The 66,660-nt window shown below is 38.8% G+C and overlaps 1 protein-coding gene across 2 annotated transcripts; it reads left to right on the forward strand.

Moving 5' to 3' along the window:
• The first annotated feature begins 15,693 nt into the window (after positions 1 to 15,693).
• On the forward strand, positions 15,694 to 57,272 carry RDX (radixin). Of its 2 annotated transcripts, none has more exons than XM_065627309.1 (14): positions 15,694 to 15,852; positions 24,323 to 24,394; positions 34,148 to 34,231; positions 39,069 to 39,164; positions 41,392 to 41,666; positions 45,573 to 45,656; positions 46,116 to 46,262; positions 47,704 to 47,800; positions 48,444 to 48,607; positions 49,276 to 49,406; positions 51,603 to 51,763; positions 52,743 to 52,835; positions 53,673 to 53,915; positions 54,912 to 57,272. In XM_065627309.1, the coding sequence occupies exons 2-14, from the start codon at positions 24,383 to 24,385 to the stop codon at positions 55,074 to 55,076; spliced, it is 1,752 nt and encodes a 583-aa protein (XP_065483381.1). In that variant the 5' UTR covers positions 15,694 to 15,852; positions 24,323 to 24,382; the 3' UTR covers positions 55,077 to 57,272. The 2 variants fall into 2 exon arrangements, with proteins under 2 accessions (XP_065483381.1, XP_065483372.1); XM_065627300.1 differs by lacking the exon at positions 15,694 to 15,852 and adding an exon at positions 16,371 to 16,646.
• Positions 57,273 to 66,660: the final 9,388 nt, after the last annotated feature.

A 66,660-nucleotide genomic window follows, 5' to 3' on the forward strand; every position in this document is an offset into this window, starting at 1 on the left:
TAGCAACAGCTCCTTCTTATAATAAGTTGAAAAAGTGTGTGGACAGTTTAATGTGAAACTTTTAAAACAAACTAGAATTTGTCACTGCTGAATTAGAGCCAGATTTCCATTGTGAATATTTGTCTCCATACAGGGGATCTTGAAGTGTGTTCAAAATATAACTGTACAAGGTCTTGAAAAGGAAATCCACTGTAGGCTATTAAATACAACACCACCATGTCCAGCTCATGTCTGAAATACTTGATCCGCAAGTTGTTGGAAGATGGCAAGGTACACCAGGGAAGTCAATGCTCGCTCCAGTCTTGCGTTCTTTCGCAGGTATTGACTTTCACAATTGCTGGAGACAAAATACTGGACTTGAGGCACCTTTTGTATAATAAAATGGACTTCTCTTTGGTCTAACTCCTTCCTAATTTTCAGGCATATAATAACTCCCTGAAATTGAAGTTGTAAAGTTCTCACTGGAGGAGAGAAGTTGAGGACCAAAATCCACCAGACGTTCCCTAGTGAATTTGTGCTCGGCAATCTTTTTCACTACTACCAGTGTCCCAGCTCCTGATCAAGACAGTAATTAGAGTCTCCAATTAAACAAAAAAGCCATTTTCTGACTGCACAAGATTGGGGTTGACAATGAATTACAGCCTGGTATCCACTTCTGTTGCCTACTGGTGCCCATTTCTCTTCTCTGGATAATGATGTTATGAATTTTTAGTAACATTTTTTTACTCTCTTCCCAGGAGTCTTTACAGTTGTTTGGTAAGAACACATGCAATAAAGTGTAAGCAAAATCTCTCCTTTAAGCAAGGGTGTTGATTGCTGTAGATACTGCAAGTCCTGCTGTCCTATCAGTAGCAAGTGGAGTGAGTATTGTCTGAGGTCCTGCATGCTGGTCTTTGCTACTTTTGAAAAATACATCTACATATAGCCTGCTAGGAAGGAATGCATTTACCTTTAGTCGTAGCCTATTGGTTTATAACGAGAGGAAGCTAAATTACACAAAAGAAAGGCTTTAGTATAAGATTCTCACAGAGAGTGTGAAGCATAAGGGCAGTGTACTGAGGCAGGAGGTGTGTGTGCCCACCAGGAGGCAGAGCAAGGCAGGGCTCCATATTGCTCACAGCACTGAGCATGCTGCACGCACCAGCAGGAAGGCAGGCAAAAGTTTCCATCAGATTTTTACATTCAGAAGTAGGAAATTGAGAGATTTATAGTGAATATATGGAATAGAAATGAGAATGTGCAGAACTGGCAAGAAGCTGAAGTAATAAAATGCATATATGTCAAAATGTTCTCTGGTCAAAGACTATAAATCGAAATATATTTTGCTGGTGTTGTTCACAGTCATTGGAAGTCATAATTGGTATGACTGAAAAGAAAAATTCTAGTCAGTGTCTAAAGCAATACTGGGGATCAGCTTCTTAAGGTCTACAGCAGCTGTTGTGTAAGAGGCCAAATTAGATATTTCCATGTAAATGTGGAGAAGGATGAAGTGTTCATGCTGCAAACACTTATGCATGTGAATGATCATATCTGTTATATCTTTAAAATAGAAAAGAGATTACAAAACCAGCCAGAGGCTTACCAGTAAGTACTTGCACATTTGGGACTTCATGGGAATCCAGTTTGTAATAAGCTTATCAGTTACGCTTCTCTTCCAACAGCGTAACTGGAGTTAGAAACAATTATCTTTTTCTCTGATACCCTAGGAGCAGGTATATCACATCGGGAATGTGAACAGTGTTGTTTTCAAAGCTGCTAATTTTTTTGATTTTTAAAGTATTGTAATCAAAGCCTTCTGTCATTTCAAAATCAAGTAATCAGCTAGGAATTGAAAATCTAAAACCAAGCAAACAAAAAGCTCTCTTTCCTGGCTTGAAGAGAAACCTGAATATAAGAGCACAGAAAAGAAATAAAGAGAATCCCAAACTATTGTTAAAGCCTCATGAGGTAGTGTGGTTTTTTGGTTTTTTTTAATGCCAGTCTCATGACTTTCTGGGAACTGATTTATTGAAAGCCTTGGTTTGGCAATTCTGTGCTTGGCTAGCTTGGGCTTGACCCAAGTCCCCTTTTCTCTTGGCAGCATTTAAAACAGTCGAGATGTAGCCTATACTCCTTCGTAATCCAAGACTGCTGTGTGCAGTCAAGAACCCTTTAGCACGGGAAACGAGCAAAGTGACCCAAAGCTGTGGGGCCTGGCTGGTGGTGCAGGCTGTGGGGCTGGGCTGAGGAGCCGAGGGCCTGCTCTGCTCCCCAGGACTTGCTCCTGTGTGGGTTTAGCACAGCTGACATGCTCTGACTGGTGTAGAAATCCCAGTTTGCTTTTAAATTGTGCTAGTTTAGCTGGCAATAATCCAACTGCTGGAAACTCAGTTGTGTAGAGAGAACTCGTCTGGTATTTCCAGTTCTCCAGCATTTGCAGAAGCCGCAGCTGCACTCCAAACAGACACTGTGCAGCCGTCTCCTGCAGCAGGTCATGTCCTGCTGGAACTGTGCAGCAACAGCACCAAGCATTTTCACGACCGTTCAGCAATCTCAGCAGTAGGGCAGCAATAAAACAATGCTTCCAATGTATTGCACTGGCTTTGCCTGTCGGCTCCTATTTCAAGGCAGAGCACTGTGCTGGTGTATATATATATCATAAAGTAGGTTTCTCGTGCACTGCTCCTAGGGCTCTTAGCCAAACTGCTGGCACAAGGTTGGAGTTAGTAACCCATAGCACCACCGTTGTTCCAAACTGCTGAGGTAGCAATCTACCCTATAACTTTTTTACACACTTCTGTTTTCTGTATAGAAACAAGGAAACAGAATCATGCATCTCTCAAGTCTTAAAACAGGCCAAATGATTTGTTTTAAACTGGCACAGCTGTGCAGTTAGCAGAGTTCTGCTGCATTACCCCAGCACAGAGCTGGGCTGACCCTCAAGATGCAGAGGCCTGTGCAAAGACAATTAAATGAATATCTGACTTTGGTGTTTATTTCCTATGTGACTAAGCATGATACTTCTTTTAGTAACTCCCTTAAGAGCAAATTTCTTTTAAAGTTTCGTTGTAACATCCTCGTCTCACTGATTTGCCTGCAGATTTCAAGGCTACTGTTTGTTGCACTTAACAGCTTTTATCTGTAAACCAGTGTCTTACTAAGGTGGAAGAAGCTGGAATTATTCAGTTACATAATGGAGAAGCAAATGCTTTTCCAGAAATTACTATTTGTTTATCAAGGGAGGGTGGGGGTGTGTGGGCTGTTTCCTGAGCCAGCATTGTTGCAGTCATTGCAGACCTGCTCTTGTCTTTGCCATTTGGTAGCTGGGACATCCAATTAATTAGACTGAACTTGTTTCCTTTTGTATCTACTTATCCTGGGTTAATAGTTTAGAGGGTGCGTATGAAAGACTGAAGTCCCTGTCACTGCAAACATATGAAGAGTGTTATTCAAAAGACTAGTCTCACTGCATGACAGACCAAGATGTCACCACACACAGCTAAAGCAGAAATACCCGGATTTCTGCATCTTTGCTATAAAAAACCACTCAGATTTTACTGAAGCAAAAATACTTCGATTCAAACACAAGGTCACAAGAGTTCCATGATTTTATTTGCATGTATTATATTTTAATAGAAGCACAATAGAAGTTAGCAGTTATAACAGCAGCCCCCTATACGCCAGAGTACAACCCGTGTTAAGGTGCGCTTGTCCCTCATGCAGATGTCAGCCTCTCAAGCAGCCCATGTGGCACCTGCAGAAATGCTCATGGGGCATTTCTGGGCAGCCTGTCTCTATACCAATGCAACGTGGTGCCCAAAACTGAGATGTCCTTTCACTGAACCAACCTCTGAGGTGTGCTTGCTTGTCTCAGCTCCTCACACTGTAGCATGTGGCTGGACGTTGCACAGCTGGGTCTAAGCCTGACAGGGTGCATCTATTCTAGAGGAAGAGTGTGAAGCATCCCTCAAAGGGCAGCTGAGACAGACCCACTCAGACCAAATATGAAACCAGAATTACCCACATCCTTCTCTGCAGTATCAATGTCTCAAGTGTATCTTCCTCTGCTATCTGGGGGAAATCCTGTGTTCTCTTCCTAGTTTTTTTTGCTAGAGCTCTGACATCTTGTGTAAAGAAGTACAATGGTCTTAGCTTCATTTAGGGCAACAGTATCTTGTAATCCATCTTTGCTTGATTTGCTGAATTATCTTTCTTGTCCCACAGATTTGTTAGTGACTTTGCTTACTGTACAGGAAAAATACCAGTTCAGCGGTTTAGATTTCACTGAATCTGGAAAAATTTAGATCATCAGTTCTGCAAACCAAAATGTGTATGAGCAGTTCTTAGACTAAAATGATCAGGACTACTAATGAGGCTCATAGGTCTTGTAAGACTAACTTTACTCTGTACTTACTGCAACAGAATGCAGTGAGCCTTTGATTATGTTAGGTACTACACAAATATTTTTGTAACTGATTTCTGAATATATTAAGATACAGATTAGCAGCTTGAGTATCTTAAAATGACGAAGAAAAATGTTAGCAATTAAAAATCTCTTCCAGGGATTTTGAAAATGTGATGAGAAGCATATGACTAACATCTTGAAGAAGGCCTGAACCTTTTATATAGTGTTGCTCTGAAGGCTCTTGTTTTGATGGGGAAATTTCACCAGCAGTGCTCATGTGGCAAGGTGAAGAAGTGAACAGAGAATCCACCTACATCTCAGTGCAGGTGACAATACAGCTGCTGGTTTTACTCATAATATTGGGATTAAAAGCCCCTATGCAGACTTTGGTCATATCTTCATTTTGCTTGTAAAACCACCTTAACAATAGAGCCTACCTTGCTGTATTTTCCAGGATGTGGTGTTTCAGTGTTATCATAAAACTACTAACAAAAAAGCCACATAAGCAAAAATGTTGTATTCTGCTCTCCTACCATTAGCAGTAGTAGTGTGACTAAGCTACTATTGAAAAATAAGTAGGTTACATTAAGAGCTGTATTCTCTTATCCATACAGATTTGTATAGTGGGACTACTGCCATCAGATTTTGCATATGTGAGAGAATGAACATGAAAATGAGCCTTTCCAAATATAGTGAACTTTAAAGACTATTGTGTAGAACAGTGACAGACCCACAAGAATACTAGTGCTTTAGGATCTTAACAGTTGGTGATTGCATTTTAAGTTAGAAATTTTAATTACTAAGCAGAGCTATAAACAGCAATCTAACTCACCATTTTCACGGTCTGCTGCATTTGCGAACAAGGTTTCCTGAGCCCAAATAGTTGTACAGTAACACCTGAAATGGGTCTCTGCATAAATGAATTTCCCGAAAGCCTAAGTTGCCTAGAAGAACCGACTTCCTACAGAAACGAAGGATTTTCTGAACAGTTGTGTAACATGTATTTCTTACATTCTCCTAAAGGGAGCTAAAAATTGACCTTTCAGAAGGAGGGAGTTTGGAGCAATTACTTGCTCTTCAGTAGTTTCTTTGAAACTTTGCTTTACAGAATTAAACCTTAGAGATTCCTTCCCCTGTTTTTCCTCAAGGCATGTATAGTTTGATCACTGACATGCTCTCTCTGTGGGCTAAACCTAGTTTTATTTCTAAGAAAATGCTGAGTTCACTGGAGCATAAAACTTGCCATACTGCATTATGTTCATTTAGCCCAGTTGTGTATTTCTAACTGTTGTCAATTCCCAAGGCTTCTGAGAAGATACAGAACCAAACCAAACCCAACATGTTTCTGATGGAATTGGGGCAATGGAGACTCTATCCTAATTACTACCTTGTTTTAACTTTGTGTTTCAAGCTTTTTTTTTTTCCTTTAAATACTTCTTATATAAATAACAAGATTATCTAGAAATACAGTAATTCAGGACAAAGTAATATTGCCCTCCCTCTTAGACTCTTGCTGTGTGTTTTGACTACAATAACAACCTGGAGCAGTGAGTTTCACAGTCTAATTTGTACTCTAATGAAAAGACAACACTCAGTTTCAAATATGCAAGTTGTCAGCTTCAGCTTCACCGTCTGCCTCCTCTGGTACTACAAGACTAAGAAAAGGAAAGCTCACAAGCCACATTCTCTATTCTATTTTTATGTTTCCAAGCCTTTTGCAAGATCTTGACCCAGAATTTCTAGGGAATATTTACTAAAACGTGACCTAAATAATACTGTACTTCCCAGTTACAAACAGCAAATCAAATGGCTTAGCAAAACAGAAAGGAGGAAAGTAACTGAATTGAAATGGGACAGCAACTACAGTTTCCCTAAAGGACAGTAGTTATAATTTAGAGTTGTCCTCTGATTTCTTAGGGCAGCTGACAGCTACTTACTCCCTTAGGTAGGACTTTATTCACTGGTACTTAGTGCCAACACCAGTGGATTGACCACCTGCCTCAGTTTAGGCTGTTGCATGCCAAAGTGTCGCCATGTAATTTAGGTTAGTTGCTCCCAGTCACCTGTTGTCTTTTCCTACTGACTGTCCTGCTGGCTGTTCCTTTTTGTTAGTGAGTTTGTGCTTTTTCACAGGAGATCACATATAAAGACATAAATAACCCTCATTGCCCCAGGAAGATTGTTTTTCACAGAGCTTTCCATTCCCCTTCTAGGAGCTGCTGCATCCCCAGGCTGACAGAGAAGTTTTAAATCAGGATGGCTGCTGGCCCCGGGTGCATTTACACTGAAGTAGTGTGCTTGGGCTTTTCACACATTACTGTAATTACATCACTGTTTCAAATTTATACCATGTTTTTTCTCAGTGGCTGACTCGTTAACAGAAATACAACACAGCGTAAACTTCCAACAGAAGGTTTCAAGCTTGCCCATTTCTGTTCAGCTCCTTTTCTATCCACAAGATGCCAACTGAGCACTCACCCCCTGTTGATTTTCCATTCCTCTACAGTGCTCAGTAAAGAGCTGGTTTGGTTTGGTTTTCTCCTAAGCCTCAGGCTTGCATATTTGAATCTCTTCTTATTTATTTCATTTCTTAGGCAAAAAGTTCTAATTCAATTAGATGCCTTTCTTCATGCTCCTTCAGTGTCTGCAGATGTATCTTAATTCTGTAGTCTTTTAGGCTGCAACAGAGCTGTACACAAGTTTCAGCTGAGGTTGTATGATCTGTACATATAGGAATCTTAAACATTTTCTTGATTATAGCCGCATACTGTACTGTCTACATCGACAGCTCTGTCTTGTTCTGGAAACAATATTATTAACATATAATGGGCAAGATTAATTTACCTTCTCTACCTTGTACAAATTTCGTTTGCCATTGTGCTCCCTGTACACCAACACTGATGAAATTTCCCCAGTCTTTTGTAGATTGACAATAGAAATGAAGTTTGCAAGGCTCAGCTGAAGCAGTGAGGAAATAAAATCTCAGCTGTACTTACATGATAGGAAATGATGTAAAGAAGCAAGAAAGGGCAGATCTTCATGCTACCAAACCTCCATTTTCATGCAAAGCCTCAGTGGTTTTGACTGCCTCCATGTAGAAGAAACTCCATATAGAAGATGATGAGCAATCAGCAGGGCAACCAGCATAACCCTCCTCTTGATCCGTTAAGTGAGAGCAAGGAACATATTTTGTTTAAAAGAAACAAAAAATGACCAAACCAGAGATCTGAGCAGCAGGAATGCTTCATCTCATCTAATTAAATTCCAAAGATAAACATCTGGTCTATAGAGATGTTCAAACTACTCCCAGAATTCATCAACTCCAGGATGTAACAAAATTTTGAACTTTCAAGTGGAAAAGGTAGTAACCAAACCAGCTAGTTTCAATGTAGGCTGTGAACAGCAGTTAATGCCAAATGTTGAACTTAAAAATGTGTTACCTACAGTCTAGTCTGAACATTAGTTCAGAATATAGGAAAAACTGTTCATTGTTTAACCAGATAAATGACTTGGACTAATACTTCTGCCTTCATAGTGGAGCTCAGTTTTATAACTATTTTCAGCCCAGCTTTTGTCATCAGACTAGATTCCTCTGCAAGTTTACTTGATAACTTTAACACCTATTAGCTAACCTCAAATGCAACAAAGGTATGGGCATTGAAATTAATATCCTACAAATTTCATGTGAATAGTCATCAGGAAAGAAGAAAAAGACAATTGAGGTGTCCCCAGCTGGGTAGGATTGACTGAATGATCTCATAACTTTGTGGTCAGCGGGGAACCCACACTGGGCAGAGCTCTCAAGTTTGCCTCAGCCACAGGAAAGAATTCCAGCTACACCAAGTGAGTTGGTTACAGGGCCCTGTTTCCAAGCGCACACAACGCCAGTCTATCTAGTTTCATGGAGCAACATATCTATTTTGTAATTTCAGCTTCATCAGCATCTGAGGTATCAAATCTGTCCTTATGTGCCAGCCTTTCAATCTCTGTTCACCACTGAACTTCACGAATGGTATTCCCTAAAAATTGACATATAATAGACAATCGTTAGCATAATTCAGACTCTTAAGGGGACTAAGTAAAACCAATTTCCCATTTCAATTAATAATGTTTCATTGCTTTGGTACTCTTGTAATATTCTAGTCCACCTGTTTTTTCAACTGCCTTTGAGATATCCTTAAGCACAGCCAAAGACCACGTCTTTTAATATTTTTTTCTAAAGGCAAATAAATACTCTTAAATCTTTCAGACCTCCTTCACACACAGCAAAATGAAAAAGGAGCAGCCTTTAAAAGTATACTTGGAAAAGCAGTACGCTGAAATTCTTAGCATCCTAGAATTATCTTGCCTTTCTCCCTTTCCTGCCTTATGTTTGTCTTTGCTGAACTTCAGTGGAGGGTGATTTGTTCTGATAAGGTTGAATTGCAACATCATAATGCTGCAAGAGCAGGTGCCCTCTTAAGGCTAAATCACCTTCCAGACTCAAAATTGCATCTTTGTAGGTGTGGGTGTGCTGATGAGATTCATCTAGCTCTGCAAATCAAGTGCCTTAATACATTCCTTATTTGCTATGCTTGTAAAGTGAAAAAAAAACCCCAACCAAACAAAGATCTATGGGGGTATCTACTATAGCAGTAGAGCTGCAGCTGGTTTTCATGACACAGACTTTTGCTAATATCAGCTCAGCCTTTTTCTTCCTAAACTCCTTCAGAACCCCAGAATCACTGCAGATTTATGACTTGTACTCAGTAGCAGCAGATTAACTCTGAAATGAGCCAGTGATTTCAGTGGAGGCACAACATTTACAACAAGAGAGGAATTGTATTCAGTCTCTACTTCTTTACATAATGTTCATGCTGGTACATTTTTTTTTTTTGCTATAGTTTTTTTTCAGCAGAACTTCGCGATTAAGGGCTACACAGGATTTAGCTGAAAGCAACTTTGGCAAAAATTGCCATCTGTTTTCTTCTAACTAAACTGTTTTCCTAATAAAAGTGGGTTCTGGAGGCTGTTGTGGAATACCTCCTTTAAAGAGGTGATGGGGTGTTCCCTTTGGTTCTGCAGGCATTTTTTCACCTTTTTGATGCTACTGTCATTCTATCAAAAATGGCCCCATCTGGAAAACACAAAATTGAACAGTCTGCTTCAATTTTCAGTCTTTTTTTTTCTAAATATGTATAAATAGTCCAGAAAATTTCTGTCTTAAAAAAAGGAATCTTAGTCACTCCATTTGGAAAGAGTTGAGGGGAAAGATGGACTTCTATTTTGAGGTTTTGACGTGTCCATTTTGGTAGGAGAGGGAGACGACATGAAGTCTTGAGAATATATTTTGGCTGAAAAGTTGTAACTCTCCTTCCACAGTCTTGCTTATTTCTGCTTGTTAATAAGGAAGCAAGTAAATGGAGTAAAATTAGAAGGGGCCAGGACCTAAAAATACTTCAGTGACTGATTCCTAGTAAAAAGCTCTACTTTTTAATATTATTTTGTTTATTGACAAAGTTATATGGCTGTATGCCAGAACAGTGTATATGTCCTTTAGGGGAAAAAAAAAAAAAGGAAAACACCACACAAAAGCATTTGCTTTGGCTCTAACAGTTGTCAATATTTTTTCAAGCTTTCAAACACTTGCATCCAATTCCTTGGTAACCATATGCCTTTTCTTCACCCACAGAAATAGTTCCAGTGAAAAAGTTGTTGTCTGGATCAGTGCCTTTAACTCTGCCTAGTACCTTGCCTCCTATTTTATTTCATTATAAACACTTTACATTATTTCGCTGAAGCGAATACCTCCATGATTATCAGTGGCTTTGATTTCCAATGCTATGGACATGACCCAGCTACACCCACATTGTAACTACAATAAATGCTGTCACTACAAAAACAATGCTGTCACTGTGGAACAACTTGCACTTGTCATAATAATTATAACTATGAATGAGATAAAAACATTAAGTGGCCAGAAGCAAGAACTGCAGCTAAGTGCCAGCTGTTAGATGACAACCTTATGTATCAGTGAAGGCATGTTTGGGTGACATGACACAAGAGCAGTGACATGAGCAGGTATGTCCTATCTGGGATACAGGAAATCAGACAGCTTGCCCCAACCTTAATTGCAAAGCAGCTTAATTTGTTAACTCGTCTCTTGTGCAATTACTAACACTTACAAAAACAAATCATAAAATCATAATGGTGGCTGAAATAATAGATGGGACACAAGGTGAAGAGAAGCTGCTAAATTAATGTACACTGTGATTAAGTTATAGAAGACGTACCCATTATTAACAAATTGACATAATAAATGCTTTCTGACCACCTGGGTATTTTTCAAGTTTTAGGTCCTTCTGCATGACAAGAGGGAGACAGAAGATTAAGTAATACATTGTTTAGAAGCAGAGTGCTTAGTTTATATTTAACTAATAATTAATAGATGTATTGTAGGTAAGAAACTAATACATTATAACTCTATTTCTTAGTATAAATATATGTTATAAAATTCTAAAAATTGTAATTAATATGTAATAATTGTGTGAATATAAGCAACGCAAGAGCGTCCAGTTGTTGGAGCACTTATGGAGGATGATCGCCAGAGCTCCCCAGCGCTGTCAATAAAGAATGCCTGCTTAACAGTATAATTGACTCTGCTGTTATTTTTTCATTTCAAAGGACTGTGTAATACATAATTTGTGTGCAAAAATTAAATTACCAAATTATTTCCACAGAGGTACAAATACTGATTCACTTAGAATGAATTGTTAAGATCCATATTTGACACTATAAAATAAACGCACTCCTCTACAGGTGGTTTTACTACTTCCAGTCCTGAGCAGAAAAGGTATTAAAATTTGGCCCTGAGATAGGCTGACAGCACTGTGGTATCTTTGCTGAGTAAACATCTAAGAGAAAAGCAAAGACATGTCATCGGAAGGGGTCATCATGTGTGAGAGATGGTCAGAGGTAAAGCCTTTGGGCTTCTCACTCACCTAGGCCCCAGCCAGTGTAACGTGTCTGCTTCTGGTGGGCACACTCATTGAGAAAAGCAGTCTTCTCTTTAAGTCTTTTGTCAGCAAGAATTCATTGGGCTGCCGGGCAAAACTTTTGCAACCAAACTTACAGATTTTCAACAGTAAAGGCATCTGCTGGCCAGCCAGGTTTCAATGTCAATATTAAAGGCTTAGCCTCTTCAGACAGGTTATTAAAACAAAAGGTAGAACGGCCTGACACCAAGCCAGCTGCAAACATGGCAGTTCATTAGTAGATTATCCTGACCGCTGTTTTTCAGATGCTTTGATCCAAGCTTTGGGGTCCTGGTTTATCCTTTCCATTTCCTGCTGTCATGGAGGCATCCCGAAATCAGTTTTAGGTGGACAAGTTCCGAAACAGACTTTATTCTAGCCAGAAAAGTATGGCAAATAAACCGACTAGAAATGGGGTTTATACAATTATTTAGCACTCCGACAACATGAAATACAGGTTCATATATCAGTTGAGGAGATTATTGGGGTATGACAACGTAAGAATAATGAGGATCCACAACATGCATGCACACACTCACAGGAAACGAAACCAGACACCTCTCACTCAAGGGTACCCAGAAGAAACAATCACTTGCCTGAGTTAAGCAAGGGCTCACACTTGCCTGGGTTAGGCAAGGACTCACTCAAGGATATATCCAGTAGAGAAAAATAACCACTCACCCAAACAAGGAGCCGAGGTGCTCTCAGTCTCAGGAAGTTTCCTTAGATGGCGTCTCAGTCTAAGGGGAGGGCTCCAGTTCACAGACCTGCTGCTCCGAGAAGACCACTCCAAGGGGGGGGCCTTCGGCGGGGACCCCATTTTATAGCCTGGTCAGATCTGGCTGTGGGCATTACAACACGGTCCAGAAGCTTCTCAGCTTCTCTGGGCACCTCCTTTGTTGAGGACCCTGTCAATTGACTGAGGGTCCCACCCCTCCTGCCCCCCAGCTGGGGGGACGTGAAGTCACCCTGCCCCGAGTGTGAGGAGGACGTTACTGTCAGCACCATCCTAGGTGTGTATATGGGGACAGGCACAGTGGGGCACAAAAAGGTGCTAAAGAGCCATCAACTGCCCTATTGAAGGCTCCCCATCTCAGGGGGATGTGCAACTGCCACACCTGCATGTCCCTGAAGAGGAGGGAGAATCCCCCTTCCATATAACTTTTTGAACTCTGGGGCTGTCCTCCCTCATCACAACATTTGTGCAGGGGAATGTCCAGCTGAAGAGTCCTGGACCTGGACTCTCTTACATCTTCCCCGGAGCTGAGGCTTGTGGAGGTGCTGCAAACTGCAGGACCATTGCACTGAAGGACATCTCCGTGAGCTTCACACGGCTACTGTGTTTCAGAAAGGAAAAGGACAAATCCCTCCAGAGTCATACCATATTTTGCCTTTTGAACTCAATCAAAACCAAGACTATATATATGCATGCAATACAGGCAGCTTGGGATGCTCAGTGTTGCTACTGGAACCCTTACATTTTTATTGAAAACTGGTATTTTAATAATACATGAAAAATACTTTTTGGAATTAGATATATTTAATGTTAAATGACAGACAAATTTAACAATAGACATTAGAACTATTACTTCAGATATTTATTGTAGTTTCACCAAATATCTGTGAATTGGATTCATCTAACGACCACAAAATTCTTTCAATCCTGTTTGTTTCTAGCAAAGACTTTAAAAGGCAATCTAACATACATGTTTGAAAAAGAAATACGATTAACATCCATTAAGGTAACACATCCTATTCGTGTTACTCAAATACTAACAAAAGAATAAACAATTTGGTTTTAGACCATACAATTAGTAATAGTAAAATTATCCTGCAATAATTTTGGTCTATGTAAGGTCCGCTTCTGTAAACATATTAATAGAAGAATATGTGCGTATTGAGTCATACGCATAAATACTCCCAGAGTGGCTCGCTTCCAGGCTTCTACACTAAGTGCCTGTATAACTTTCCATGTTAGTGGCATGGTACAGGCAGAACTCCACTTCCATCCCAGCTTATGACATCAATCTTAATTGAATTATAGGCTAAAGTAAAGGTGTGTTGCATACCATTTAACATGCCAAAATATTTTAAAAATTCCTCAGGGTGATTTTTTTTTTTCCTTAGTTCTCCTTTCCAAAATGCCTTGTCCAGTGAATGCCTCCTGGATTGCACATTTAGCCTTAATAAAAGTAGATTCTAACACACGACTGGGTCTTCACTGACTAATGCTTTATGGCTTAGCAGGTGCACTGAAAAATAAGAGCATTGGCTCAGAAATCTTTACTTTCAAAAGTGATTCTAGGATTGATTCCTCAGGTCAAATAAAGTTAAAAATCTGTTTGGTTTTTAATAAAGAGCTGTATTTTGGCATTACTGCTAGAAGACAAACATATCTTGCAGTTACAGCATTCTTATCGCTAACTTTATCTTTACAACCTACCTCTTAAAGAACTGTGTAATTTAAGTTGATATGAGTATCTGAAAGCTCTCTTTATTGCCTGTAGTTCTTTCTGTAGTTTCAGCTTCATGGCTAAAAACAATATGATCTCTAAGTACACCTTTGTTTTTACTGCCCTGTTTTATCAGACGAACTGCAATTTTATACCTTGTTAAGGAAGCAAGGTGAGAGGAAAACCACACTATACTGTTGACAAGGAAGATAAGACTATTATTTATCGTGACATTTTTGAGGAATAATATTATTCATGTAACAGGATAAGAGATAAAGCATATCCTATGGTGATAATGCACAAATTGAAAGGAACTTTCTTCCACATGCTATCAACACTAGTAAAGAAACCATGCTCACAATGGACTGTTTTGGAAGAAAAGCGAGCCTCTAATTCAGTCAACTAAAGCAAATACTGCAGTGCACTGCACTGAATCATAGACAATTTCTTTAGATGACTGCACGAAACAGAATTAGGTTTTCCACGGTTAGTTGTTATTTCGTTTTTTTTTTTTTTTTTTTTTTCATTTTAATTTCCCTTGGATCTTACTCTGGCCTGCAGGAAAATGCCATCTGAAGAGGGAAGAGAAGTACATTGAATACTAATGGCGGCTGGTCAGTGGAACTGCGCTATCTGCAGAGGCTGCAAGACACTTCAGAAGTTTAATGTACTGCAAAATATTCTGTTTCAAGCCAGGATGTTCTTCATGATGAAGAACAAAAAAGAGAAGGAGGAATCAGCCACTCTCATTTCTTCCTTGGAGCAAAATAGCATAAACGAAGCTGGAATGGAAATTTTAGCCCATGGGAGGAAATTGAACATACCTTTAATAGACTGAGATGTTCAGGTTCCATGGTGATGACTGCGAGAGAAATGCCTGTTTGAAATATACAACAAAATGCATAAAATCATCACAGATTAAGCTCATTAAACGCCTTTAGAAGAAGCAGTTAAACTCGGGCTTATATAATTAAATTTCATCAGTTTGTATTATGTAGTTATATAGTTCATGGGAATGTTCTTTAAAGATTTTGTCCAAACAAATGTAAAAAAATTGTCAGTGAAGCTCCCACAGACTCTCTGAGAGATTATTCTTTATGGCTTTCCAGGCTGCCCTCCTCTTCTTCCCTTTCTCCTCACCTCCAGTTCTTAAAATGTTCTTATTCTTTTTGAAGCAGCTTTAATTGAAAATTCCTCTTAGTTCTTCCCCCAATCCTTCTTTCTTTATCAGACAGCCAGAGGGTGAGGTGTATTAATAGCAGCTGCATGATGCAGAGTTGGTAGCTCAAGTGGATCCCTTTGCACTGAGCTTTGCTGTTTGGCCTCCCTAGCTGCGTTACCACTTTGCTCAGGAAGCACCATCACTTTCTTGCAAACAAACTGCAAAAGCACAGAGAAGACTGGGACTGCTTCAACTGCTCTGTCCTTCAGGAGTATTATCCTTAATGCTGTTTTCTTCTCCATCCCCATTGGGATTGTATTATATATGAAAAAATGAGAATATGGAAAAAAAAAAAAATATCCTATCCCCCAATGTGAGTCTTTCCCCTACCCTGAGTGCTGAAGAAGGTGCGAGGGCCCCATCACTCTGCACCGAGATGGAAGAGTGGAACAGGGTCAGAGCCCCAACTCAACCTGCACCCTGCCCTCCCTGGAGGATTCTCTTCTCTCAAGATCCACCGGAGCTCAAGCGTTCCCAGCCCCGGGCCCACCGCGCCCCGGGCCCGCTCCTGCCGCTGGCACCGCCAGCTCCGCGCCGCCCTTTCTGCCGCCACACCCGCGCTCCCGCCGTGCCTATCGCACCCACGGGGCCCCTGACACACAGCAGGGCACATTATTCCCTCGCAGGGCTTTGAATGGAAACACCCGCGCTGCCAGCTCCCCGGCTCAGGCTTTACTGACATTTTCCCGCCCGCCGTCAGACTCGGCTGCCCAGCTGCGCCAGCGAAGAGCTGCTTCTCCTCATCTTCTCCTCGTTCATGCGTGCAAAGAGTTTTTCGAGGTTTGTTTTCGGACCGTTTTACTGCCGAGCAGCTATTGCGAGGACACACGCGCGGGAAGAGCCGAGCTGGGGTGGCTCCCACACGGCTCAGACCCGGCTCCGCGCAGAGGGGCGGCGGTGCGGGCCCCGGGGGCTAGGGCAGGCCTCGGGGCCGCCGTGTCCCAGCACCGCCTCACGGAGTGGGTGCTCGCCGCCGTGCCCCGCCACGGGAGCCCCGTCCCTCACCCTCGCTGTCTCCCCGTAGGAGCTCGGGACCCTCACACCGTGTGCCCAACGAGACACCCCGCTGCTGCTGCTGCCGCTGCCCCCGCCGCCCCGGCGGGCCGCAGCGCACCGCCCAACCGCGGCCGCACACGGCTCCTTCCGCGCCCGCGAGCCGCTCGCGCGCCGCCTGCTCGCGCGCCCCTCCGCCAGCGCCGGCACTACGGGCAACGGCTTCGCGCCGGCTGACGCGCATGCCCGGCCGCGCCGCGCGTGCCCAGTGCGGGCGCAGGAGCCACATCTGATAGGGGGGAAAATCTGAACGGCGGCGGCCGCCGCCATATTGCGGAGCTGTCAGCGGCCGCCGCGCTTGGCGCCTCGTCCCCAGCGGCGCGGCGAGCAGCACGGGGCGGCCCCGCAGCGCCTCCTGCCCCGCTGCGAGCGGGGAGCTGCGCGGCGGGGGGGGGACACACCGCCCTGCCCTACGAGGAGCGGAGAGCGCTGCGCCCAGCACCCTGCCCGGGGGTCTCGTCCGCCCCCTCCGCCCGACGCCGCGGAGCGCCCGCCCCGCTCGCGGGGGAGCGGAGCCCCAGGTGAGGCGGGAGCGCGGGGAGCGGCCGCGCCAGCCCCGCGGGGCGCTGAGGCGAGACGGGCGGGGGCGGGGTCTCCTTGCGCGGCGCCCCGCGGAGCAGCGCGGGGTGGGGGGGGCAGGCCGCGACCCCGGGGCCCGCTCCCCCGCCGCGCGGGCGGCAGCCTGAGGCGGGAGCCCGCCCGCAGTGCTCGGGGGCGGAGGGGGGGCACCAGCGCGGCGAGGCGACTTGTTGCGGCGGCGACGCGGCGTTGCGACGCGCGGCTCGTGTGCGGCCGCAACGCCCTCCGTCGGGGACGGGGCCCGGCTCGGCGACCCCGCCGCCGCTGAGGGGGCGGCGGGCGGGCGGGCGCTTTGTTGGGGAAGCCCCGGAGCGCGGCCCCGGCGTGCCCCTCCGCGCTGCCCCCGCTGCATTATTCATGTCCCCGAGCGTCGCGGCTCTTGAGGTTACCGTAGACATGTGGCAGTCGGCTCGGCCAGCTGACTGTGGCGGTGTGGCAGAATAATAAGGAATTACTTCATAAACAAGTGCTGTGAAGCATCTGTTGCTGTCTATTGTTTTCAACAAATGCACATTTTTAGAGTCCTTAAATACTGACCGACGTAATGGGCACAGCGGCCCTGAATGAGCCTTTGTGCATTGTTTTTTTGAATGGATTAATGTTTTGTATGAGTCGTGGGCATCCGTAATTAACCGTGCTGCCTGAAGTCTAGCACAGATAAGGGATTTTAGCTTCAACTTTGTGGAATTCGCTTCCCTTTTGTCAGTTTTCTTAATTTGAACGTGAAAAAGACTTTTTGGACCTTATGCCAACACAACTAACCATATCACTGGCAAGGTGCTATTAAGCTGTCTTTTCCAGTCTATGTAACACCCTAGACGAGTATTTCACGTTCCCGTTTCTGGTACAGGCTTTTAAAAAGATTCAGGGTTTTTTTTTAACTGAGTTGTGGGAGTTGCAGTTCTAAGTCTTAATTAATTCTGTTTTTGTGACTTGTTTGTGTTAGGCCTCAGACGTCTCCCTGCATCTTACTCAGTTTTGTTTTCATTAGAGGTGATTGTCATCCTGTTTATGTTACAGAAACGTTTTGAGGATGCATGTGGCCGCCCACCACTTCACATATTCAGAAGACCCTAGAAATAACATTGTTGCTGCCAACTCTCATAAAGTGCGTTGGCACAATGCTGCTGGGCAGTGGGTCTTGTGAGGGAGGACGTGGAGATGGTATGCAGTGACATTACGGCTACTGTGATGAGGTAGTTTTGTGATTGTTGAAGATAAGAGACAAGCAGTAACTGTTTATTGAATTATAAGACTTGCCTCTATTGATCTGTTGATTTAGCATAAGAGGGGCTGTGAGAAAAATAAACTACAAGTCAGTGCAATGTTCCCAGATAAGCAGCCTCCCAGCAAATAGCGATTGCAAGGCAGTGGCATATTTCCAAGCTTTGTGCCAAAGTGACACAGCTCTTCCAGCAGGTTGGGGAGACTAGAGTGCAAAAGTACAACCAACAGCTTTAGAAAACACACAGATAATGACATGGTGTGACATGTCAGGGAGCTGCCCAGGGAGTTTTCCTTGCATGCTGATTGAAAGAAATGATGTAAAAGTGTTTGTAGAGATGACAAAAAGAGTTCTGGTCTATTTCTGCCATTGCAGTAGGGAGCGGTGCAGGGCTTAATGGTAATAGAGCTGCCAGGAAGAAGTTGGTTCACGGAAATTTAGGTAAAGCCTTAAAGAGAGTGAGAATATCGATCCGTCTATGAGGTGCAAAATTAGGGGGGTAAGAAGTGTAGAGGTTGGATTAGAAGGCAGTTCCTGGTAAAGAAGGTTACTTTAGCCACTGCCAGGATAGGTATACAGGTGCTCCAACAATCTTGCTCAGCTTTTTGAGAAGGGGTAGTTCTGTTGGCAGAGGTGAAGAGGGAAGTTAAGGTATTACTTCTTTCTGTTGGATGTGTTAAATACATCAAAGCTGTCCTATCACTTTGTATTGCATTAGGAGTCTGTGGGAGTAGAGGAAAGGGAGGATTTTCAAGTCTGTAAATGTAAACAAAGCCTTATACAAACTTCTGAAGAAAGTCCTAATTGTTGAAAGATACTGAGCCATTAAAGTAGCATTCTGTATCTTGCCTGCTCAGCGAGTTTACTCCAGAGCTGAAGGGGCCTAGGTAAACTTTTTCCCTTCTACATTGCAGGGCTACACTTGTGGGCTGACCTTACCAGTAGGCTAATTCTTAGCTGTGCTTTGTATTTAAAAACTCTTTTTCCTTAATCACTCTATGAAACAAAAGTTTAAGTCACATAGTATAAGGAAAAACAAATATTACACTGGCCCAAAAAGAGGGTTAATAATCTTTATAACGTTTTAATTTAAGAAGGCTAGCTAGGGTATATGGAGGCTGATGCAAGTGTCCAGTTCGTGTTCATAAGTTTTCTTTATTTTATGGAACTAGGTCGAAGAGACTTAACAGCATTATTCAGAAAACATAATGTCTGGTTTTGAAATGGAATTTTGGTTGTGTCTTTGGTTGTGTCTTAATTCTTTGCTAACTGTATTTTTAGATAAAGGTTTATTTCACCTTGAAACAACAGAGTACCTGCATCAGTCCCGTTTCGTAATTTCCATTTTTGCTTGTCTGTTAGATGTACATGGGGGAAGATTTGCCATCCTGTCATTGTAGGACTATTTTAAAATCTTAGAGCTATTTCAAATAGTGCAGTTGTGGGTACTTGGAACCTAAATTTTAAGTAAGGTTACTAAACTTAATAAATATTAACTTTATGTAAATTATATAGCAATCTATAGCATACCAGTTCATTAACTGGTGAAACTGCAAGTATTGCACAAATATCCTTTGGCTGGTCTCTGTTGCTTTTTTGTTTAAGTGCTGTGTTAGCACCTGCCAGGTTTTCATTTGTAGTTCTGAAGTTCTCAGGAACTCCATTTTGGAAGAAACACTTCACTCTTCAAAAGATATTTAACTATAAATACATTTAATGTATAACATATCTGAAGTATTTCAAGGAAGGGAGGATTGGGGCAAATAGTGGTTTTAAGAAGGTAAAGATACAGCAGTACTTAAAAAAAAAATTGGTGTGTAATGCTCTTCATGTGATATCTAGCACTGGTCAAATCTCAGTTATTACCTGTTAGTTATAGAATTCAGCTTTTTTTTTTTGTGAGACAGAAAGCTTGTTTTGGTTCCCCCCTTGGTTTGCTTACATCTCAGACAGTTGTGTAGACAATGACTGTGTCTGAAAAAGATGTATGCAGAAGTAAAGTCTGTAGCTAAGGAACTTCTTTATTGGACTGCAGTAAGCCTGTCATTAGGGAGCTGTTACTGTAAAAGATGATTGCCCTGCAGCCATTCACAGGCTGCTTTGGAGTAGAGAGGCGTTTCTGCAGAAAGCTGAGACCAGTTAGTCGAGTACCGTGGCCTGTAAGTTGCCTATTGCTGCCTCCTGAAGATCTAAAACTTTTCGTTATCACAAAAAATGGAATCGTATAAGACTTTGAAAAGAAAAAGTATATTAATTTTAAATAAGTTCCTGTAAATAAATTAGTTATGTTGCTGTTGCTAAAGCTCTGTGGTCCCTGCCATCTGTATGTACAAAACCAGATGATGAATCTCTTGGTAGAGCTTAGGAGCAGAAGGGAGTCCTTCCCAGAGATGGTCCTGAGCTGTCAGATAGGGATCTCGCTTTTGAGAGTGGGTTCTCTGCCAGCCAGGCATCCTGCTCAAGCGTTTGCCTCCTATCTCATCCTCACCTGACCTCAGACTGATGGCTGTGTGTTTGAATGTTTCTTTTGAAAACAGCTGCTGCATAAATTATTTGACAGAATTTTGGCATCAAGCATTTTATGCACCATCATTTTCTGAAGAAAGCTTTCTTTGTCATCTTTCAACAATTGCTTTATTTATTGGCTTCTGTGGCATAACTGGAAACATGGATGATACTGATTTAAAAATTCTAACTGCCTTGTAGTGAAATTAATTGAAATCACAGTTTTTCATTTCAAGAGAATTCTTGAAGTTCTTGATGATTTCTGGTTTGTTTGTGATGTGGAGCCTGCTGATACTTCGGTGGTATTCTCCAGATTATTGCATATGTTGTGAAGGTCTTGAGGGCTGCAGCATTGCAGCCGTAGGAACTCTGCAAAATCACAACCCTGATAATCCTGACTTGGAAGAGGCACCTTTGGGAATAGAAATGCCAAAGTGATGACCCTTTATGTCTAGTAGGTCACAAGCTGGTTTCAGAATGCAGGAAACGATAGGGATCTATCATTCCCAGTCCCATTTGGCTATATTTTTTCCTCTTATTTGCAGTACCATTTGACATTGATGTTGAAATAAAAGTAAGTATAAATAATTGTTTTAAAGATAAACACTTAGTAAGACTTATATAGTTTATACACTAAATATAAGTTTATTGGAAATGCATAAGTTGCAGAAGTGAACTCTCACTCCAGTAATAACAGTGGAGATGCACAATATTTTGCCTGGCAGTGATTTTTTTGTTTCTTTTGGCCAAATATTTTCCTTATTTGTTTTTAATATTACTCAGTGCAAGTAACTGGGAAAGATAAGGTATTATTTTTCTATGTGGTACTTTTTAATTTCAATTTATGCACAGTTTTAAGATCTGTGAACTTCTTTATTTTTATATACATACAATAGTTAGTTGCAGTGCTTTTGTGTGAATATGTGGGTTTGAAATTGCATAACATTTTGCGCATGAAAGCAAATAGAGGCTGTTAATGGCCCATGAATTTAAGTTGTCGACCTTATCAGTTGAGTTTGGGTTTTTTTTCCTTATAGTGTGGCACAAGGTCTTTACGATCTGAAATAAAAACAAGTTCAGTGTAGTTAACTCTAAATGCTGAAATTTCTTTTTTTTTGAGAAATGATAATGTCGGTGTTTTGTGGGGTTTTTTTGTGGGATTTTGTGTGTTGTTTGTTTGTTTTCCTCACTAGTGAAATATGTTACAGCAGATGCTTCAGCAAAAAATACCTGGGCTATTATTTGTTTTGCGCCCCCCCCCCCCCCTTTTTTTTTTCCTCTATTCCTTGCGTACCTTGATAGTTTCAGACCCATGAGATCTGTGGGACTGACAATGACACTTCATTTTAATTGGGATTTGCACAAGAGGATTCTTACTTTTGTGTTACTGCATGTGAACAATAAATGTTAATTCTGTAAACTCGTTTAAATTACATTTGTACTAATTGTGATTTGATTACATAGAATTATCCTATAAAGCTTTGTAGTCATGTTTCTGATTTTTAAAATTACCTTACGGTTTTAAAATATGTCTTCAAATAAACAATTTGGGGTTGGCTAATAGCAGTTTAAAGAAGTGTTTAGGTAAAACCCAAAGGAAAAAATTGGAACTTACGGAAGAGTTTGCGATGATAAAGTGTATGGGAGTGTGGCTTTCATTTAAGAAAGTGATAGACGTGGTCTCCCTTAGGAAGACGTCAGACAGTAATCAGTTGATAAGACAGATCTCGGCCTTGTGCCATATGTTCTCATTTGTCTTCTGGAGACTGGACTTAAGTAATACCAGTCCTCTTACCATACCTCCCTCTTTTCAATGCTAATATAACAACAGGCACATAAAAATAATTGTGCTACTTTCTGTTCCTTTTAGTACTGTTGAATTGGCACGCTTATAAAATGGTGGATGAGAATCTAATTTAACTTCTGCATTGTTAATTAACTGAGTTTATCTCTAGGGCTTCAATCTTCCTTCAGTTTTGCAAGCAATGAGCCTATACCAAAAAGGTGAATACAGGGATTACTAGAGTTCAGAATCCTGTTTACTGTTAGCAGGTATTAGAGCCAAGCTTGTTTTGCTTTTTAGTACTCTTGAATCTTTCTGAGGCACACATTAGGGAAACAGGGGAGAAGAGGGGACAAGCTCTTCTGTGCGCTGGAAATGTGCTGTTGAATTTTATCAAAAACCAGTGCTGTAAGAACCCAAAAATTTTTTAATCCCTGAAATCTTTTTCCATTAAAAAAGGTGGGGAAGGAAATTGCTGAACAGTGTATTCATATTTTTCAATAATATATTGAACAATATCATATGTTATAAGTCTTATATGTACTGTCAAATACTTTAGAATGTGTTCCATAATTAAAAAATCTACTGGAATGTAATTGTCTTTATGCTAGACAAATGTGGTATTTTACCTTCATAGTTGTGCTACCTTAATTATGTCATAATAAGTATAACTTAAAAGATATTATTTTTTTCAGGCTGATTTTTCTTTAAACAAAGTTTGTTCCATATCTATGTTATATCATTAGATCTCTTTCTGTAGTCTTTAGTCTTAATATTCATTTTTCTTAACCAGCCAACAACACTGATGCTTCTTAAATCCTGTCTTCATCATTGATCTCTTTGTTTTTCTAGTTACTCTTTTCAAACATATTTCTACTGATTAGAAAAAGAGATAAAAACGAAATGCTAGTGCACCTTAGATTGCTGTGCAAATGCTTGTCATATTTACTGTATTTTTTGTTGCCAAGAAGCAAGAAAAAAATAACGTCTTTTGTAAATATGTATAACACTATGTAAACATTTTTCTTTATGAATGAGAAATCATTTATACAAAAGTTTGGTTTTGATAAATGAATTGTGTGAAACGATTTGTTTTTCTGCTTAGATTTTTTTTTTTTAAGCACTTCTGAAAATCTTATTTATCTGATGCAGTCATGGAGTTATAATACTGGAATCTCGGATTATTCCAAGTTGTGTGTCACTTTAATTTTTCTTAGTATACATGTAATTCCAGTTAATATTATATTTGAAGGCAATGCCATCTTTGGTACACTTTGCAGACCAGCACCAGGTCTGATTCATGGAAATCATTACTTTAAAACTGTGAGAAGGTGACTAGCTGCTTATTCTTTCTGAGCTAGAATGAATTGAAAAGGAGGCAGGGTGCTATCTATCAATTCCATTGCAAGCATGTTTTTTCCAAGGCATAAAAACGTATTTTGGAACAGAGCACCAGAGTGAATACTTTCATTACCACGTAGACATAACTTAGAGCCTTTCTGCTTAAAGAAAATTTTAAAAAGCTCTATTATTTTAAGCAGAGCAGATTTTCTTCCTTTTTTTTTTTTTTTTTAAACTGTGATGATGTACTTGCATTTCTGTTCATTGGGAAAAACAACAATATCATTCCTTCACCAAGATAAACAAATACTTTTATTGACATGAAATACAGTTTTGATGCTTTAAAATTATGTTAGATTTTTTCTTTGTTTTCATGATGTTTCTAGTTTCACTAGAGTTGTCAGATTAAATTGCAGCTTTGGAATTCCTTGTACAAATTTTACTTCCTCATAAATAACGTTAAAGATTTTAATACTAGAGGATGCCTGGTATCAAACTTTTAAAAATACTTTGTAGTACTTGGGGAACTGTTGTCTCTTTATTCTAACAATAGTGGGTTAATATTGTACAAAAAATAGATGGGAGGTTACTACTTAGACAGTATCAGCATTTACAGGTCTCTAACTTGCTAGCTACTGAAAAGTATATTTTGTACATGTAAAGCTCTTGTTTACCTGCTTTGGAATTTGTACTATTTGCTGTGATGTACGTGAACTCCATTATGATTAATTTAAAATAAACTCTTTCAATTTGGTTTTTGACAGAAGGGGACAAAGAATTCGTAGAAGACTCGAGTGGATAAGAGATTAAAGGAAACAAGAAAAATGCCGAAACCAGTGAGTAGCTGTTTTCTTACTCATCTAAAATCTAACAGGGTTTTCACATTTTCGAGTGGCTATCTTATAACAGCTCTAATTGTTTTGCCTCTGCCATTTCTAGATGTCACAAGATCTGATAATGTATGATTGGAGTTGTGGTAGTTTAATACCAGTATGTGAAAAAAGATCGAGAAGAGTCAGTGCTGTAAGTTGCCTGGAGAACACTTGGAGCCAGTACTTACAAACCACTATGAACATACAGCCCATTTGGCTGGCAGGAGGAAAGACTCTTCAGGAATTGTTGGCTTTGAGATGAGAGGACATAGAGTGAATAATTTGAGCCTGGCTCAAGGTCTTTGGGAGTCAGTGAAAGGATTTGCTGTAGGACTTGCTAGGGAAGACAGAACCTGTGTGAAGTGTGGGAGCAACAGCACTAAGGTAGTAGTTCTACCATGGTAGAGGGTATAATCTGGAATGTAAGTATAGAAGGGAAGAAATAAGCAATGTTTGTCAGTTCCTGTGCATCTCACTTCATCTGAGATAAGGGTTCATCCACCTTTTATCTCCAACTTCTGTTTCAGTAATAGTTCTAGAATTCTTCAAGGAGATGCTTACTCAGCAGCTTGATTCTTTTGCTGTTGATGTAATACTGGTTGCTTAGGTTTTCACCTGCCATGTGTTAAGTGACTTTTGGTTGTCTCTTCTTGTCTCTTCTATCCAGTGAGTAAAGCATTCAGAAAGGGAACTGAATTGTCAAGGGAGATTATTTCTGTGCAACTCAGTTGGTTTACCTAATAGCCTTCAGGCTTTGTTTACTGATGTTTCATGGAGGTAGTACATGAGGAGCAAGGCAGATCTACTACTAGGAATAAATGTCTGTGTACATATATGTACACATATACATATCTCTACATAGACATATAAAAGATTTTTGCTATTAATCAGAAATTAGCAGTGTAAATAATCTGTATTGCATGGTAGTATTTGGAACTGGTCCAGTTTATGAGTAGTGTGAGCACAGGGCTTGTCCAAGGGCTAGAAGTTCTGTTCTGAGCTTTGCTGTTGGTCTACTGACCAACTGGCTATACTGTATTTTTTCTGTAATTTCTTCTCTCCTCCATGGGTTGGGAGTAGTATCTTAGCACTTTCAGAAGTTGGAAAAAGTTATTTGTATCTTGCCCCCTTCTTACAGAAAGCTGCACTATTAAGGGTGGGAAAATTAATTATCAGCATGTTGTTTTATGACTCTCTTGAGTCCTGGCTCTGATAATTGAATAGTGCTCTTGATAGAGCTGCTCAGCTGGAAAACTCCATTTTAAGAATAAGGCAAAAAGTCACTGTGAGCCCATGTGGTTCCTGAGGCCCCCAACTCTGTGCATCTACAGAGCAACAGAGCCACAGAAGTGATGACTAGAAAAAAAGACAGCCTGAATGAGGGTACTTATTTTTAAAGTTTGAGATTGGAACCATGCAATTTAAGTAGGCAGGCTTCCCTCTATTTTAAGGACCTGAGAAAATTATAGGAAATACAGCTTTAGGGTTCTTCACAAGGAAAGCAGTATCCTTAGAAATGAGATTGCAGAGGTGTTGGAAGAGCTCATGATCCATCCTAGGAAGGAAAATTAGCTACAGAATCTTAGGAAAGAAGCAGGACTCATGCCAAAGATGAGAATTTTTTTATATATATATTTTTTTTCTTTTATGAGAGAAGAGTTCTTATATGTCTCCTGACAATGTAGGCACATGTGGGATCTTAGAAGGAAGCCAAGTGAAAGGAGCCATTATGAAATGAAATTAAAATGATTAGATTTCTTGAAAAATGTCGTATGGATTTCTTCCTGTAAACTACAGGCTGCTGTAATTCTAATTGGTAATCACTGAATAAAGAAGTAGCACACATACCAAAGTAATTTTACATAGAAAAGTATAAAAGTCAAACCTCAGATTTTGCTCTGGTTGCCTCTTAATTGATTGCTTTGGAGCTTCTCCCCCCGCCACCCCCCCCCCCCCCTTTTTTTTTTTATTTTTCCATCTCTCTTCTTTGGAGTCTGTAAAAGCCTAGTCATTGGTTATGTTTAATGAATCCAACATTGTTTTTTGAAGAGCCTTGCTGTTCTGCTAGGGTTTGACAGTACTGGACTGTAGAACCTTTCTTGCTCTGGAAATTGACTGTACCTCTTACCAGTTGCCTTTAAAGACACAATAACCAAATATACCTCTAGTCTGGAAACTATTTGTGCTTCAACTCCTTGTTCTTTATTTTTGACAACTGTTGCAGTAAGACTGTCAGTATTCTGTAGTTTTATTATTGGAGGTCTTTTAACCTGAAAACTAACGAAATAATCATGGATAAGACTCTGTAGAACTAAGAAAACCCAGTTAACATAACTGGTGAGAATTTTGACACTGTTTTATAGCTCTCTTCTCTGTATTACTGTGACCTATTTAGGAGTGTGTGTGTGTGTATATATGTAATTTTTTTCCCAGATTCTGCCGTAATGATCTGATTGACAGTTTTCAGAAAATCTGGTCATCTTGTAAAAATGTGAACCTGTGCAGCACAACTATAAATTCTCTCCACGTTTTTGGAATGATTTTTTTTAATGCATAACGGAACACCAGGATTTGGATTTGATCCATATGGGTCCCTTCCAACTTGAGATATTCTGTGAAATTTATGATAATGAATAATTAAGCTATAGATTGGTTTAAGTGAAATCAGTAAACACTAAATCACGGAACAGTGGAACAGGTTTTGCCTTCACTTCTTTGCTTTCATGTTGGAAAGATACGTAGTATTCCAGACACATTCAAGTAGATGAAGACCAGTAAAGGGTCTTGGCATAGCTGAATTTTAAAGCAAAAATATTTCATTTTTTTCTGGAAGTCTCAGTCTGAAACAAGGTTCATGCCACTGTGAATGATCTTATACATGGTACTAAAAGGTCATTGTTGTTATGTGTTTGGGATTTTATCTCTTAAAGGCTACTGGCTTAAATAGCTTGAGTGAAAAGGCTGTTTTGAAAGGGCAAAAGTGACTTTAATACATTGTCCTGCGATATTGAGGTACTATGTGTCTGAAAAATATACACTATTGAAACATTTTCTTGTTTGATTTCTCCAGTAGAGAAGTCTGTTCACTTTGGCTGTATTTGCAATAAAGTGGCTTTCCGTTATTTCAAGCGGTTCACTGAACATCTCCTCTAATTTTAAAACAAAATAGTTCTGAAATATATTCTGAAATATTCTCAGTTCTGCCTAGCAGTGCAAAATCAAGTTTCATTTAGCTTTTCTTGCGATCCATCTAAAAAAAATTGATGACTCCTTTTTTAATTAGGTCTTTGCTGCTGTAGTCAAAATTTGAGCTGTTAATAGGACTATTTTAAGTGTGCTTAGTTTTCTGCTTGATGAAGAATAGAATATTTGTTGAATCTTATTTTCAATGCTTTCTTCCTAAAAGAACAGATACAAAATGTTTCTCAGCTGTCTGCTGTTCTCAGATCTTCACCCAAAATAGAAACATAGAAACTAAAATTAGACATCATTAGTTACATAACTGTTAATCATTTCATAGGCCAAGAAGATTAGGTTTAATTAACTGAAATATTAGTTGCATTTATAGGGTGTAAGAGGAGTTAAAATGATCAGCTGTTTTTGCTGGTAGTTTGCAGCATTTTTGTACAGGACTGCAAGGCGTGAAAGAGAAAGCATTACACTGGGTAATAACAGATAGATGTCGAAGTTACTAAGATGAAAAAAGAATTCTTATTTTAGACTTCTTCAACATTTTACAATATTGTGTCTTCAGTAGGAGTAGATATCAGATTGTAGAATAATATGGATTTTTAAAATCTGGATTAATATTTACAAGATCAAGTTAATTTCTGCAAAGTTTTTGAACTGAAATAGTGTATAGTTCTATTTTTACTAGATTGTTGTTTTACAGGAAAATCTTTGAGATGTGTAGTGCAGTATTTGAATTATTATTTGAATATATGATTTATGTCTGTGGCATAAATACATAACTGACAGCAGTTTGGAGGACTGCTTTGTTTTGATTTGTCCGTTAGTAACATCTGTTTGCTATTATTCTGAAGGCTTCCGTTCTTAATGCTGTTTAATCCTTACTGTTTTACCTTATCTTCTTTGTTAATTTTTCTCTTGCATCTCTTCCTCTGCTTTGAGGTCCATGTGGAGAGTGTGCTGTGTATATCTGCACACTGGGCAAAGCAGTGGGACCAATATACTGCTACTCATTAATACAAATAATTTAATTTGCAAACTAGATATAGTAGTTGGCTGAACTAGTGTGAAGAAACTCTGGGAAGAAGCTTTTTGTTATGTACAGGTTTTTTTATAAATAAGAGGTGGACTGGTTTCTGTGGCTTTTACATGTGACTAATTCATATTGCATTTATTAAAACAAACCAAAACCACTAGAAACCTTTTTCATGTGATTTTAAATGTCTTTCTTACTAAGTCTCGGTACCTAGTCAGTTTTGGGCTTCCTGATAAAAGCTGAAGCGCCACGACTAAGCTCTGTGAACGATGACTGAAGTACAGTAATAGGAAGTATTAGACTGTTAAGCTAACGGTTTTTGTGCACGTTCCATGGAGTGTATCAATGTTTGAGGACAGGTCCACAGATTAATGTGGTGACTGTGTAATATCCCGTTAAATTGCAGAGGACTGAAGTTAGATACTACAAGGAAGTATAGAAATATTTTTTTCAAGTCCTCAAAGCAGTGAAAGAATACAACAAAAATATAATTCCCATATGAAATGCGTTCTTTTCATATGTGCATATGGATATTTATCGTTCCAGGTATGTTCATTGACTTTATTGGCTGGGATAAATTCTTGCATAGATAAATTGCTTTAGATGTTTTTTTTAATTCATACTATTTTGTGAGCTGCATCAGATGTCCTCATTGCCCATTAGCAACATTTGTTATCAAAACATCAGTTGCTCCCTTCGCTAAAAATATGTATGCCATATCAATATGTATGTGTTCTTCCCTTTCCCTTGGCTGTGTTTAATCGTTCTGAAACAAGTCTGGTAAAATACAGATAAACTTAGACTGCTAGTTCTAATGCCAAGGTAAACAAGATAAAGCTTTAAACACTTGCATTGCAACAGTTATTATTTGAGAAAATTTTATTTCAAGTAGATTTTTAAATGTGTATATGTACCTAGATATTGTGACAAAGCTGTTTTGTCAGAAATAAGGAAAAACTATGCTTTTTATAGCATTTTTTCCAGATGTTTGGTAGTCTTTATATGGTGACAGGTTTCTGTCCTGGACCACCTGTTTATATTGTTCAGTATAGGCAAATGCGCCAAGCCAAATAGTCACTTTAAAAGCTGTGAGGTAGGCATTGGTATTCTAAACAGAGATTTTGTGCTCTAAAATAGAGGTTTACAATAGCATTTTCCTAAATGTCCAGCAGAATTTTCTATGCTGTGCTAAACTTCACTGTGTTCCTTATACCCTCTTACAGCAGCTTCGTTTATAAAATGCACGTTTAAAAGTAGCCAGCTGCAGAAAACTTAGTGCTAAGCATTTTCTTCCTCTTAGAATTTTTCTAAAAATTAAAATAACTCATTAACCAACTCTTTTATCTTTTCCATTACAGCCTTTTAAATACAGCCTGTGCTTGTCTAGATGCTTGGCTTGTTTAATTTAATGTCTAGTTGCATAAAGACAATCTCTTCAGAATGAAATTCTGCCAGAAAAGGCAAACCCTGAAGGTGTTCACATTTTGCCTATGGGTTGTGGGTTGTGTTTTGTTCTTTTGTGTTGTTTGGTGGTGGGTTTTTTTTGGGGGGGTGAGGGAAGTGTAATTTTCTTTTGTTTGTTTGTGGAGGTTTGTTTGTTTGTGTTTGATTTGGGGTGTTTTTTTTTTTTTAATGCCACCTTCTTCCCAGCACAAAAGTTTCATCTAGGAAAGCTAGGACAAGAAGTGTATCAGGATAGTTGTATATCTGAAGTGGGAGCTGAGAAACTGTCTTATATCCTCTACATTAAAAGCGTGTATAGCTCCATAGGTTGGGTGTTGGAAGCATCAGAGTTTTTTGTGTGGCGGTTGTTTTTTGTGTGTGGGTGATGGTTTTTGTGGGGTTGGGTTGGTTGGTTTTTGTTTTGCGGGGTTTTTTTGTTTGTTTGTTTTGTTTTATTTTTTATTTTCTGTTTACATCACAGTGGCCTAACCGATTTCTAGTGTGGGATGTAAGAGGGATTGTCTAGGAGTGCTCTATTGCTGGGTATCTATTCTGTCTGTCATCGCAGAGCTGCCGTTCAGGTCTGATATTGCCTGATCTGGTGAGGCAGAGGGGAGGATCTCGCCACATGGACCTTGCCAGAGGATTCACAAAGTCCATGTTACCCAGTTACTAAGCCTACAGTAGCATTTTTAAGTATTTCTCAGACATGACCACCATGATATTTTAGTATTTAGTTTTTGCATAGAGATCTCTATGTCAGCAATAAGTGACATAAATTGTTAAATTGTGGCACCAAAAATAGTTTGCTTACAGCCCCTTTTCAAACCTTAAAAAGAATAAAAGTTTTGTTCAGGTGTACTCCTATGAATTGCAGAACCATCTAGAGAGTTTCTTTATTAGTTTACCAGAGTAGGATCATTCAAAGGCATCTAGTCTGCTTCAGTCAAAATTACACATGAATATACCAAATAAAACTTGTTGCAGCTCTTACCCTGATCCCATGCACAGCAGAACAGGATTTGCCTCACGACTGAGCAGCTGAACTAATTGTCTAAGTCATATCTAGTGCTTTGTCATAGTTTCTGGAGTTCGAGGGAAGACATGTAATCCTGATGGGAGCAAGACTGAAAAGTGGGCATTAAATGGGTGTTGTGGTATGAGCCAGTGGTAGCCTTCCAACACATGCTGCAGGAAACCTTCAGATGTTTCTCTGTCACCATTGCAAGAGCTCTTTCCTGTTTCCGTATTCATGTGGTAAAGTCAGTTCAAAGCAATCACGTTCAGATTAGTGTCTGTCTTCATAATTTGTGGTTCAGATAATTTCCCGCTGTCACCGATGGCACAGAAGGAGCATTGCTTCAAAGTAGCTGGGTACCCAACAGCGGATTACATGAGTGACAGTCCATTGCTGAATTTACTGGGCTGCCTTTCTCTGCCTGTGTTTTCTTAATTCCCTGCCTTATTTATCATGTGGAAACTTCCTCCATAACTCTTCTTAATATAGCTGGTTAGCTTTATTTTACAGACAACGCAACTGACACCAAAGGTTTGATTTTGTTGAGGGTGTGCTGTGTGATCAAGGTTTGAATTAGTCTCAGGTTTTGCCAAAAGTGTTTTTCTTATTTTCCATGCCCAGAAATAACTTAAGCTGTGAAATAATTTTATAAGGTTGCAAAAGCTCAGTATTTGTATGCCAAAAATCTAAGTCAATTCAAATGTCTTTAGAAGGAATGATCAAGTGTAGTGTTACTTTCATAGGTGTCTTCTTAAATAACTCATTTCATAAAAGGTAACATATTAATATTGCCATCATTTAATGTGCAACTTTTAGTAGAACTGGCAGTGTAAGTATTAATTAGCAGTTGGGGGGTCTGTTAATCAGAAGTTCAAAGAAAAAGAAAATTGCTGAAGACTGAAGCAGTTACTGTAATGCATATAAGTGATGAGGTACCTGTAATGTGTATTTGTATCTGTTGCAGATGCAGCAGCTGTGTACTCTTATAGTACTCTGCTTTTATTTGAGGCAGTAACATCGAGAAGAAAACAATCTACAGGCTCTGAGTTTGTCTCTGTTACATCTCTTACAGTTTCAGTATTTTAGTTCTTGTGAGGGATATAGACTTTCAGGTAGTAATTCTTGCATTTGTAGAAAATGACATTTGTTACAAGGATGTTTATGTGAGAAGTTTCTGGTGCAGCTCTGAAGTCTGCTGCAGTTAGTTGAACTTGCTGTGCTTTGCAGATCTTCCCTGATGCTTCTTGTTTTGGCAATGCTGCTGTTACATAACAGAGTGCTTTGGCATTTAATAAAGTTACATTTTAGCCTTATCCCTTGGAACTTGCTTGCTTGCAGCTGCCTTAAAGCAGGCTTCACTTTTAAAATCAAAACCTGTTTTTAAAAACTTATTGTAATTAAGTGGCAACCCCCACACTTAAACCAGTTTGACTGGCAGTGAGTTAGACCTACCATTTAAAATGAGTCCTTGTGTTAGAGAACGAGCAGGGTTTTTTCCCCTCTCAAAATGGGCAGTGAGAGAATCTACAGAAAACACCTCTTTTCCCTCCTCCTGATGCACACCCTCTAATTTATTTTTTTTTTTGCAATAAAAGTTTACTATCTCTTACTCCAAAGCCTTCAACTCTTGTTCTTTATCAGTGTTTGCACACTCACAAAAAAGTTTGCTAACCCCCTGCTATCGTCCTTGTTTGCAGGTCTATAACCTAGAGGTCCTCAGACTCCTGCTACTCTTGTCTTGTGTATCCAGCTCATGCCCAAAGGTGCTTGCCTTGACACTAGAGAAAGGAGTGAACAAGCTTAATCTGTTGCATGGAGTCTAACTTCTATCCATTTTTCGTTTTTGCACCTTAGATCTCCCTTCTGTGTTCTGTCTTGAGAAGACTTTTCCAGACTCTCACTTCTCAAAGTATCCCACCTGGTGGTGAAATTAGGAAAATGGTTAATGGAAATGGTTTGCACAAGCATAGATCAAGTACTGCAAGAACCTGTAATACAAGTCCTAATTTATTCATGTTCCCTATTTTATAGTAGAGAGAGAGAAATTAGAATATATCTGTGTGCCTTGAATTTGTTTCTGGTTTTTGCATTTATAGCAAAGTAGATTTGATGCTTAACACATTATATTCCTGTTCACTGAAGATAAATACAATGTGATACCCTGGCAGTAGGAATGGAGGAGCATTTTAACAAGAAGACAGTACAGTGCATTTAGTACTTTGTTCTGTTTAATGGAAATTCACGCTTTTGTGTGTACTAATTGTAGAGAAATTGGAACAGACTGTTGTACTTCTAAGTAAGGTAGGCATCCTTATACCTCCTGGAATATTTGACTGCTTGTTTTAGAACGAATAAAAACAGTGACTGTCAGGAGTCATCTGGAAAATGGTCCTCTATTTCAGGAGAATGAAGAAGTTCCTTAAGCAGCAGTGGTTTTTCACTCTTGTAGTAAATGAATAGAATTTATTAAGAGGGGCTAACTTCTATAGTTCTCTTTCCATTGATGAAAAATCTGCCATTAGTTTGTCCTGAGGTCTATTAGCTCTGGTCGTATATGCTTTAAGACTGCTGAACCTCTTAATTTTAGAAATTGCAGGGCAGGAGGCTGCTTGTCTTTTTATATTGCCAAGTGTAAATACCTTAGAATGATAATCTGTACGACTAGGAACTTCTGCACATATTTGGGAAGCCCACTGAAAGATAGTGCCCAGTAGCTGAATGTCACAGTGTTCTTTGAGTGTTCAGTAGTCACATTAGCTATCCCATTAAGTTGATTTTGAACTTTGTTCCCTGGTTTGACCTTCAAACTTAGTGTTAAATATTATCCTGAATATGCTTTTTTACTAAATAAAAATGAGGTTTTTTGCAGATTCAAATTTTCCATTTTCATACCTGCTATGTTCTGTGTGTATACAAGACCATTAAAATTATTGAATTTACTTGTCATATATTGTTTCTTGCAGGGTAATTGCAGTATATAGAAGCATTACACTGTTACAGTATGATTTAAATATTTCTTTATTCTCTGTAGATCAATGTCAGAGTAACCACAATGGATGCAGAGTTGGAATTTGCCATCCAGCCCAATACAACAGGCAAGCAGCTCTTTGATCAGGTAACTTTTATGTGTCTCTATGTATATATTATATGTGTACAAACACATAAAACTATTGTGTGTATTAAGGCATAGTTTGAGAAAGCGAAAGTATAGATTATGTTTTTCTTTACATTATCTAAGGTATGCTTTCAGCTAGTCTGAACTTCCTCATTACTTCTCATGAAATGTATTAAATTCAAAGACAACTTTGTGTAAACAGGTTGACAGTGAGACTTCAATTGAATCATACATATAGAACTGCTTTGAAATTAATGTTATTTTTTGTTTAGTTACATTATAGTTGCAACTGCAATGTAATTGTTAGAGTTATGTGTATGAGAAATTGATAGAGCCTTCACTATTTAATATTTTTTTCCCCAAGAATGGAAGCTGTAGGTACTTTTCCACTTCCTGAATATTAGAAAAGTAACATTGTCCTATGATCCGGTTTGAAATTTAAGTTAAAACAACAACAACAACAAAAAACACCACCGAAAAACCCCACAAACAAACAAACAAAACCATAACCAAACAGCAGCAAAACAGCCCACTTAGGTGGAATAGTGAAAATGATGGCTTTAATGTGCGTATGGATTACAAACCCATCAGAATACATATTCTCACTTCATAGTATCTCTGTTGTAGACCAGTCAAATGGACTAAATGAATGAGTTCTTAAAAAGGGTTGTTCACATTTCATGTGACGTTAGCTATTAGAATCTTGAAACAATTTTTCGACCTAGGTTGCAGAGTGTTCTAGAAAATGTTAAGAATAGAATCTTGTCAACGTGCCATTTCATTTTTCCTTGAGAAACCAATAAATATGTTCTGTTATCTAGATCCAAGATGTATGCATTTAGTTAATGCAGAAATTTTCAAAATTACTCTTCAAAACCAGTTTAACTATATCAACAATTGTCTGGTAGAACTGTTGTTTCTGTCCACTCCACTATAGATGCTTAAAGCATATAATGATGGGTATTAAAATAGAGAAACTAAAACATTGAAAGAGTTCTTTAAGAACTCCTAAACTTTTAATTGACCTTTAAGAGTCAATGAAATGTCATAGTATTAAGCTGAAAGGAGGAGAATTTTTATTGTTTTGTAACACTGAGCTTTTTCTTTTGGAGGAAAACAGTTTCATTTGCATTTTTTGTTTGAAATGACTGACTTAACACTTCTAACAACCCCCCCTTTCTGTAAGATCAATAGCAGTATATCTTCAGCCTCTACATAGGAAGATACTTCATGACTCTTACAAAGACTTCTTGAAGAAAGTGGTTGTCCTGTTTTTGTCTAACCAAGACCACCATCAAGTAGAAAGTCCGGTATTCTGTGGCATAGAAGCCTCAAGCTGTTACTTGTCTTTTGCCAACCTGTGCTATCTTCTGCCATGCAGTACTGGGTGGGGTGACATTCTGCTGTGTAACGTCTTGTGCCCAGGTAATCAGGTTCATCCAAATTGGGGCATTCACAAACAGGCAACAAAGATACAGCTCTGAACTCTTTTTCATGCTCTCTTCAACTTTGTTCCTCAGTTCACTGTGTGGCTTTTGGCATCTCACCAGCTCTTATAATCAACTTCTTGAAGTTTAAGTTGAAAAACGTTTAGGTCAAGCAAAATCAACCAGCATAGTTGTGTGTGAGGAGAGAAGCATTTTCAACCTGATCTTAAATTCATATGTAGTTCCACAGAGTAACATCAAGAGCTGAACTGTATTGCAAAACCGGCATGAAATTTCAGGCAAAAACTGTGCTGTTTCTCTATAGAAAAAGAGTTGAATAGCACTGTTATTGAGAAGATTGGTCTTCAAGGTTTGTGCAGAAATGGACATGGCAGTAGACTTGTTGGTTATTGCTTGCAGAAAATAACCTCTCCATGAATTTAGCTGTTGTCTAGTGCTCTTCTATGTTTTTTGATGAACTTGTCCTCTTGTTCTTTTTTTTTTAATCAATGGTTCTCTTAAGCTTTTAATTGCTGTTTTCTGGAGTTACTGATTTGTTTCCTATTCCATGCGTGTTTTTATCATCGTAATCTGCTAGCAAACAATAATTAAGAATTTGACATCTTTGGCTTTATCTTTTCTCTTCAATTATGAAACTCAGTATAGTTACTATCTATTGCACAAACACTTTTTAAAATTACTCTTATTTCAGAGGTGTCTTAATGTATTTATTTTTAGTCCTTCTGTCTGTCTTGTCAGTTGTCAGAATGGGCAAGAGCGTATGTGTCCTCCTTTGGTTCAACCAGTTTAGTGTCTCTAACTTTCCGAGGAGAGGAAGAACCCACACACTGGTGATGCTGCTGGGGCTTGTTTTGTTGTTTTCAATAAGGTGTTAGCAGTGAGCATCAGTACATCTGGTTTACTATAGTTGCCATTCAGAAACAATGGGAGAGTTGTCTCCTTTATTTCAAGTTACACCCCACTGCCCTTTCCAGATATCTTGGAAACCTCCCTGATGATCTTTCAGAAACTGACTCAATTAAATTCTTGCTAGGTTGTCTTTATGTGTGTGTTTGCCTGAAGCCACTTAATGAATCTTTTGAGCCAGAATCAAACTCCTAAGTTCTCATCCTGTACTTATTTTTCATATCATGCTACTGCTTATATTGTCTTGGTACAAAGTTTCAGAATTTTTTTTCTTTCTCTTGAGCCAAGAGGCAGTGATAGACCATATTCTTTCCTTATTTGTGGAGTCTGAAGTAAAACAAGCTAATGGGTAACCTGTTTTTAGTGTTGATTTGCAAACGTGTAGCTGCATTGCAGTAGACAAGTTGTCTGTATTTAAATAATGTGCAAGGTGCAACTCAGTTGAAAGGCTGTGGTTAGCAGGTGAGATCAACGTGTTTTGATGTGAGCATAAGCACCTGTTTCCCTGTGTCTTTTGGGCAGAGCTGTTGAGCATCTGGGGTTCTTACTGACTTTTTTTTGCAGCTCAGAGAACTGATCAGGTACAAAGGCTCAACTTGGACTGCTGCAAAGTAAAGAGCATTCTCGGAGTCATTTGATAAAGCCAAAAGTAGTTTGATCAGCATCATGTAGGAGGTCTGTGCCAAAAGAAGTGCAAATCTGAAATTTCTGTGTTGGGACACCAAATTTAATGTTACTCAGGACCATACTAGTAACATAAACTTGTTCTTAACATTCTTTATGTTCTAAATTAAATTATGTAGGGATTCTAGAGAAAATAACTGTGTTCACTAAAGGAATCAGATTGGATCCATGAACATTGTCCATTCTGTCCTTTGGGGCCTGAAGGTGAAAGGGTAAAGGAGAAAAAGAGGGGCACTTGAATGATTGTTAAGTAATAATGGAAGTATGCAAGGCATCAGAACTAAGTATTCACAGCTATCCTGTGACGTTTTCTAATTGTCAAAATCTTCATTTTTCAACCTGATAGTACTACTTTAAAGTGGAGGTGGACCTGTGTGTAAAATTCTGTTTGCTTCACATGCATCTGAATGGTTCTATAAACCAGCCTTCAGTAAACCAGCTTGCCAACATGGTCCAACCTAAGAACATATGTAAATACTGCCATACTGGATCATTTGGAGCCAGACTGGTTAATTGCTTATTGAATCCGCGTTTACTTTTAATGTGCAAAAAACTTATAAAATAGTTCCACAATTTCATTATACTCTGTGTAGTAAAAGAGCTTATTTTTGTTTGCTTTGAACCTACTATCTAATGACTTCTGTTGATTATCTTAATTCTTAAACTATGAGAAATAATGAATAATAATTCTGTTTTCCTTCTACATGCCATGCAAGTTTTATAGACCTATATCATATTTTTCCTTTCCTCGTTTCTCTGTCAGTAGCCTTGGTTCTCGTCTTAGCTATACAGAAAATGTTCAATATCACTGGTAATTCTTTTCAACATTTCCAGTGTTACAGCATCCTTTTTTGAGTTGATATGACCAGTCCACTGGTAGTATGAGAGATTTAAGAATACCATAGAAGTGTATAGTAATATAACAGCTTTGTTGCCTTTTCCTTTTGACAAGAACTTTGTTCATGTAATTAAAATGGTTGTCTTTTACGTACAGTATTTTGTTTTTATTAAACATCATCTATTATTGAAGTTCATCTTCCTTTTTACTGTTCATTTGCAGATCTTTGTGGAAGACTTTTTGCAGCAGATTGTGTCACATCAGTTTCATCCCTTTTTTTCAGATCACATATGAAATCCTGGTGGACTTCTCTAGTCATTACACTAAAAGTCTGTTGTGAAAAGAGTTTGGTGTTTTTCTTTCTAAGTATTATATCCATAAAAAGGCCTTCCTTCTATTCAAGGACAATTTTGTGTCTAGTAGCTTTTGGTGATGGACCTGATCAGAAATCTTACAGAAAATCCATGCGTAGTCTATCAGCTGGATCCTCCTTATCTCTTCTATCATTAACTCTTAGAAGATCTCGAAAATGTTTGTAGGAAGGTGACTCATCCTCATTACATCATACTTGTCCACAAGTATTATTGTTTATTATGGTTTCACCAGTTGTCTTCTGTTGAAGTAGACTGACTTGTCTCTAGGTCTGCCAAGGGCTTCCTAGACCTGCTTTCAAAGATCAGGGTCCTCTTTGCTCCCTTGTGTTCCTCAGGTGCTGAGTTTGATATATGCGGGAAACTGCACAATCCAGTTGGTAGTTTGGCAACATGGTGTTTGAGTTTATTTAGAACTGAGGTGAATGCTTCTTTGAACCTGATGTTTTGCTACTAATTTAATTTATTTTTGCCATTGTTCTCATAAAACTTGATTACATTTCAGTTTGAGATAGTTTCTGTAGCTTAATTGCCATTAAAAAATTCCTGTTGTAGTGATTGCTGATGATTATGGAACCTTTATTCTTTAGGTGGTGAAAACTGTTGGTCTTCGTGAAGTCTGGTTTTTTGGACTACAGTATGTGGACAGCAAAGGCTACTCAACCTGGCTGAAGCTAAACAAAAAGGTAATAAGTCCCTAACATTTAGCCAAGTGTACAGTTTGAAAAATACTTTTATAAGGCTTGCTGCTTTAATGTTGTAGGTGAGATGTAGCTGGCTTCAAATTTAGTTGAAAAGTTGTTTTTCTTTTGCTTTAAATGACAAAATGCTGTGTTAAGTTCGGTTAGTTATAAATGAATATGCGAAGCTACATCAATATCTAATTTGAAGAGGAGATACTGTTTCCTGTATTTCCAGTACCGTGGTGATGCATGCATTAGGAAAACTTGAATTCATATGATTGCGCTGTTTTCGTGTAGCAAAATATAATAGAATAAATGTTTTAAAGTTGGCGGTATATGTGTGTGTGAAGTATTCGAGCTTCAGGGATTTGCATGTATGCAGCTATAGATTTTTAAACAAGGCATCAATAATAGACTCCTAGACTTCTGTTTAGGTATCGAATAGGTAGATTGTAGGATAATTTTTGTTTTGTTTTTCCCCAAGAGCACTGAGTACCTTGTATCTCGCAACTATTTGGAACCAGGCCATTTTACTTTAAATTGTATTTATGAATTTAAATGGTTACTTAATTTTAATATTGGCTGTCAGGTTATTAATGGCACTTGTCAGAATGAGGAGATTTTTTTTTTTGATTCAGCTTAATCAAGAATATCTTTTTTAACATCGGTATTAGGGGTTAAATTGCGGGGGATTTAACAGCAGGTCCCACTCTCTGCATTTGTATTGTCTTTCCTTCTGCTCTGTGGTAAATGCAGTAAGTTGAACCTGCTAACCACCAAAGCTGTATCCTACAATTTCATATCTGCGTCTTGTTTCATAGGCAATAAACGTTGTAGTGCTATGAATGTTTTGCTAACCCTAATGGCTCACTTCTAATGGTTGGACACTACAGGATTTGGGGTGTCATTTGTGAAAAATAAATAAAACGTTGCTCTGTGAAAGTCTTTAGCAAGTGAAGTTGCTGGTGCGGTTCAGGAGTGGCAAAGGTGTGCTAATTTCTTCAAATTTGACTAAGGCTGTTATCGATCTCTTTCTTTTTTATTTTTAAACTTGTAATTTTTGTTAAATACATCATCATAAATGGCTCTAATTTGTGTCTATTTAAATATTTGTGTTAAATACAGGTAAGATTTGATAAATCACAGAATAGATGTGCAAATAAGGTTTTATTTTCCAAATTCTTTTCCAAAATTAATCAATTGTTCGTTGGTGAGGTTGAAGTGAAATACTGTGTATGTAAATCAGAAGCAGATGGACAATAATGAAACATGAGCAAAACCTTTTCAATTGACATCTGAAATGTTGAAAATAATACTTATGCTGCTTTACATATGTGATTAAATGGTTGCATTGTAGTTCTAGATTTTGATACTTTCTACAAGTCAAGCAAACAGATGCAGCATTTCATGCATACTGAAGAAGGTCTAGAGGGACTACTAGTTCACATAAAATTAAATGTATAATAAAGTGCTAGAGGAATTGAGATGTATGAGATTTGTTTTTATTATGAATGTACCTTCTAACAGTCACTATTTCATGTTAAAATTAGTGTAATTCTGAATGGTTTGCTTTAGTCATAATCAGTCTTGAAAGCTGAGCCCAAATGAAATGGAAAATTCTACATAAAAATGAGTTTTTGTTGAAATTTGAAGTGGAAAGTCACTTAAGATGATCCCATCTGATCCCTTCACAGAAATCACGATCGTAAGGCTTCCCATTTGAGAAAAATAATGTGATTATTGTCATTTTTTTTGCACAGGAACAAAGCACATGCATTTAGTTCAATAGTTCAAAGACTTTTAAAAAATCCAGCTTCACACTTTTATTGAAAATTGCTGTAGTTCTTGCTAAAGAAAATTTTTTAAACCGTGGTTTGTTACTTTCTGCAATTTTCCTTGGATATAGTATTTTGGTTTGTTTGGGGTTTTTTAAAAATATATATTACAACTTCTTCTTTTCCATATCTTTATTGTGATAAATACAGATGTACACAAGCCTACAAATAATTCCTAAACAGCCTTTGAGTAGCATTTCAAAATTGTCTGATTTATTCAAATGGATGCACTTGATTCAGTGCCATGGGATCCTTTAGTGAGTTCCACAGTGGGCTTGTCAGGAAGCACTGGTTTTCAGTTTAGAGAAGCTAAAGAATTCATTACTATTGAGTTAATTATATTTAATATACCATTTAGTGCTCTTTTTATTTTTTTCTTTATTCCTCTACCTCAGGTAACACAGCAAGATGTAAGGAAAGAAAACCCTTTGCAGTTTAAGTTCAGGGCCAAGTTTTTTCCAGAGGATGTATCTGAAGAATTAATTCAGGAAATAACTCAGAGACTTTTCTTCCTGCAAGTCAAAGAAGCGATCTTAAATGATGAAATATACTGCCCACCAGAAACTGCAGTTCTTTTGGCTTCTTATGCTGTCCAGTCCAAGTATGGAGATTACAGTAAGGAGATACATAAACTAGGCTACCTAGCCAATGACAGACTTCTCCCTCAGCGGTGAGTGAGACTACATATACTTTTGCATCATCTGCTGCAAATAAACTTGATTACAGCACATTTTTTATAACTAAAATTTTAAGTGATAATACGTATTTCATAGTAGCTTGCTTAAGAATGCATGTTTTGCTAGTAAAATTTGGAGATCCTAATTTAGACTGTAAATAACAAAGAAATGTTACAGCCATGGGTTTCTTGAGACCTATTTCCAGTTCCATCCACAGCTATTTGCACAGATTCAACTGAACAAATTTCCAAAGTACTCCAAAATCATCTAATGTTCTTGGAGTCTTGCTTCTGCTAAATTTAAACCAAAATAATATAGAAATCACTAAGATTAATTTGATTCTCCTTTTCTGCAGTTTTTGATGGTTTTGTACACTTAAATGACAATAGTTTCCTGAAAATAATAATGAACTGTATTGCAAATAAAATATACTGCAGAAAAATGCTAACCTGGACAGAAAATTTAGAAACTAAATTGTTGCCATTGCTGTTGAGTGTAAACTCCTCTGTATCAGTCACTCATCTAGGTGGCTAGAAAATTAAACACCAAGATTATACTTCTGTTTCTTCACACAACTGAAACGACGCTCCTGGCATGTTTTGGCAGCAAGTGAAGAATTGCAACAAAAATGTACAAAGTTAGACAGTTATGTTAGTATAGATCAATCCATAGTGATGTATCGTGGACAAATGTGTGCTTACTAAATACGTAGCAATGCATCTTCAAAGAAATGAGAGCCATGGAATAGTTTGAGGTTTCTTTAAAACTCATGTGCTTTTTCTCTTTGGTTTGAAAACTGAAAGTAAAAACTCACTTATTAGTGTAACTAAGCTTGAGAATTTTCTAGCAAGCGAAAAAGCATTTTGAAGGATTGCGGTGAAGTATTGCAATAAATGTTTCTGAAAATATTTCAGATTTGTAAAAGTCCTGGCTAAGAGTTTAGTTTTGGCTGTTTAGTTCCTCCGTGTGACAGTGAAGTCTATACCTTTTTCTAGAAAAATACCCATTGTTAGGAAGGCAAGGAGATACAGAACCAGTAAAACTGTCATTACTGAATATTTTAGTTCCCAAATCTTGGTTTTTGCTCAGTTATGACAACAGCTTGTGAACACTGAAGTGCTTGTGTATGACACAAATTCACATACTTATGATGCTCCTTTTTCAGCAGACAAATGTTCGAATGATTTCCCAGCATATGCTTTCAACCAGTCATGTGCCAGTCTGCACCAAGTGAGCACAGAGCTCTTGTGTTGTGTTTTTTGTGTTGTGCTTTTCTCTACCACAATTATTCCCGTTTTACCTCCTGTCACCAGGAGATTTGCTAAAAAACTAACAAGTACATAATAAAAATACTTCGGAACAATATACAATATAATGTCATAAATACTTAGTTGTTTCCCAGACTAGACTAGCTTTGCAAAATTTTACTGAAAAAGGTGAGAAAAGATTTGCAGTTCCTGTTAATCGTAGAGTCTTAATGTTCACCTGTCAAAACTACTGCGTAGTTCTTGGCTCGAAACTATGAACTAGATGGTAACAAGGCATTAAGTCCTTGCAGAGTTGTTCTGTTGCAGTAGTCCTTGCATATCCGTTGGTGGTGTTTCATCAGTAGCAAGTGGAGAGAGAATGGAGGGGACTGTATGATGAGATGGCCATCACCAAAGACATCGCCAGCTTTGAAAATATCATAGAAACACAGAACCATTTGAGGTTGGAAGGGGAGCCTTGAAGATCGTCTGGTCAGTCCCCCTACTCAGGATCACCTGGAGAGGTGGTCAATGCCCCGTGCTCGTCAGTGTTTAAGAGGCATTTGGACAGTGCCCTTAATAACATGGTTTATCTTTTGGACAGCCCTGAAGTAGTCAGGCAGTTGGACTAGATGATTGTTGTAGGTCCCTTCAAACGAAATAGTTTATTCTAGTCTAATTGCAACAGGTTGCTCAAGCCCTTTTCCAGATGGGTTTTGAATAAGTGCAAGAATAGACATTCCGCATCCTGTCTGGGCAGCCTGTTCTAGTGTTTGATCACCATTGCAGTAAAGAAATAAAATTAAAAATTGTGTTCAAGTGTATTGTGCTTATTGCCTCATGTCTTTCAATTCAAATTCAATTTAAAAAAGAGGAAAGTGCAAAGAATTTCTGTAGAAGTAGAAATTTAACTTAATTTGGAAAGCCTAAGAAAGCACAAGTCACCTTGAGGGGAACTGAGCTCTGGCACAGGTTGGCTGGAGAGCTTGTGGAGTCTCTGTCCTTAGGGGTATTCAAGAGCTGTCTAGACGTGGTCCTGGGCACCTGGCTGCAGGTGGCCCTGCTTGAGCAGGGCTATGGGTGAGGTGACCTCCAGAGCTCCCTTCCAACATCAACATTCTGTGATTTTTGTGAAGAGCAGCTTGGGAGCAGGGCTTTTATTTTCAGATGGGCACTTGTGTGCCATGATCCTAGGATCGTGTATTTTGCAATATCCAGTTTTGTCTTTTATTTTTTTGATTTTTAGCTCTATGTTATACGGCTATTAAAGCTTTTGAACATGTTGTGAATATTTGCTGGAGGAAGTAGAAGAAATAATAGTGGGAAGCAGCTCACAATGTAAATATCACAATGTAAAAATCAGGCCTGGTTTAATTATGGAACTTCTTTATTAAATTAAAAATGTCCTAGAAGATTTGGAATTACTTTCTATGTAATAGAAACATGAAATGATTGCCAGGATGCTTCTAGATTATTACAGCCAAAGCAGGCTGTTCTACTTTGTGTGTTCTGCAACAGGCTTCTGTAAATGTTATATTTAGGGCTTATACTTATATTCAAGGCTAAAGATGAGAAAACAAAAAAAAATTATCTCCTGTCATTGCATGTTTCTTGTATCATTTAGCTGTGAACATATCAGCTTTGTGCAGGTGCAAAAACTAAAATTTCAGCGTCAGTTTTCAGGAGGAAAGCCTGCTGTTAGGAATGCACAGCAAGCACATAAAAAATGTGATATGACTCCCACTGAAAAGTGCACTTCACTAGATATGGGGCAGAGTAGCAGAGCGAGTGACAGGAAAATCCTATAACAGAATAAACATTCATTAGTATCTTCTGCATCACTCAGTCTATTCTTAATTGTACTTTGCTAAAAATGCAGAGAAAAGTAGTAAATCCTTACTTTCCCAGGTAAAGAGAAAGGAAGGAAAACAACTGGTTTGACTTGTTTTGTATGATTATTTTGCAATCTATTTTTTTTAATTGTTCTTTAAAATATTTCTCTAGGAATGGTTGAAATGCTAGGTGCATGGAATAAAAGCATAATAAAGTTACCAAATGCATTTGATTTCTTACTGCAGTACTATATTCGAAGTTCTGTTAGGTCAAAACATAATTCCACCATTGCAACCAGCTGTACATAAACCTCAAATAATTTTCTGAAACTGCTTCACTACTGATTTTATTTATAAAAAACCAAAACAAAACCCCAACAAACTAGTGTGCTAACTTGTCATCACGTGTTACTTTTTCCATCAAACGACAGCAGAATGAAAGCTTGAGTGTATCTATGCATACCTAGAGATTATCGTGCAGCATCGTCATATGAGGATTTTATAGGTGTGCATTTTCATGTGTTCCAAACGTTACATTTTATAACTTTACTGGAAGTTAAGATACGCCATGGTGTGACTTTTATATTACAAAGAGCATAGAATAACATGAAAAAGAAGTGACTTCATGCTATTTTAAAAGTGTATTTGTTGAAATGCAAAACTTCTGTGTCTGAGTTAACAAGATGAGCAGTGTTACAAAGTCATGTTTGTTTATTTGATTAAAGCATATGTTTTACTGTATAACTGAACTTATTTTTATAACGGTAAGATATTAAATGGGTTGTCAGTGTCATATAATGGCAACAACTTCTATTCACAGTGTGTTAGAACAGCACAAACTGACAAAAGAACAGTGGGAAGAAAGAATACAGAATTGGCATGAAGAGCACAGGGGAATGTTAAGGTACTTTTAAAATGTTCTAAGACCTCTAAGGTTTTTATTATTATGTATTTTGGGAGACGTTATATTTGTTTGGAAACTACTTTATTTTATTCTCACCAGGGTAGGCAGTTATCAAAAACTTCCATAAAAGTTTTGCTGAGGGTTGAGTTTCCAGTTAGTTTATTAGCTTGCCTACATGGTTTCTGTAAGGTTGTCAACTGCCTTTGTCCACAGTTGCCTGCCTTTAAAATATACTTATTATTCCTTAGCTCATGGGGTGAGAAGACAAAGAGTGGTGACTGAACTATACTTTGGTATTAGGGTGTTGAGCTCTACAAGTATCTGAATACACATCAGTTTCAAAGAAGAGAGAGTTAATTCCTAACTAAATTTTACACTAATTAGTTATTCTGAAGTTCTCTTACAATGTACTTTTGGTTTGTCTACACTATGCCTTTTTTTTTTTTTTTCTTTCATCAGGGAAGATTCTATGATGGAATACCTTAAGATAGCACAAGACTTGGAAATGTATGGAGTCAACTATTTTGAAATAAAGAATAAAAAAGGAACTGAATTGTGGCTGGGAGTTGATGCTTTGGGTTTGAATATTTATGAGCATGATGATAAGTAAGTGGCTGATACTCATTTTGCAATTCTGTCCTAGGAGATCATATCTGAGATTATATGAAAACTACGTTATTGTGTGTTCAATAGCATGTAGCAAAACGGTTGTCAAAGACCTGCTAATCTATGCAAAAGGTAGAAAAAGAGAGAGAAACATTAACCAACAGAATATTTGAATTGTAAGGATTAAATAGGGATGCAAAACAAGGGAAAGGAAGAGCAGTTCTGCGTAAATTTAAATTTACCTTGCTTTATATGGAAGTGTGATAGCTAGACCATCTTTTTATGGTTTCTTTGTGTACTTTTCACTCCCTCAAGACTTTCTCTTCAGTCAGGATGATAAGGACACTGAGAAGCTGAGCAACATTTAATGAGAAACATTTTGTCAGAGCAGTGAGCAGGATTAGAGCTGTTATAGCATGAAAAACTTCGGTATCTAAAATTGAAACCTTTTAGATACCAAAGAAAATAGATTAATCTTTTGTCCTGATAGAGATCAAAGATTCTGTCCTACTTTAAGAGGGATAAAGCTGAAATGTACATAATTTGAAAAATCTGGAAACTGAAGAACAGACTTATTCTCGTTTTTTTCCAAACACTTGTTAGTAGTATGTGATGTGAAAAGTCCTTTCACAGTGACTTGAAGTTAAATATGATGTGTCAAATACCAGGTAACAGCTGTTAACTGAACTGAAATGTTCTTCAATGAATGTACTCTGTAACCAAATTCTGTAAGCCTTAATTGCCATTAGATGGCAATATAACTCCTGAAAGAAGGAAATACTCAGAAAATGTTCAGATCAGGTTGAACGATCAATCAATTTTTGGTATTCTTTAACTCCCATAGTTAGCAATCAAATACTTAAGCATGTTCTAATGGTTGTAATTAAGATAATACAAATCGAAAAAACTTCCTGTGCTCATGGAGAAAAATATTTACAGTTATGCAGTTGGTGTATAACATTGTAATGGTTTCTGAACTGAGTTTATTTTACTTAAGATACAAGGGAAATGAACTTTGGAAATGTAAGAACACAGATCTTGCATCTGAGTTAAACTGAGGTACAACATTGCTGAAGGCTAATTTAATTTCTGTCTCTGAAATGTCAGCTTTTTGTCAAGTTTAGATAATTATTCTTTTCCCTGAAAATAAAATTATTGACAGTTTATAAAGAACCAGTACATGATTGTGATGTTTAGTGTCTATTTAGTGATAGTAGAATAAGTCATAAACTGAAATTTCTGAATTCCTTCTGTTACGGTGCCATTTAAGTTATTCATTTGATGGAATAATGTATTAAAAATTGTGTACCAAAATATGCCTCAGCTGTTGTTACATTTTATAAATGTAACTGTGTTACACCTAGTGAAAATGGTGTGAAGACTCAGTGGGCATAAAATGTACATATTTGCTGCTTCTAATGAGAACTTTTTATCTTTGAAGGCTGACACCCAAGATTGGTTTTCCTTGGAGTGAAATAAGAAACATCTCTTTTAACGACAAAAAATTTGTCATAAAGCCAATTGACAAAAAGGCCCCTGTAAGTAGTGTGTAGAATGGTTTGCCTTTGTACATGGAGAGATTTAAGGGGACTGCAGGGACTTGGCTCTGGCATGATGGCATGAGTAAATATTTTGTGACATTTATTATTCTTATTGGTAGAATAGTTGGTAATCAAAAGGAAATTTTGAAGTATGGTGTATTTGTTTTCCTTCTTTTCAATCTGGTTGTTACTTCTAATATATATTTTTTTTTAATTTAAGTCAACTAATATTTTGTGATGTGTTGAAAAGCCGCAGTGTAAGAGGCTAAATTCTCTGCCCTCCCCCCCAGCTCTGTTCTTTTTTTTCTGTTAATTACAGCAACTTATTTAACGAGATTTTCTAAGTCAAAACTCTTCAGAAATAGAGTAGAGAATAGTCTCACTTTTTTAGAAGTTTAAATAAATATTTTTGTGTAAACTGGCTAACCTGTACATGGGGGAATCTGGTGTAATTACGAATTATCTTTCAAGTTCCTGACAGTAACTAGATTATTATAGATTATGGTGTTGGATTGCTCAGAGGATGAAGGTGAAAATACTTGTAAGTTTACTGCATGCTTGCATTTGTTAAATTTAATGCTTCGAGTCTTGTCACAATTGTATTTTTAGATTAATGGATATCCTGCAATTATTTTTCTAGGATTTTGTTTTTTATGCACCCCGCCTGAGAATTAACAAGCGAATTTTGGCACTGTGTATGGGAAATCATGAATTGTACATGAGGAGGAGGAAACCTGATACAATTGAAGTGCAACAGATGAAGGCCCAGGCTAGAGAGGAGAAACATCAGAAACAATTGGAAAGGTAATTAACAAACTACTGTGAAACAAAAAAAAAATTCTTTTACCCTTTTAAGAAAACGGAGTCATAGAATATCAGACATGTTAGGCTTCTAGAAAAGGGAGCTGCTTTTCTTTCTGTAGTATGTAAGCAGGTTTGTGGATTGTCGTGGCTCACCTGACTTAATAGACAGCTGTATCTTTTTTTGAGCTTTCAGCATAGTAATAATAGCGGTACTATTGCCCCTATTATATTTTTGTGAAACAGTTTTAACTCTCTGTTGCTTGATTCCTAGGGACTTTTATACTCTACAGGTGAACCTTTAAAGCAAGTTCAGTGAAGAATGTCATGACCTGCCTTTTGTATATTTAAAAAATACTATGTATTTAAATAATACTGTTGCTGTTTCTAGCCCAAATGAAACATCAGCCATGTCTAAAATGCGGTATAATTGTGGATTTACCTGGTTGAACCATGACCAATATTGCTAGTAATGGTTGTTCATAAATTGTTTTTCTGTACAGTATTTTGAAATAGAAACTTGGTTCTTCTTGCATTGTAAGCTGAATTTGAAATATTTAAAATTACGTGCTTCTCTGCTATCTGAGTAAACTGAAAAATAGGCTACTGGCATCCTTAGAGTAGAATTTAATTTGTTTGAGGTTTTAAAAAAACCCTATTATTATTTTCAGGGCGCAATTGGAAAATGAGAAGAAGAAAAGGGAGATAGCAGAAAAGGAAAAGGAAAGAATAGAGCGTGAAAAGGAAGAATTAATGGAACGCTTAAGACAAATCGAGGAACAAACAATGAAGGCTCAGAAGGGTGAGCTCTTACTGGTCCTGGATTTCTTATATCTGATGATGTGTAGTTCAGTTCCACAGTTCTCTCTGTGTTTGTGTGTGGTTTGGGTTTTTTGTTGTTTGGAGTTTTAAAATTATTTTATTAACAACAATAATTTTGTGGTGTTTAATTTAAAAAGATGTATTATTTTCAATGTTAAGAGTTAAAAGATGGGGGGTGTGTGTATGCGTACATATCTATACTTGCAATATAGCCTCATCTAGGTGTTCCTGCTCCGGCAGGGGGATTGGACTAGATGATCCTTTGAGGTGTCTTCCAATCCCTGACATTCTGTGATTCTGTGAATATAAACCCAATTTCTAGTATAGGAAAAGTTTCCATTTTCTTTAATAAAAAGGAAATTAATACGCACACAGTTCAACTAAGAATTATGAAATGCTCGAAGTGCTGAAAATCTGGAGCTGGAGGGAACAGGGAGCTTAGAGAGGAAGATTCAAAGTACTTCTCTAGGATTTTATTGAATTCAGCTTTTCATTTGGAAATTCATTGTTCTTCATTCTCCTATTCCCTTGTAAGATTTGAGAATTTTAAAATTAAAATCTTGTCAGATTTCAGTGAATAAATGTAGTTTCACTAATTGCAGTTGTGTTGAACCATCCTGTAGAGCTCCTGACTCCCAGTCCTTGCTTCCGTGTTCTTTTTTTGCTTCAGGTTTGGTTCGCATTCATAAAAGTTCTGTTCGTCTCTTTTGTTCGTAACTGTTGGCTGACATGATAGAGAGAATCGCTGACTAAATCTATGAAAATAAATTGCATGTGTCTGACACTATTCTCTAGCCCTACCCCCGTATTTTTCAGTCTTTCAATGCAGAACAGGTTGGACACATCCAGACAAGTGGCATGTGATCTGTGCCTTGGATTTGTTTAAGGGAGAGCTATTTAGCTCAGGACAAAAAAGCGTCATAGTGATTCTGGAGGTTTAATAAGTACCTTTTCTTGTCGCTTTTGTAAGCAATATAGTCTAGTTTCTGATACAATACATAACCTTCATGTGTTGCTGGTCTTTTTAGCCTTCTATTCACATATGGAAAAGTGTTTGTATCAGTAGTGTCTGTGTTCTGTAGTTGACTTGGTAGTTAAGTGTTCTCCATCTTCATGGGAAGATTTTGTTTGAGTAGCGTGTTTAAATATTTATACATTTTATTTCATTTTCTAAGTACTGCTTTTGTACTACTCCACATACTGTTCGTTAGTAGACCTGGGAAACCAACTGAAGAATATTAATTACGTGAGACCTACTTAAAACTTCAAGTGCAAAGATTAAGTGTGTGTTGGCGTACCTGGGGAGATGCTTTTTTTTGATATTAAAGCATATGGTAAAGGGCAAATGGATTGTTCCATAGCTGAGCAATTGTTTAGGTTTCCTGGTGAAGGAATCTATGGCAGCTATGCCTAAACAAAAACAGTGGAAAATGAATCATCAGAAGCAGCAAGGACCTTCAGAAATACTTTTTAAATAGTCGCTCCATTTCGCACTTCAGAGGAATGTATTTTTGCCTGTGCAAATCTTACCTTGTAGTACTGATTATTATTTCTTCCTGTTTCGTTCATGAGTTTTGCCCTTTAGATTGCAATGTTTTGCTAACCATGCAGCTAGACAGCTATTATCCCTCCCTTGATTTAAGATTTTCCTTTTTGCGCCTTTTTGGCCCTGTTCTAAGGATAATTTTTCTGACCCTTCCAATGGGTCATAGCTCACTTTGGTGGAGACACACGCCTAAATTGTCTGTTGCAATGAAGCAATCTTTGTTAAGGAATCTTTGTCAGGCATCTCAATAGAGTAGAAGACTTTTTGGCTCTTTTTTACTGTAAGACAGTATGATTTAATTTATATAAAATCTCAGTTGTAAAAGTGAGGGTGTATGGGCATGTATTTGGGTTGCTTAGTTTTATCAGTGAGGTGATAATTTTCTGAAACACTGGGCTGTGAGAACAGTCAGATGAAGTATTTCCAAATTACGGCTTAAAGGGGGTGGGGGGAAAAAAACAAACTAGCTTCAGGTAACACTCAACAGTTCTCTGTGGCTTGAGGCAGCCTTGTAAATCTTTGTCAACTTTCTGGGTTACTTTATTTTGAGCATGTTATAGCTGTTATCTGTGTTACAGATGAGGAAGAGTTAAGTGGTGATGTCTGGTCTGCAAACTTTTCTTTCGGCAGAGCTAGAGGAACAGACTAGAAGAGCTCTAGAACTGGATCAGGAACGAAAACGTGCTAAAGAGGAAGCAGAGCGCCTGGAAAGAGAGCGTCGAGCAGCTGAAGAAGCTAAAGCTGCTCTAGCCAAGCAGGCTGCTGATCAAATGAAGAACCAGGAGCAGCTAGTAAGAAGCTTTAACCCTATTTTGAAACAAATTGAAAAAATAGTTGAAAATTTAGCCTTTATTCTTGGTTATATCTATTTTGTCAAATGGACAAGTATGTTGAAACACAGATAAAAGTATGGGAAATACCACTACAGATTGCTGTGGGAACATGGAATGTTTTTAGAAAGCTACATTAGATTTACTACTACTTGCAAGAAAAAAATAAAACTCTGGGGCTGTAGGAAATTAAATGATGAAGTAGTCATTTCAGACTGACAACACCCACTACATTCTGATAATGTCAGGCTTATCCAGCTGAGAACAAGAGTACCTTCCTTCTGCAGTTCACTGGGAAGCCTGTTCTCTGAAGCAGGTCCATTCTGAAGCTTGATGGTGGTGGCGGGGAGCTGGTGACACTGTGGGATTGTTTTTATTTGGGGTTTTTTGTTGCGGTTTTTTCTCCCCTCACCATCATTTCCAGCATTTACATTATCTTCTCACATTCTGTGCTTGTCTACTTCTAATTCAAGATTTGCACATAATAACTGAGAAAGGCACGAAAATAGTAGAAGGAATGATTTCTCAACTATAAAGCAGCTTTTGATCTTCTGTAAACTTAGCACACAATTCTGAAGGCAAGATTTAGCTTAACAGTACTGAGATTATGATCCAGAATCAAAATCTTAACTGGTGAAACCATTAAAGTAGTATTAAACTGAAACAGCCCCAAATGCTAATTTCTAACTACAGCTTGCTCTTTCCCAGCAAGCTTTGCAAATGCGGGAGATAAATATTGTTTTTCTGGACTTATTTCCATCAGGCAAGAGTACAGATTCATTCCCTCTGTCATCTATGCTTAAAATTTCTATATTTAGCAGAGAAGTCATGGATGAACTCTTTTCAAGTCAGGTCACAGCAAAGGCTCTGCTTTCTTGCACTGCAGAGCCAAAATGATACCAAATTAAAGCTTCTACTTCATTTTGTTCGTTTGTTTCAGGCAGCAGAACTTGCTGAATTCACTGCCAAGATTGCACTTCTAGAGGAGGCCAAGAAAAAGAAAGAAGAGGAAGCCTCAGAATGGCAGCACAAAGTAATGAGCTCATGCTGTGTGAAGTCTGAACTTCAAAGAAACTAAGGGAGATGAGTGTGGAAATCCCACTGGAAGTCCGTGGGATTGAATCTCTCTCCTTAGGCTTCAGGAAAGCCTCTCTTAAAGTTTTTTGTTCTCCAGCCTCCTGAAGCCAGCCTATACTTCTATTTAACTTAATATTTCTTAATATTAAATAGTCATGAAGGGAGGGAAGTTCTCAGTGCAAAGGTATGGTGAAAGATTTGAAATGGCTTCTTTACAGATGGTGATAAAATAGATTGGAGCTTCGTGTTGGATAAGAAAACACCTCATGAAGGAGATGTATAAAATCATGAGTGGTGGTGAAAAGATGAACCAGAACAATAACGAAGGCGCATCAAATGCAACTGGACAATAGTTTAAAGCAAAGTAGTATTTCATTATAAAATCTGCAATTAGGTATGGGACGTGAATACTAGTTGTGTGTACAGGTTCAAAAAGTAATTCAACAAATTATTTTAAGTTCTGGTTGAATATGAAACTGTGGAAGACATCACCTTTAATTTAGTAAGTACCTGAGCCTCAAATTTCAGGTGGCTTAGGAAAGCTGGAAAGCAATCAGTATCTGTTCTCTCATTCTTGTCTGCTGCTGGAAATAGCTGGACTCCAGTACAGCTGGTTTGGAGTCATATCTTTTTTTACCCTTTTTTCCTATTTGACAGTTTTTGGTGCATAAGCTAGTCATGTCATTTATAAAGGACAGTTTCCACATGTCTGAAAACACTTCAAATTTTTTAAATTTTTCTAACTATTCATAAATCATTTTAAAAGATGCTAAGTAGTGTTTACTATATTTAGGCTTTTGCAGCCCAAGAGGACTTGGAAAAGACCAAAGAAGAACTGAAATCTGTGATGTCTGCTCCTCCTCCACCTCCTCCCCCACCAGTTATTCCTCCAACAGAGAATGAACACGATGAACATGATGAGAACAATGCTGAAGCCAGTGCAGAACTGTCTTCTGATGGTGTCATGAATCACAGGAGTGAAGAAGAGCGGGTAACAGAAACACAGAAAAATGAACGTGTTAAGAAACAGCTCCAGGTAATGAAGATTCTTAGCTGTATCAACATAAGTCAGGCTTTGGGTTTTCATTCTTTATTTCTCAAAAATCTCATTGAAATTATGGTGTGTGAAGGAAACAGCCTTTTTGTCATTTACTAGGTTTATTACTAATTTACCAACCAATATCGTTCATAGTGTCCTAGAAGTGGAATAGATAGAAAGATTGAATGTAAGATTGTGCTTTATAGCTTGAAAGTATTAGTATGTTGTTGCAGTGGCCAGTAAACATTTCTAGTAATTATATAATGTCCAGGACACTGAATGTCAAAACGTAATGCTTTCCTTTCTCAATACTGAAATTCATTAAGTGGTATGAACGGATGCTTGCTTGATAGTGTTTGTGTTTATTTGCAGTCATTTACAGACATCGTAAATGCAAAAACTGAATTATGCTCATTTTGGTTTAATCTTACTTCCTTGAAATGGAGCATTTCCTCCTAGACTGCTTTTACCCCTCAAAGTATAATAACCTATGTCACTGGTAACCCTTTGGTTGTTATGAAATGCCTCTTTGGGAAGGAAATAAAAGAAATGGAAAGCTGCTTCTTTTTCTGGCAGCAGTATTTTAGTAGCATGTATGTTGCAATATCCTTTCTGCTTGGCCAATCACTGGGCAGGATCAGGGAGATAAACAAGAGCTGTCTTCAGTCAAGCAGAAATGAAAAAAGAAGGTCATTCTCCTGCTTTATCCTGCTGGTCCCTTACTTCTTGGATGTTATAGTATGAGGGCTGCTTTTTTTTTTTTTTAAGTTTGTCCATACTTACGTAAGGGAAGAATCTTGTGCTCTGCTACTCTTTCCCTCAGCAGTCTTTCTGATAGCCCTCACAACTTGAGTTACTGAACAGCACAACCAGCATTTCCTAGGTTGGCATTCAAGAAATCCTTATCCAAGTCGCAGAATAGTTGTTACTAGAAATTCCAGGATCATTAAAAGATTAGTCAAAGCACTTAAATACAAATATTTTATTCAACAGGCTTTAAGTTCTGAGTTGGCTCAAGCCAGAGATGAAACCAAGAAAACACAAAATGATGTCCTTCATGCTGAGAATGTTAAAGCAGGCCGTGATAAGTACAAGACTCTTCGACAAATCCGACAAGGCAATACAAAGCAGCGTATTGATGAGTTTGAAGCAATGTGAGAGCTGTTATTTTTGCATGTATGTTCCTCGTAAGGCTGAACCACCAACAGAGAAAAAAGCAGGCCTTTGCAGATTTGATGGATTGCACCCCACTTTGCCAAAGCACTTAATACCAGTTTGACTACAGTGGCTACAAGACAAATTTAGGGGAATCTAAACAACAGTAAGGCAGTCTGCCAGCTCTTTGTTGGGGGGGAGGGTATGGAGAATGATAGCAGGTTTTTTCCCCATCATGTTTTCAGTTTTGTTGTTTCATATTGTTTTTTCTTTGAAAACTGATGTGAAATACATGATGACTGACAAGTGTATGTATTGCTGAAACATTAAGAAATAGAAAGAAGGGAACTGAACCTAAACTGGATGGGTTCTATTTCAGTATCAAGTTTGAAATTACATTTTTCAATGTAGCTACACCATTAAGAGTTTGAAATTGCTGACTTCCAGTTTCCTTTTTTTTTTTTTTTTCCTCCCAAGTGAAATTCTTCGGTGTTTCATGTCCTGTCATCATTGATGGTTTTCTTTGCCTACCTGTTCACAAAGGTCTGGATGGCAGGTGGTAGTTCCAGGAAGTATTTTTAAATGGAACGCTACCTGTGGGCAGCATGTGGCTGCTGACAGGCTTCAATAAGTATTGCTTTTCCTAGGTGATTCTTTTAGATGTGCAAAATGTTCTAATGCAGCAAAGAAAAAAAAATATAAAGCTTCATGTGCTATTTGCTTGTAATTATTTTATTTGCAGTAGGGAGATCTGGACCTTTCTGGCAAGGGAGCATATGAAAACATCAGTCCCAGGGAGGGGACAGTATCCTACCTCACTACTATATACATGATGACTGGTCCTTCAAACACCATGAAAAAAGCTGTTTAAGTTGACTGTCACTCCACAGTGATTACCATAGAATGCTAGGAGCCCTTACTCCTAGGGTTTTGTTTTACTTTAAGATAGATGTATAGTGCTAAATACTGTCTAACTGGCTCTTGTTGAATTTAAATTGTAAAACCATCTTCTGTGTTTTAAAGCTGTACCTGTCGCTGGTATACCATCTCCTGAGAGGGGTGTAGAGTGTGCATGTGAGTTAGTTTGAGTTTGGGTTTCCAAATACAAAATGAAAGTTCCCAGAATTGGAGTATAAGTGTTTGTAGCTTCAGTTTTCAGTGAAGCCAGTATTGTAATTGTCATATCTGATGTCAGATCATTGTTATTATGTCCTTTCCGTCTGAAAAAGGAGACCTGCTTTTTTGAGAAATTTGCTTAGAAATTGAACTTAACTGTGAAGTTATTCCTTCTGTTATAGTACAGTAGTAAATATCTACAGTGGAAGAACCCTGCTTTCTCTGAGGATGGTTCAGCTCTTTTCTGTTTGATATTATGCACTCATAAATTTACACTTATCTATTAAAATTTGCCATTTTATTAAACATTTTTTTTCATGCACAATAAGTTGAAATTTCTTATGAACAGTCCAACTAAGGCTTTTTTTTTGCCTTTTTTTTTTTTGAGTTAAAGGTTGGCTAAGTGGGGTGACATCGTGAAAATTAAAGATACATTAATATATTTTTGGTTTGCGGGGCTAAACATATCTGGTTGACTTTGAAGACTGATGTGCAGATGGTGTGCACATGCTTCAAAACGCTGCTTGGTGGAAGTTGGTGTTTCTACTTGCAGTGTATTGTAAGAACAGTTTTTGTGTCAGGCTTCGTACACTGAAACTTAAGCGAATTTCAGAAGTATTTGAACTGTTTGCCATAGCAGGTGAAATACCGTGCTTCCAGTGAGTTTTCATTTTTCCCTGGAAAGTGTGCACTAACACTGATACATCAGTTTCAGTGTTGGGAAAAATACTGGTAAAGTTTGCTGTTCATAAATCTACAATATGTAGAGTAGGGCTAAATGGATTAGATCCATTTATAAAGCTGTGTGATTTTTTTTTTTTTTTTTTTAATCTAAACAACCAGGAACAACCATTTGTAATACGGATTTTCACAATGAACAAAGTGGTAATAGCTGCCGTCACCAGCAGTTGGGAACACTTACTGGTGTGGAAATACTAAGAATACATTTAATGATTAGTTGGTGAAGTAATTTTCCACATGCTTTTTCCTTTAGCATCATGTTTTGTGTTGTACAATTAAGCTACAATTACATCTACTATTTTGGATAACATTCATTGGTTAACAATAAAGAGATACAGTTAATTTCTCTGAGGTCCATTGTTGTTATTTAACACACTTTTTTCTGACTGCTTTGCTAAATGCACTGTAATAGCCTTTTTTCCAGAGCAGTGTACAAATTTTGATCATCTTTTGTTTCACACTCTGGTCAAAATGAAATTTTTAAAAAAGAGTATTTTCAAATTGTATGCCTAGAGAATGGTACTCTGCTTGAGAACTTACCACATACAGTTGGGAGGAAGCACTGGTGACTGTCAGTTCAAAACGAGATGTGAATCATCAGAGCAAATTGGCTTTCTTGAGAACAGAGCGTAATTTGGCCACATAAGAGCTCTATGGGTAGCGTAAGAACTTTCAATCACTGCCTACACATTTCTTAGCCGCAGGTTAAGTGAGATTTAGTTTAATAGGTCAATGTCTTTAGCACTGAGAAACCTCGATGTGTTTTTTTGATATTGCATGTTATAGTGGACAGTGCTGTCAGACACATGCATGGCCATATGCTTTAGATAATGGCAAGTTTATGGGCTTTTTCACCTGTTTAATACATATGGAGACAGCAGGAACAGTCCCATCTAAATAGGTGCACAGATTAATCTGCTAAGCAGCTCTCACATAAATTAGTCCTCCTCATTCTGTCTTGTACTAATGTTTGTTTGGCCTTGCAGTCAATACAAGCACGTGACCCTTTTTGTTACTCTGGCAGAATTGCTGTGATGAATTAAAATGTGTACTCGATACTTTTAACTGTGCATATTTCTAGTTCTATACATCTCTCTTCTTGGGGCCCCTCCTGCTGAAGCATTAGATTTTAGATTTCTCATTTGTTAGAAAGCTTCTGCATAGGTATGTAAAATCAGAATATTGTGCTCGAAGGGACAGGTAAGTGCTCTGAAAGTTCTGTCTTTTTGTTTTTGTTTGTTTTTTTGTTTTTTAAATACGTTCTTGAGGTGGAGAGAAAGGTGCAAAATAGTGCCACCGTTGACAGGCCAGACTAACACAATCACCCAGAATGCCTTGACGGGAAAGAAGATATTCTATCTTCTTGAAGTAGTCCCCTCTGCACATCAAAATGTACATTTTCTGGTGGTTGTACTTTTTGAGTATGTTTCTCATACACTCGGTTTATTTTGTCCAAAATGGAAGAAAATTCACATATGTCTTTTTAACCCAGTTTGGAAAGCATTGTTATGCTTTTGCCTCTTTCTTAAAACATCTCTGGGGCTGTTCAAGTAAACTCCTGAAGCGCCTCTGAGGAAAAAGGAGGTTCATTCTGAATTAGATATTTTTAAGCTTCTGAGGAGAAAGTACCTCCAGTATGTTTTCTTATCTTTTTTCAAAGAAAATACAGAGTTTTAAAATGATTACTTAAACCTTTTGCTTTTCAAAAGGAGCTCTCCTGCAAGCATTTTTCATGTCTGTTCACATGTGGATAATGTCTTGTTCTCCCCAAGACACCAGATTAGTTTCAAGAACTGAGGGTTTTAACAAAGAAGATACATCCCAGCAGGATGAGGTGGCTGATGCTAGTGTTTGGTAATGATGCATTCTGGGTAAAAAACATCAACATAAGAAAATGGAAAGCTTCCTTATAAAAGAGCAGAGTTCACTTATTAATAGCCGTTATCTCATGCACATGACATAATGTGTCTTGGCTGGCTGATCAGGTTTTCCTGGAACATGTAATGATCGTCAATAGATCAACACATAAACTGTGGTAATTTCCTTGACCCCCTCAGTGCGTATTCTGTTGTTTGTGCGTGGAGATGGAGAGTCACCTGCCTCTCAGCCAAAACACCGTGCTGGCCAGTGGGCTGGGTGGGTGGCCAGGAGATGCCACCATGGCCACCTGGCAGGCGCTGTGTCCCTCTGCTCCGCTCCCCAGCAGACCACGCAGCACCTTTCCTCCCCAGCCAACTGCCCTGCAAGCGTGTGAGTTTTACCTGGCTGGTCCTCTTCCCAGCTTGGGGACCCAGTCAGCAGGCAGGAGCAGCTCAGCACTGGAAGGCATGGTGATGGTCTCAGAGCAGTGGTAGACGACTATAAGGGGGGAGAAACACAAAACCTTGTGGTGAGCTGGAATCCTTAACTGGCCCATTTATTCACTTGTGTTGAGGACTCATTTTCAGTGTACTACTGCAGCATCCATAAATTCACAATGTGTGAACAATAATTTGTTTAGCAAATTCAACAGCCCATTTGTTGGAGGGAGTTGCACTTTTCATTTCACAGAGCTGGACCCAAGTCTGTAGGCATAGGCCAGTTACCTGATCTTGTTTTGATTCATGGAGTCTATCACTTGTGTTCACTACGCAGATTCTGAGTTGATAAATTGCTCCTTTGGAATACAGTTAGATAAACTTTTTGTTTTGCTTTTTCTGCTTTTGCTGTGCAGAGATTGCGGACATATCAAATGTATATGTTTCATTTAATATGAATGAAGTGGGCTTACCAAAGCCCACCCCACCCTCCCAAACTCCAATCCCAAACCATCGAATTTATTCACAAGAAGAGACCACAATATTTGCAGCAGTGCGTGCAATATTCTAGATATTCAGGAAGAGATAGATTATGCCCACATCACTCATAGTTTAGGGAAAGGCAAAGTTAGCAAAGGGAAATGGAGCACTTGGAATTGCTGGGATTCCATTAGATGTTTATATTGGCTTTTGTAAATAATGTGTCAGAGTGTTTCTGTTGGCAGCCAAAGGCTTTAGGCAGCACAAGAAACGAGGGGAGTTGGAAATGCACATCAAAGGATGCGGCCTGGTTGGTGCAAATATTCCTAATGCATGAGAGCGTAAGAATTAACGTTCCCTGTGCTCTGGGTAAGTGGATCAGGTGAAAAGACATCAAGCTCAGAGGTAGGACAGTTGCTTTGCTGCTTTTTGTTTGTTTGGTGTTTTATTTTTGGTTGTTTGGGGGTTTTTTTGGTTGTTTTGTTTGCTTTTAAACTACATTATTTGCACAAAAGGAGTTGCCATTATCTGAATATTTAGCTAAAGGCTTTTAGAAAGCCTGCTGCCCAGCGCTTAAAGGTCTTGGAGTTCTTAAGGCCACATGTACCTAGGCTGGCCTCTGTATCACAGCCTGCTAAATTCCAGCAGAAGTCATCCTCTGCAGCCTGATCATCTTGCCTTAGAGCATTTCTGCCTTGACAAGACGAGAGCGGTGTACACACACGGCTCTGGCTGCCCCATCGCTTGTTCCAGCAACATGACACCCACATGTACCCGTGTGAAACAGTAATCACACGACAGGCCCCGCCACCGCGTGTGCTGACCTCTGCGGGATCTCGTATCAAGTCTACGGCTCCCTGTGGCCTCAGCTTTCACACTTCTTATTCACCCTTGCTTTCTTCATTAAACTTGAATACAGTATTTATCTTCTTAATTTATAACTTAAATAATGTCCTACTAAACTGAGCTTCCAGTAAATGGTCGACTACTGCGTCAAATGTTTTCTTAAAATACATTATATTGATGAGTCAGAATAGCCTAGCTTTACTTTTATGTAAGCAACGCTTCTGATTAATTGATAATATCTATGAATATGGTAATTGCAGTTGTATTGCCAGAAAGATTCATTTGCATCGGGGCTGAAGCCGAACGCTCTTCTGCCAAGTGCACTTCGATCTTCAACCAAGTAAGTTGCGAATGTGTAGGTAACATCCAGAACACGCAGACCAGTCGGTCCTGCCGCTGCCTTTATCGCTGGGAACAAATTCGTTTATGTTTGAGTGAGCAGATTCAGTGTTCAGGGATTTGGAACAGGACAGCAAGCTTGTTCACACATCAGAAAAGTTTCTGAAAGTGATAAGAAATCTTCATATCTCTAACCTACACTTCTGCTCTGTGTCCTGCCCTTGATAGTTTTTCTTCAGTTTAATTCACGTTTTGAATCCTTAGATCTCTTCTCTTGTGAACAGCGTTTCAGACATCTGTTTCTGCTCGGTGCCAGTTGTACTTCTCTGTACTATTAGAAAACGCAGCTCTTCCTCTTTCTTCTTTTGCATTTGGGGTTTTGTAGTGTTGTTTTCAACAGAACCAGCTAACTCATCATATTTAAATTTAGAATATTACTGCTACTCTTGCAACAATCTCTGGATTCATTTTGGCTACACATTCTCTTATCAGGCATGCATGGTATATGCTGCCTTATAGAAGCAATGACTGTATTGACTACATAATTGCAGGTAGCATTCTGGAGAGCAGAACATCTCAGAAAACAAATATGTTAATGCACGCAGAAAACCAGGGAAGATCTGAATCGCAGTGGTTATACCCATGCGGTTCAACTTTGAGCCCAGGCCTAGCCACGCACACAAGGGAGCGCGTGGAGGAGAAGTTCTGCACTGTGGTTGTGTCGCTTGTCTGTCTGTCTGGACTGTGCTGGGACAGGGTGGTTGTGCCCGCTCGGGCTGCAGAGCAGCCGGGCAAGAGTGCGCGGTGTCGTGGCTTTGCTTTTCTGCACTACAGCCGTCCTGGATGTAAAAATATGAAAAAGAAAAAAAAAAAAAACATGAAATAGTTGACTTTTTCCTGTGGACTTTTAAATAAAAGAGTTATGGTTGTGTTCCTGTCTGGCTTCAACCCTCATCTGGCAGGTCCCCTGGTAAAAGCAGGTGTCGTTGAGGAGTTGTCCATCCGTCTGCACTGACTTCAAGAAGCAGCGTCAGGTGTTTGGGGAGAAGATCTCTTACCTGTCTCTGCTCATTCTTATATGGGGCCATGAAAATAAATTCTGGAGAACCTTCTTTCTAGCAGTGGCTTCTACATGGATTGGGTGGCCCTTTTCATGCATGTTTCTCCCAGTCTTTGAACTGGTTCTTATTCCTCACCTTGCTTTACTGCTGTTGCTTTTTTTTTTTTTGTCCTTGCTCATGTGTCATGCTATTTATTTCATCTGAAGGCTAGATTTCAGTTTAGAGCACTGAGAGTTCTAATGCAATTAAATAACTTTGTTTCACTATGAGAATGCAAATAAAGACAGGGAAGGAAGATGTTACATAATTATTAGTTTAAAACAATTGTGGGGAAAAAAAGCTGGAGCCTTAAGACTTACTGAAAGAAATACTGACTACTTAGACTACAGGGTGAAAACAGAAGACAGGCAGCTACATATGACAAGGTAGACTTTTTCTCAAACTGTATTTATGGTAGCAAAGTATTTTGGTAAAATTCCCCAGGCTTTTATTTCTTCATTGACATTTGCTGGATTCTTTAGAGAGTACTGGAGAAGAGAATACGGTGTATTTCTTCAGTCATATTTCCTTTAATTACTTCTGTTGTGTCTTATTCTATCAATTTAAGAGTAAAAATGCCTTTTTCCTCCCCAGCGACTTTGTAAAATTGTGTTTTGCCTATGACACTGCAACTAGATTTACAATCTGGAGCTTAATGGATGAAACTGTTTTCTGAGGGAAAGGTAGTATAGTTTGCTTTACATTTAACTGAGCTTGGTAATGTATGGATATATATACAGAAATATGTGTATATCACATGGTTAAACTCTAGATTTCTAATATAGTATGTGGCATCAGGCTTTGTAATGGCTCTGTAAAGTAAAATACACAAGTTGCTACTTATTTTTATATAAACTTCAATCTTGAATAGTTTTAAAAATCAAGCTTTTTAAAGCTGCGTTTAAAAAATTGCTTTAAAAATGTTGCGGCCTGCAGAGTGAGTATGGTTCAGTTTCGTCCTTGATACCAAATTGCATCTATTTACCTGCATGCTTGTTTTTATCTTCCTGCACAAGCCAGTTGTTTCTGGGGGTCTCTTGGCACCGGGAAGCACGTCACTGGTTTCACTGGTACCTTCCCACTCCACAGTTTCACTGGCTGCCAGAACACAGTTTCTCCTCCTCACCCCCAGCCAGCAATTGCTGCCAGACTTTTGAAACACCCGGGTGATTTTAGTGCTTCTAAATCTTAACCACACGTCTTATTTGCTGACGCTGAAGCCCTGGGAGTTCCCACTGGCCTTCTGTGCCAGAAAATGATTTGTGTGGGAAACAGGCTGTGGTATAAAATTGATGTGACGCTCCGATGTGTCACGTGCTGTGGCTGCACTCGTAAACGTGAAAAAAGTGCCATTGAGAGTTTCTTACTTTTGAGTATCAACTCATTCTCTGTGCTTATTGAATGATAAACTGATAACTAAGTATTTTTCCTGATTCCTTTTCAATAAAATTCTGATTTGTTATAGCTCAAGTGTTTCTCTAAAACAATCGGGATGAGAGGTTCACACTACAGGAAGGCTGAATTTAAAATACGGGCTACTCTTGGCCTATTCACAATATAATATATTTAAGGAAGTCACTCTCTAAAAGGAAAACATTTTTCAAGCCACTTCAACAATGAATTTTCATAAAAATCAACATGGAAAACATACATTTTTGAAATGTCTTCGCTCAAGTAAATTTTGACTCATAAAGATTTCTACCAGAGAACTTTAAACTTTAGGAGATAAATAAATTCGAGAGAGACTCTTTATGCTGTCCTCACCTTTTCTCCAAAAGGCTCATGCAAGGCAGCAAACTGAATAAGCCTCAGAGCCTATACAGCAAACGGCGCGTGTGCTGTGCTAAATCAGTGTCTGAAATCATATTGGCTGTGACTGAATGTTCTACAAATATGTCCTATTCTTGGTGCATTTGTGTACAAGGCATCTTGTTTCAACCGCCTTTGGGAGCAGTTTTAATACAGTCTTACCTATGTTGCACTCAGCTGTGGTTTGTGTCCTCTGCATTACCAAATTAGCCCTTTAAAACTACTCCCTGGGTGGATTTTAGGTTAGGTTTTTCATAATGCTAAAATTTGCCATCAAAACTGTACTGGTATGTACAAGAATTTGGTATAGAGGAGTAGTTAAAGAGAGCTGGACCTGCTCTTCAAGCTGGAAGTCAATGAAGTTGGGTTCTGGGTGTCCTTGGGGGCCTTGGCCACGAGAACCACGTGTTTCTTAAATCATTCTGTTGTGGTGCTCCCTTATTCTGCTGACCTCTGAAACAAAATTCAGTTGGAAATTAAATTCAGGAATGTGATACTTTTCAGAATAGTTGCAGGGAGTGAAGTATGGCTCTTGTGATGTTGCTGCATAATTCTATTTCTTGCTTTTGTTCAGTATCCTTTTGCTAAATCTGCTTGATCTCTCTGTGTCTTTTTGTGCAGGTTACAAAAGTACGATCTCTTGCAGCCCTTAGGATAGGAACGAGGTAAAGCTCAGCAGAAGACCTGGGGTCTGCCAAGGCCTGCCATTGCGCTTCTGTAAATCTGGACAGTTTACAGCACTTTAAATTAGGCGCTGCCTGGTCCGCGAAGAGTTTTCTGGAAGGACCAGGAAGTGCCATTACAACATTTCATTAATGTTCGGTTCTCTCATAGTCTCTCTAAATCTTTCCTTTGTTGTCTTTTCCCAGGAGAAAAGTAGCTTTTTGAAGTATTTAAGCTGTTGTTCTCCCCAGAAAAACAGGAAATAATATGTTAATCTTTAACATGTAACGGGATGTGTTAGAGCGAACGGTGACGTGACCCTTCGAATTGCTCGGGGATCTCGTAGGCTTTGCCCACAGGTGATGTAGTATGGGAAGCCTGACTTTATACCCAGCTGGGACAAAGGGAAATGAGAGGAGATACTTTCCAAGTTTTATTGGTTTTCTACACAATTTCTAATAGCCTTGATGATACGTGAATAGCGTCAGATAATTTTCTAATGTAAAACTCCCAATTTAATATGTCTGTACATATATTTCCAATGTAAGCACCTGTTGCCACTTGCCTTTTTGTACGCTGTTAGGATGTGCACACTGTGTATACGTAACTGCGTTGAATTGTGCACCCTGCAAAAAAGCCTGAATAAATGGGTCTTAACGTTAATCCAAAGAATCACTATTCATTTGATGATCAGTGTTGCTTATTACTAGTGATCTTTTTTTTTCCACTTCTCTGATGAGTTTAATTCATTTTGTGGCACCAATTCAAAGTGGAGTTTCCAGGTAAACATCTTGTACTGTGATCAGATCAGCCATGGAAGGCCAAATTTGCAAAGAATAGATTGCTCTTGAAGGATGAGATGGGAGCCGGTAATTAAGGCAGCTGGTAGCTGAGTAGATGGACACCTGAATTATTCCCAAATTCAGTCAGCATCCCCTGGGAATATACCAAACCTTGGAAACATTAGTGCTCCTCACGGTGCCTTCCTGCCCAACGATCTCCTGCACGGGGAGCTGTGCGGATAGATGCACAGGAGGACTCGGATCTGACGCGGGGCTGTCGCAGCCTTACAGCACGTGTCCAAAATCAACAGCTGATCCCTGCCTGACAAGGGGGCTGCCCCAGCGCTCTGCGAGGCTCCTCCTGAGCAGGGGTGCTGCCTCGGTGCCTCTCTTTACTGGTGGTGGGTTACACCAGGGCACCACAGCTGAAGCAGGACCCTGGGGCTCAGCCCTTGGAGGACGAAGTTTTGGTTTAGGACCCCAAAAGGAATATCAGATCCAGAGCTGTGGGATTTCAGGGGCTGCTTTTGCACATCTGGGCCAGCGCAGGGGCCTTGGGATCGGCGTACTCAGCACTCGAGTGATTATTTTAAAATTGTTTCTATAGCCTCTCTCTCCCTGCATGACCCATGTGGGAGTTAGAGATGTTCCTGGTGCTCAGGGGAACCAAGGCATGGTGGCATCCATGAATTTTATCCATAACCAGATTTTGAAGTTTCTGCAATAATTACAACTTGAAGCAGCCTTCTCTGAGACGGTGCTTACTTCGAGTTTCCAGCAGTAGAAGGTAACAAGACCCTTTCATACAAATGCATCTTCAGTACAACTGCAAAACGTTCCCCAGGATGTCATCTGCTGTTGTGCTGCCCTTGCTGATGTCGCCTACCGTGCTTTTTGGCCTCTGTTGCCAGTGTTGAAGTTCTCTGGTGTGTGTGCTGCAGAGGGGCAACTGGGCAAGATGAAGCGTAATGTGCCTTAGCAGCCACATTTAAAAATAGAAACCTGAACAAAAGTGATTTTCGGTGTAACGAAAGCTTTGGTCTCTTTCTCACTGCTGGTTGTAGCTTTGTTCAAAATGTAGCTGCTCTGACCGCTCTAACAGGCCGGATCAGCCCCGCGTAGGTGGGACGTGCGGGTTCACACCTGCTGTTGGTGGGCGGCAGGAGCTGCTCCGGGAAGGGGCAGCAGGTCCCGCCGGTGGCTCCTGGGGGACCCGGCCTGGCGCCGTCGCCTCCGCTGCTGCAGCAGCTGGTCTGTGCAAGCTGTGGTGGTGGGAAGCGGGCACCGTCCTCCGCGGGTGACCGTCGTGCCTGTGCGCGCACACAGGAGGCTTCTCGGTCACCCAGGGGGATCAGGATTTCACCCTGGTGAGGGGGTTGTTGTCGAAATAGCGGGTTGGTATTTACTTGTAGGT

The sequence above is a fragment of the Caloenas nicobarica genome, chromosome 1, assembly GCF_036013445.1.
Source record: "Caloenas nicobarica isolate bCalNic1 chromosome 1, bCalNic1.hap1, whole genome shotgun sequence".
Classification (NCBI taxonomy): domain Eukaryota; kingdom Metazoa; phylum Chordata; class Aves; order Columbiformes; family Columbidae; genus Caloenas; species Caloenas nicobarica.

What these genes read in the sequence shown, in the direction of transcription:
- RDX (XM_065627309.1), top strand. An exon ending in GGCTGAAGCTAAACAAAAAG is followed by an intron (nt 39,165 to 41,391) that starts GTAATAAGTCCC and finishes CCTCTACCTCAG; the next exon opens with GTAACACAGCAAGATGTAAG. An exon ending in TGAAGAACCAGGAGCAGCTA is followed by an intron (nt 51,764 to 52,742) that starts GTAAGAAGCTTT and finishes CGTTTGTTTCAG; the next exon opens with GCAGCAGAACTTGCTGAATT.